Source organism: Chenopodium album, chromosome 16 (genome assembly GCF_948465745.1).
Source record: "Chenopodium album chromosome 16, dcCheAlbu1.1, whole genome shotgun sequence".
In the NCBI taxonomy this organism is placed as follows: Eukaryota; Viridiplantae; Streptophyta; class Magnoliopsida; order Caryophyllales; family Amaranthaceae; genus Chenopodium; species Chenopodium album.
The window spans coordinates 16,717,362-16,789,450 of NC_137849.1; the positions used below are offsets into that span (position 1 = coordinate 16,717,362).

Genomic DNA, 72,089 nt, shown 5'->3' on the forward strand with positions numbered 1-72,089 from the left:
GGATGCTCTAGAAAGGAAGTTTGATAGACTTCTTGAGGTCTTGGAGAATAGAAGAAGTCCTAGAAGGAGGAGGAGCCCTAGTGAAGAAGATGACTCTCACTCTCCTCACCGGAGAAGGGAACACCGCCAACGACACTATGAGGACAACCGTGACCGAGACATCAAGTTGGAATTTCCAGACTTTGAAGGTAATCTTGATCCCAATGAATTTCTTGATTGGGTTAGAAGTATGGAGAATGTGTTTGAATATAAGGGTTATAATGATGAAAAACGTTTCAAATTGGCCATCCTTAAACTCAAAAAACATGCTTCTTTGTGGTATGAGAACTTTAAGAATCATAGGAAGAAAGATGGAAAATCAAAAATCACTTCTTGGGAGAAATTGAAGAAACATATGAACAAGGTTTTTGTGCCTAGAGATTATTTGCAAGATGCTTATCTTAAATTGAACTCTCTTAAGCAAGGAACTATGTCGGTAGAGAAGTATACTAGGGAGTTTGAAAAACTTTCTATCATGAGTGGAGTTGAGGAAGCACCGAAGCATAAGATTGCTAGGTATATTGGTGGTCTTGAAAGAAAGCTTGGGCAAAAGGTTGATGTGCATGCCCATGGAAGTTTTGATCAAGTGGTGCAAGTGGCTTTGAAGTTTGAGAAGTATGACAAGGTGAGTAGTGCTAGTGGGTATCCTAAGCCTACCTTCAAGAATTCTTTTGCTCCAAAGGGTGAGACAAGCAAGCCCATTGTCAAGGATGACAAAGGCAAGGCTCCCATGCATTTTCCTAACAAAGATGATCACAACAAGATGGGAAATCGAAAGACTTGCTACAAGTGTAGAGGCTATGGACATTTTGCTAATGAGTGTCCAAATAGTAGAGCTATGATGATTCGTGAAATGGATGATGATGAGTACGAAGATGATAAGAGGGATTTTGGTGACCCTATATATGATGAGGAGGATGAAATTGTAGTTGACGCCGATGAGGGTCAAATCCTAGTAGTGAGGAGAGCACTTCACTCCATTTCCACCCCTTTAGCGGAAGAGCAAAGGGAAAACATCTTCCAAACTCGATGCACCATCAAGGATCGGGTTTGCAATCTTATCATCGATAGTGGCTCTTGCACTAATGTGGCTTCAACAACATTGGTGAGCAAGCTCAATCTTGAAACTACCGATCATCCTACTCCCTACAAGCTTCAATGGCTTAACAATCACAATGAGGTGAAGGTAACGAAACAAACTCTTCTTTCTTTCTCAATTGGCAAGTTATATAAGGATGAGGTGCTTTGTGATGTATTGCCTATGGATGCTTGTCATGTATTGCTTGGTAGACCTTGGCAATTTGATAGAGATGTGATGCATGATGGAAGAAAGAACACTTATTCATTCATGATGGATAAGAAAAAGATTGTACTCAACCCCTTGTCCCCCACCATCAAACACAAAGAACCCTTGGGTACGGGAAACACAATCAAAGAGAACCTTCTCATTGGGGAAAATGAGATGGGAAAGGAGATAAATCAAGGACACATTGTCTTTATTTGTCTTCTTAGGGAAACACAAGAGAGTGAGCGAGAGAACCCAATCCACCCCCTTGTCAAGGAAGTATTGGTTGAGTACCATGACGTTTTCCCCGATGATCTCCCACCCGGTTTGCCACCTATTAGGGGAATTGAACATCAAATAGATCTTATTCCCGGATCACAACTTCCTAATAGACCGGCTTATAGGTGTACCCCCGATGAAGCAAGAGAGCTTCAAAGACAAGTTGGTGAGTTGATTGAAAGAGGATTTGTAAGGGAATCCCTTAGCCCTTGTTCGGTTCCGGCTCTTTTGGTTCCGAAAAAGGATGGTACATGGAGGATGTGTGTGGATAGTAGGGCCATCAATAACATCACCATCAAGTATCGCTTCCCTATTCCCCGACTTGATGATATGCTTGATGAGTTACATGCTTCCAAGGTGTTTTCGAAGATTGACTTGAGGATGGGGTACCATCAAATTCGTATGCGTGAAGGAGATGAGTGGAAGACCGCTTTCAATACAAAGAAAGGCTTGTATGAGTGGCTAGTTATGCCATTTGGGCTCTCTAATGCTCCTAGCACTTTCATGAGGCTCATGAATGAGGTACTTCGCCCTTTTATTGGTAAATTTGTTGTTGTTTATTTTGATGACATACTTGTTTATAGCAAATGTGAACTTGATCATGTTAAACATTTGAGGCAAGTATTTGAAACATTGAGAAATAGGCGGCTTTTTTCCAAGTTGGAAAAATGTACTTTTATGGTGGATAGTATTGTTTTTCTTGGTTATGTGATTTCAAATGTAGGGATTTCAATGGACCCTAGTAAAGTGGAGGCCATTCAATCTTGGCCTACTCCTACTACTCTCACTCAAGTTAGGAGTTTCCATGGTCTAGCTTCCTTCTATCGAAGGTTTGTGAAGAATTTTAGCACTATTTTGGCCCCGGTGACCGAATGCATGAAGAAGGGTACTTTTGAGTGGACACCATCGGCTCAAAGGGCTTTTGAGACCCTCAAGAAGAAGTTGTGTGAGGCTCCAATCTTAGCTCTTCCGAATTTTGATCAACCCTTTGAAGTTGAATGTGATGCTAGTGGGGTTGGAGTTGGAGCGGTTCTTGTGCAAGGAGGGAGGCCGGTTGCCTATTTTAGTGAGAAGCTTGGTGGAGCAAGAATGAGATATAGTACCTATGACAAGGAGTTCTATGCTATTGTGAGGGCTCTTGATCATTGGTCACATTACTTGAGGCCTAGACCATTTGTACTACACCCTTGGGATGATCTTAGCATGGATTTTGTGGTTGCTCTCCCTCGCACTCAAAGGCAAAATGATTCCATGTTTGTTGTGGTTGATCGTTTTATCAAGATAGCTCACTTCATTTCTTGCCATAAGACCGATGACGCTTCTCATGTGGCTACCTTGTTCTTTAGAGAAGTGGTGAAGCTTCATGGCATTCCAAAAAGTATTGTGTCGGACCGTGATCCTAAGTTCTTGAGCTACTTTTGGAAGACTTTGTGGAAGTTAGTGGGAACCAAGCTCTTGTTTAGTACCTCTAGTCACCCTCAAACCGATGGCCAAACCGAGGTGACTAATCGTACCATGTCCACCGTTCTCCGAGCTATCATTAGCAAACACATGAAAGATTGGGATCTTAAGCTACCTCAAGTTGAATTTTCTTACAACCGCTCTCATTGCATAGCTACCGGGAAAACACCATTTGAAGTAGTGTATGGTTTTAATCCCCGCCTACCACTTGACTTGTTGCCAAGTATCCCTCAAGAGGAGTTGAGCTTTGAGGCAAAAGATAGAGTTGAAACGATGAAAAGGCTTCATGAAGATGTCAAGAAGAGAATTGAGAAGGCAAATGAGAGTTACAAGGCAAGGGCAAACAAATTCAAAAAGCCAAGGGAATTCAATGTAGGTGATCTTGTGTGGCTCCATCTTCGGAAGGAAAGATTCCCGGCTAAGAGAAAGAACAAGCTCATGCCAAGATCCGAAGGCCCCTTTGAAGTTGTGGAAAGAGTTGGACCTAATGCTTATAAGCTCAAACTACCGGGAGACTTTGGTGTTCATGCTACCTTTAATGTTAGTGATCTTGCTCCTTTTTCTCTTTGAAGATGATATTGGTGATGATGATCCGGAATTGAGGGCAATTCCTTTTGAAGAGGAGGGGTTTGACGCGGGTGCATGGAACTTAGTGGAAGAAGTGGAAGACATGCCACGTGTCATGACACGAAGTAGGGCCAAGCTCCTTGGAGGTCACCTTTCGGGGCTAACCATCATCACACTTGAAGACAAGAAGCTTATCAATATATGATGCAACTACTTCATTCAGCCATATCTCCTTCGTTACAAGGAATTTTTAGGTGATTCAAGTTGGAGGTGAAAGTAGAGTTCAAGAGCTTTCCAACGACTGGTCACATGCCAAATTTGAGCGAGAAACAAAGAAGTTATGAACGTTTGAAGTTGAGCTGTCCAGGAGCAGGGGAAGTTCGGCCGAACCTACACTGTGGTTCGCCCTAACCTTCCAGGCAGTTTCAGAGCTTATTTTTTCATCTTTGCAGGAGTGGCCGAACTCCAAAAGTTCGACCGAACCTACCCACAAGTTCGACCGAACTTACCCAAAGTTCGGCCGAACCTTTTCCCGTTTTTCTGTCAGTTTGTGCGAACTATTTAAGTTGTTTTGAGACGTTTTTGCATATTAAGTTTTGTTGAACTTTGTAATCAAGAGACTTTCTCTCTCTACCATAATCTTTGTGATTATCTTGCTTTCTTTGTGATTGCATCTCTTGTAATCTTTGTGGTTACACCTTAATCTTAGCTTTACTTGGTGTTGGCTTTGATTAAAACCCCTATTTCATCTATCTTTGTGAATTTGAGATAGGTTATCTTGGTTTGTTGGTTTGAACTTGTTGTTACTTGATTTCTCCTCCCTTTTACTTGTCTTTCCTTGGTTATTTCATATCAAAAGGGAAGTCGTCCTTTGGACTTGCCTTATTCAGATCTCGATAGTCGACACACATTCTTACCCTTCCATCCTTTTTTGAAACTGGAACCACATTTGCGACCCATTCGAGGTATTTGGGCACCCTGATAAAACCTGCAGTTATCTGTTTTTGTACTTCTTCTTTAATTTTAAGAGCTACGTCGGGTTTCATTCGACATAACTTTTGTTTTACAGGTTTCATTCCTGGAATTAATGGTATTGTGTGTTAAGCTATTTCTCTATTTATTCTTGGCATATCTTCATATGACCAAGCGAAAACATCGATAAACTCTTTTAGTAGATTAATTAAATTGGTTCTTTCATCTTTACTAAGTGTTAGTCCGATTTTAACTTCTCTTTTAATGGTTGGATCTTTTGAGATATCAACAGTTTCAGTATCTTCAATTACCGATATTCTATTTTCAAGTGTTTCCATTGCTTTAATTATTTCTTTGTCATTTTCATTGTTAGTTAAGCAATGCTCGTCATCTTGGGTTAAAGAGTGACACGAGGAGTAAGCAAATGAAGACATATTATTAAACTCAGAAACCATTACATCAAATAAAGACATGTCTGATGGGACTTGACTCCCGACTATTCTAGGAGAGGGTGCTAAAACAGAAGAATTGGGGAAAGGTGCTATAGCTAGAGACTAAGAAGACTCAATAGGGGAAGACTCTAACTCGGATTCTGACTCAAACGATTCTTCGAACATTGGTCCTTGTCTTGTTGTTATGGAGATCTTTCTTCCACTTGGAGTAGTCACCTTCACGGTCTTTCGCCATCCTTAAACTAGCCCTTCTGCTGGAGTGATAAGCTTAGCAGGATCAAAGTTATCACTTTGTAGTACCGTTTAAATGAGCAAGGAATTATCTTCAATGTACGTTGGCTCGTTCTTCTCGTGCCCGAAGAGAAATCCCATAACATTAAAGTCAAAGCATGGAGGTGCTTTCTCCTTATGGATAGGAGTTGGGATGTCATCCAGAAAGTTGCAATCCAAAAAGATTTCGAACCCAGGTTGTCTTATCCCATTCTTGACAAAGGGTTCAGGAAATTCATAGTATGGATAATCCTCTCCTTCTCTCATGAATTATCCATTTGGGGTGAGAGGATAATGATCCATTGAGATTGCTTTCTTTTGGGTATGAGCGCTCCTACGTGCATTTGCTTTTTCCCGGGCTCGCTTAAGGTCTTCTAGAGTCGGTTCAAAACCAAGTCCAAAAGTGTCCAATTTAGGGAGGCTAGGTAGTCCCATTTGCTTCGCTATCTCTTTCTTCTTTTCAAGAGTCATTCTAGGAAATTGTCCTTGTTTTCTGAGGATATCATTTACTGTCATATTGGACTGGAGGTCATAGTGAAGAGGGGTCCTTTCATCTTCCTCGATTAAGGAGACCTCTTCGTTAAAGCTCCACAAATCTTTGTCATCTTCATCATGCTCCTCAATTATGATTGGATTCTCGATGGCTTTGATTCTCATTGGTGAATCATCGATCGTAATAGGGATTCCTCCAAATATAGCCTTCACTTGTTGATGAAGGGATGAAGGGACGGCCTTTAGGTCATGAAGCCAAGGGCGTCCCAATAATAAGTTGAAAGATGCTTTAATGTCTACCACTTGAAAAGTAGTTGCATGTTCTATGACTCCTGCCGTTACATTCATGGTGATGGTTCCAAGAGCTTGGCAGCGAGTGTTGTCATAGGCTCTTATTCCCTGTGTAGATAGAGATAAGTCTTCATCCCTTATTCCCAACATTCTCGCAGTTCGGAGTGGACATACATTAATTGCTGATCCATTATCTACAAGAGTCATTGGGACATTAATTCTCTTACAGATTACTGTGAGATTTAAGGCTTTGTTGTGTTTGTCACCCTCTGGAGGTAGATCCTTGTCAGAAAAGGTGAACAAATTGATGGGACTAGGAAGATCACTCGTGAGAAAGTTAGCCAACCCCTTAGGAGTGGTTTCGGAATCTATTCCTATTTTATTTAAAGCATTCATCACTGCCATCCTATGTTGATGGGATGTGGCTAAAAGTTTCCATACATTCATCTTGACCTTAGTCTTCTTCAGTTGCTTGACAACATCGTTGTCTTCTATGATGGGTATGGGAACTTGCTGAATAGTAAGAATAGGTTGTTGTGGGGTAATGGGAGGTTGTATTCTCCCAAATCTTGTGAGAACGTCTATGGGTGAATCTTCTTCATCCCAAATATCCTCCACTTATTGTGGAGAGTGGGGTTTCCTCCATATCCTTGAGATAGATGTCTTCATCATCACTGTCCCAAACTCCATTGATGGTAGCGTCTTTCTCTTGAGGAATTTGGACTAACTTTTTATTATCAATCAGTTTTTGAATTAAATCTTTGAATTGAAAACAATGTTGTATAGTGTGTCCTCCTGATTGATGATATCGACAGTAGAATCTGTCTGTTCTCTTTAGTGATTCAAATGGTCTCGGTTCGAGAGGATTGATCTGGCCACTCTCGGAGAGCATTTTGAACATATTTGCATATGTGGTCCCAATTGGAGTGTAGGACTTATTGCTCCTTTTGGGTGTTTCGACTACTTGGAGAGAAAATGGCTTCCTCTTAGTAGTCTTTATAGGTGATACCTCTTTATTGACATGTTTACTTTGTTCTAACTTTGTGCGTTCAAGAACTTTTCTACACATGCCTATTGTTTTCCCCATTGTTTATATGAGAAGTAAAACGTCTTCTTTAGTGGTCGGTTGTTGAATTGGGGCCCAATCACTCATGGCATCGAAACAGATTTCCTCTTCTTCTTCAAGGGCATGAGTTTCTTTGACTGGTTTGATTAAAGATGATGGGTCCACACAATTTTCCTCATCAGAAATAGCCAAGGAGTCAGAAAGTGATGCACTGTTAATACTTGGCTTCTTGCTTACATGAGGCACTAGGAGTTTATTTCTATCAATCAAGTCTTGGATAGCTTCCTTTAGCTTCCAGCAATTCTCAGTAAGATGGCCCCTACCTTGATGGTATATTCAGTGTGCATTGGGATTCCAATTAGCCGTTCTCCTTTCGACTGGTGGGTCCCCAAATGGTCCAATAGGAGTTATAAGACATTTTGCATGAAGACGGTCAAATGCGGTGTCATAACTCATACCATAGGAGTAAAGTTTCTCCTAAATGGTTTCTTTTGTCCTTGATTGTTCATGGTGAGGACTTCATTCAGATTAAAGGTGCTAACATTATTTGAGTGGGTGGTTTTGGAAGAAGAAGGATTGTCGTTCTTCTTTCCAGCCACTGTTGGAGTTAGTATTAGCAGCTTTTTGCTTTGCAAGGTCATCTTCAATATTAATTCCAATGTCATAAACGCCCTTGAAAGTATTCAAGTTGCTTTGGTACTTAAGATGTTTGGAATACTATTACTGGAGATTCTTTATGAATAATCTCACAGACTCTTTTTCGGTAGGCACCTCAATCATCCTAGCAGAGGTTTCCTTCCACTAATTAAAGAAGGAAGTAAAACCTTCATTCTCTTTTTGCTTAAGTATCTCAAGTTCCCTACGATCAATTTCAAATTGAATATTACATTTATATCTATCAATAAAAGTGTTTACAATAGCATCCCAAGTAGAGGTTTTCTCTTTCTCAAGGGAAAAGAACCATTGTTGACAAACGGTTTCAAGAGATAGAGAAAACAATGAATGAAAGACTTTCCTATCAATCCCCTCTATATTCATTATGGTTTCTAAAGCCCTTAGGTGGAAATAAGGATTGTTTGTTTCCTTGAACCTAGGGATGTCGTTGGCATTGAACTTCTGCGGAAGAAGCTCCTTGTCCACTGGAACCCCTTGTGAGCTAATGCCCTAGAATCTATAGTCATTGGAGAGTTTGCCCAAGCTTTCTTGCATGAGCTCCATTTGTTGTTGCTTCACAGGGTCATTGATTTGAAGAGCCATGGTCTTTATCAATTCAGTTAAGTTGGCCACGTCCTTCCTAAGTTCGTTAACTTCTTCTTGAGACGCCATTATCTTCTTAGCTTTTCTTTTCCGACTAACTGGTTTGTCAAAAAGTAGTATTTGAACAAAGGTGTTGTCCTTGATTAATCACCCTTCCTTTCTTGACCAAGCACTGTAAATTAAACCATTTATTTGTTTTAATGACTTGACTCGAATTGACTTTGACTTTATTGGTTTTATTTTTAAAAAGCAAAAAAAAAAGACAAAAATAAGTTGTATATTTTGGGAGTCAAGTAAGGGTTCAAACAAGTATGGTTTAATTGGAGGATTAATATTCGACTTACCCCCCCTAAAGAAAATGACGGAAAACACGCGCCTACAAGATTCTCTAGACATGGTTAAGGTGTGACATATATATTATGTGTGCTTTAATAGTGAGTGTGAGTGACATGCTTTGACTCTTGTATGAGACCATGGGACTATGTGCCTAGACTTAAATAAAAAACATGACTGTTGTCATTAATAAACTGATTAAACCGATTAAGCAAACTGATTAATTAGACTCGTCGTCAGAACTTGAGCAGAAACACGGACTGTTGCCGGAGCAACAGGACTATCGCCACACGCTAAGGACTGGCGCTAATCACTAGCGCGTGGCGCTACAGTCCAAACCTCTGCGCCATTGCTGGAACATTGGTCTGGGACTGTTTCTAGTATTTTTACTCTAAAGGGACAAGCCTAAAGTCGTACTAAGTCAAGTTTGATCAATTTATTTAGACTTTAATCATTTATTAATTAATTAATTAGTTAATTTAGCAAAGTCCTTTAGTCATTAATTAGTTCATTTAAACTCATTCACAAGTCAAACAAACGGTTAGTGGAAACACATATAGATTATACACAAGTAAATAATGCACAAATAGTCAAATAGTCACAATATGATGCAATGAGTTTGCAACCTAACCATGGTTTTAGTTCTCTAAAGTTCAGGATATGGGTTAGTCAAAGAGGGTCCATGGTTATGAGTCCGGATAAACCGTGCAAAAGCCTTACCTTTGGAAGGGTTGGCGCGAGTGGATGGGACCCCGCGAGTTAAACTCGCTTCCACGTTTTGGTGAATTCAACAAACTTGGATGTACCCTTCGTTGCCAGGAGCGTTCGATTGGGTAGATGGAGCGTGAATCCCCAGAGGGTTATGGCCATATGTAGAACACATGGGTTTTAGAAAAAAGGGAAAAACTCAATCAGGAAGTAAAACCGAGCAAATAGTACTAGAAACTAATCGAAACAAGAAGGTAGATTTCTGGCTCGGTATTGGAAGAATTCAGCGCCAGAAGATAGCATCTGTCGCCAGACGAGAAGTACTGTCGCCAGGCGACAGAGCCATCGCTCGGCGATGACGCTGTTTTCTCAACGCTAATTCCTACATGCCTCGGCAGCTTTCTGTTCTTGAATTTTCCAGTTTTTTCATAGCATTATTTCTATTTTAGTTGTGAAAGATATTTCCCTAATTTCCTACGTGTAAAAATCCTATGTTTTTGACACATTTTGGATGGTCGTTCAATTGCGGACCTTTTTATGCATATGTCACAATGTTAATCAAAATTACGCACATGAAATACTTAGAAATTTTCGAGTCTCATCTACTCATTCTAAATCATTGCAAAAATAAATTTTAGGAATTAAAAAAAGAAATCCTCCCCAGTGGAGTCGCCAAAAAACTTAGGGAATATTTCAAGCATCCCACACTTGAGCCCCACTGTGATTATACACTTAAGCATGGTGGCGTCCAAAGGGAAGGAAGCTAGAGCAAAAGAGTCGCCAACAAGTTTTAGGAACTTGTAAACCGTCCACAGGGTGAAGGTTACACCCCTTCACGATCCATGAGATCGCTAACTCCATAGGTCTGGAACCATGACTTGATATTCGGGGATGAAGGTACAAACCCAACCTAAAAGATATTGAACCTACCCTAAATAGGCCTCTACTTTATTCTTCTCGTATTCATGTGCACTTTCTGACTAACATACAATCAATAGATTAACCCTAAACCTGTTTAATCATGTTGGTTGAATATTAATGCACAAACAAAACTATTATTGGCGATCACTTGAATTATAATCATATTAACCTAAACAAGATTATTAATTATCTTATTAAGCGTGATTACAAGTACAAATTCCCTTTAATCCTGCAAGAGAGGGCGTGATCAAGCAATAACAATAATATATATCAAGCAACATAACAACAATCATCATCATCATAATATTCTCAATCTCATCAAAGCATGATAATATTGTTAGCAAGATCTTAGGCATGATACTAACAAGATTAATAAAAAACCCTAGCATGTCACTAAACATTAAAGATCAAAGCTTTAACCCTAACATGATATTAAGAAAGAATTGGAAGCATCATATAAACATACATGATATTAGAAATCTTAGTTATTACCCTAAACATGATACTAGAAATCATAAAGACATCCTAACATGATACTAGGAATCAAAACAATCTGTTGAACTTACTGATTTTGATGATGACACAACCTCACTTGCTTACAGACTAATAAGTGCTTGATTGTTTAAGTGTGTGATCAGTTGCAAAGACCGGGAGAACTAAGTGTCTTGTGAAGATACCATGAAGAACAAGAAAGCCAGAAGCAAAGCTATCCAAAAAGAAGAGTTCCTTTGGAAGAACTGGTGCTTCAGAAATGAAGACTTGAGAAGAGAAGGTTCCCCTCAAGGAACAAAAGCTTCAGAGCAGAAGCTTCACCAGAGAAGAGAAGTCCCCCTTGAGGAACAGAAGCCTCGGATCAGTAGAAGCTTCATCAGAGAACATAAAGACTAAATATATTTTTATATTTTAGGATTTATGTAAGTATAAGGATAGAATTATACTCGAAAATTGCTGTGTGGAATTGGTCTAAATAGTGCTAGCATGTTTTTAGGAAAACAGTTTTCAACGTTTATCTTTTCTAACAAAAAGGATTTTATTTTATTCTGATTTTCAAAAATATCTTTTTAACAAATAAAATATGTTTCTATGTTTTTTAAAACTTGCGGCCTACTCCCCATGATCTTCATGTCATGGCCAAGCACATTGAGGAGTTTATGATTCCTTGTATTTAGGAACATGATCTTCTTAGTGGGTTGGAGTAGTGGCGTAATGGGATTGATGCACAAAGAAAGCTTTTCAAAGCGGTTATTGCTTTATAAATAGTTTTCGATCTAAGTTGGAAAAACCACCCTTGCTCAAACAAAGTTTTCAGCTTTTGCTTTCTTTATTCGAGTTAAGAGTCCAATTCCACATTAGTGAAATAGAGTATTCTCATGTTCTTATACTAGAGTTAATCTTTTCGAGTTATATTTGGGGGAATGGGTTAGTTTGAGTGAACTTCTGTTTTGTGAGAAAGAGAAGAGAGAAAGAGAAGAGAAAGAGAAGTGAGAAAAAGAAGAGAAAGAGAAGAGAGATAGAGAAGAGAAAGAGAAGAGAAGAGTAACAAGTTGGGTGACTTGTTCGTTAGGGTTTCAAGTTCGTTGAGGAACTTGAAGCTAGAGTCTTTAGTTTGTAATAGGACCATTTTCCCTATTCTAGTGAAGATTCTTTTCCTAAAATCCCAAGTGGTCGTGGTTTTTCTCCTTGTTAGGGCCAAGGAGTTTTCCACATAAAAAACTCTTGCACATTTATTTCCTTTAGCTTATCTTTCTGTTCCTCTAGCTTACTTAGTTTAAATTCCGCAAAAAGTTTGACTATTCGGTCATACTACAATCCAACCCCCCCTTCTTGTAGTATTCATTGAAACAACACAATCAAAGCATGCTTTCTATATCAAAAGAATAACAATTAAATTACTTACTTGAATGCCTTGCATCTCTTTCTGATAACAAAATACACGCATTAGTAACTTCAAGGAAAATACCAAATAAACAATTAAATTAAATAATTGAAATAGAGATTTGGGACCAAACCCTCAGAAATATTAACCTTTCACGTCTAGGGCGAAGGCAACTTCGAACTTGGCTAGGTGTATCTAGAACTAATGTATGTGGAATATTGTGAGAGGGAAGGTTTAGAAAAAGAGAGAGAGAAAGCTTCTAGCTTTAGAGAGAGATTGATGATTGTAAATGATTGTTGATGATGGAAAACGGGGAGATACGACCCCTATTTATAAGAAAAATAGTCCGGAAACAAATCAAGTTCTATTCGGAATAAAACTGGCATCTGTCGCCAAGCGACAGACATCAGCGCCAGGCGATAGGATTAGCGCTAGGCGATAGATGTTATCGCCAGGCGACAGACTCTGTCGTTTGGCGCTAATTAAAAGATAAAACGCGCTTTGTACGGAATCCTTTTCTTAATATGATTAAGCAGCAAATTCCGTGTTTATCAAATTAAAATCAGGTTTATCATAAAACACTTATTTTATTCTAAATAAAACTATTTAAAATATAATTATCAACCCTAATCTCATTAGAATTTAAAAGAACCTTCTAAATATTCTAGAAGATTAAAATCAATCCTAACAACTTTAGGAATAATAATTAATATGCCCTCCTCTAAATCATTGGGCCACATATAAAATTCATTTCGAGCCAAATTTAATTTAATCCATAACTTCCTCATTATTCATCGGAATTGGGCTTATAATATATCGTTGGAAAGCTCTTTTTAAGGCCAATCCAAATACACTATTATTGGACCCTCATCATGGACCAAACTAAATTGGACTGGCTATTTTCATAAATAGAGTATAAGAAAAGAAATGTTTTTAAAAAAAAACAGAAAGAGAGATATTTTAATAAAAACAACCACATCACTAGACTTTTCACACTTTCACCTCGTTCGATAATCAAATGACGTGAAAGATATTCATCACTGGGTTTGGTTTTGGGGAGACACATTTGGGTGTCTACAGGATGAAAGGTTGACTACGTTAGAATATGGTTGTATATTTTTCTTTTGAAACCATAATATGGTTGTAAATTAAACGGTAGGGATGATTATATAGTTAGAAGTATAAAGGATTAAATTAAAATAAGGGCAAAATTGAAATATAAGCTTTTAAAAAATATTACCTTATTCTCCATTGAGGTAAAATTGTCCCTTCATTTAGTAGCCCCAAAATAACCGCCGGTGAATTTACCACGCTACACTTCTGCTTGAATATAGAGCACAGCAACGTGCTGGGTTGAGCCAAGCTCATCATTTTTTTTATTTTTTAACGGTAAAGAGAAGGACGATGAGTGAACCTCAACCCTCACATTTTTTTTTAGTCCGGTATTTGCGCGGTTGAGTTTTCACCCATCCTAGAGTGTATTGTGTATATAACAGTAGACCTAGCAAATGGGTCATTCAGGTCGGGTCTAGGTCGGGTCACTTTCGAATTAGGTCATTTCAGGTCAGCTAACATTTGGGTCGGGTTGATTCGGGTTTTGGGTCAACTTCGGGTCAGAAATCGGGTCCAGTTCGGGTCGGGTATGTTCGGGTCGGGTCAATTTTGGGTCAAGTATGTTCGGGTCATATTCAGGTCAGGTCAAAATCTTGTCGGGTCATGTTCGGGTTGTTTCATTTGTGACTCAAGCTCAAATCAATAATTTTATACGCAGTATATATTTTGTTATTGTTATAACAAACATTACCAATTCAGTTTATGAGCTTATCTACGATTAAAGATGAACAATTTGAGTTATTTTTGGTACAAGACATTTTAAGTTCAATTATAAAGTAATTTTAGTTCAGGACATTTCCGGTATCGGGTTTGTTCGGGCCAATTTCGGGTATCGGGTCTCTTCGGGTCAATTTCGGATCGGGTCAGTTTGGGTGTCGGGTCAACTACATTTTCGGGTTGGGTATGGGTCGGGTTAATTTCGGATTTCAGGTTATTTTCGGGTCAATATTTTTGGGTCAATTTCGGGTCGTGAGACGGGTCTTTCGGATCGGATTATCGGGTTTGGGTCAGGATTGCCAGGTCTATATAGCAGTAGGCCAATAGCCACCTAAATTCCAATTTCCAATTCTAATTTCAATTTGAGTAGTGAGTCCTTGAAAATCAAGCATTCAACAATGGCGAATCAACTCTACGGCCACCAAAAACAATCCTCCAGCATCTACAATTCCTCTTCAAGATCCGCCATTGATGCATACCATCCAGAACAACAACAACAACCATCTTCCCTTCGAACCTCTTCTCGCTACCTCTTCGACCCTCACTCTCTCTCCTCTGACCCTCCTTCCTCTTTCTATCGAACTACTCCTTCCGATTCTCATCCTCTTCGCTACTCCTCCTCTGACCGCCACTCTCTCTCCTCCATTGAGAACCTTGGACTCACCTCTGCTGCTTCCAGAATGTACGTTCCTACTGCTACTTCCACCTCTTTGTGGCCTTCTTTCGACGCTTCTTCTACTCTCAGTAAGCGCCCTTCTGAAGGTTAGCAATCATATCTTCTTTAGATCTTGTCTTCAATTTTGAGCATTGTTTAGGGCTTTGAAGTTGTACCACATTCAATGGCAATGACAACTGCAATTACAATTGCGGAAATTGAACTTCGACAATAATTAGCTTTGAAATTTACTTGTATTAATGTTTTTGTGTTTGTGAAACTATTGCTTAGGTTGAAAACTTGAAATGATGAATGCCCTTTTTTGAATACCTTGCTAATTCGTCGTAATTTTAGTCTTGAAGTAGCTGGAAGTAGCTGGAATGCCCCTTTTTTAATGTGTATGTGTATATGTAATTACTGGATTGATGTTGAACATTTTATATATGCAGTAATTCATAGGTTTGTCAATCTTATTGCTTATTGGAGCTTTGATGGTGATTTAACTATGTTGAGAACGGTGTTGGGTAGAAGGTTAGTTCGGGTTTTCGCTGCTTTTATCTCTTTGGTACAATTGGTATAATGTATTTATTAGTAAATGGTTCACTTTTGTTAGCCCCCGTCTCAAGTTACTTGCTCCAGCTGACTTTACACAGTCTCCTAAATACATTGACCATGAATTATTTTGTTGATGTAACATTATAAAGTAAAAATTGTCATAATTTGAAAATAAATGCTGAAATAACTTAGATCATATGGAGTCAGTAATTTAGTATGGACATTCTCTTTGGGAGTTGTGTTTTTCTTGCTGGTTAGTGTGGTCACTAGTTCTTTCTATGAACCTTTTAGGTGTGGAATGATATGTTATTTAAAGGATTGCAGTTTCTTTTTTGTGATTGCTAAGTGTGTACAATGACTACAATCATTCTCTACTTAAATATAGGTTCGTCAAGGTTTCCCTTCATCCAGCTTGGGAAGATTTACTTTATATGTTTGAAATCTGAACATTAATGCTAAGATTTGAACCATATTTCAAGTGGAAAAAGACAAAAATGGTTGCCTGATCCCTAAATCAAATGGACCCAAAACCAAGTTCTGTAACAAACTGATTAAACAAGTAATCGCTTAGAATGTTTGTTGTAAAAGAATAAGAATGGGCGTCTTATTTCCCGTAAACAAATATCAATCCCGACGTGGAGTGTAACAGCAATAATGAGGTTTATGTAGCTATCTAACAAATGATGATAGCAACTACTTAAGAAAATAGACCGTGTCTTATTCCTACTTCCTGTAAGAAGTCTAAGAACAAAAGCAATTTATGCTAAGTTGGTATTTTACATCCGTGGTTTTCTTGTGGTGTTATAAAACCTTCCATCTATGAGTTATATATGGGCCTGTAATAGATTGGATGAGTGGAAAGTTGCTGTCTCCTCTTTGGCTCACATCAGATTTATGGCTGAATAACTCCAGGTGTTAGGTTATGTTAAATGGGCTAAGGTACCTATTCATTATACAGGTACGCACTTTGGTCAAAACCCAATGTGAAGAATGCTGCAACAATGTCTATTTTGGGGGATAACTACATGAAATGGTAATTTAATTGTATAGTTAGAATTGGAGAACAAAATTTGCTATGAAAAATTATAAAAAGAGGATTGAGCCATGGCTATGTTTCTGCCAATTGTCATTTTCTCTATGTAACATTCATAGATGGTTATATTCAAGGTGAGATATTGCAATGTTTGTTGCTTGCAGGTAATATTGTGTTTTTAGACTTCTAGGCTTAGTGATAAATTAGAGAGATGGGGGTATACGTTAGAATCTTGAGGCTTTATACTTATTTAATGTGAAACTAATTACATGGAGTGCCAATTTAATGTCTAGAGAGAGTCAAATGAAGATGTATATAGTGCAATTGTAAGGAATTCCCATCTCTATAAGTACTTGATTCGGTTCTACACAAGAATAGAGATATTTACCAATATATCAATCACGATAAGTGTGGGTTGCTCAAATCAAGAGTTGCAAGTGGAATATGGTGTGACCGTAGCTCAGCTTTATGATTGTAGGAAAAATCTTTTGGATGACTATTTGTCTAGCATGGGACCATGGGTTGAATGTTGAGTGAAGCACATACATATGTCAGAGATGGATGTATGGGATAGAAATCTTAATGTAGATATTCAGTGTAAGGTTTACGATGTGGATAGGTGGATTAAGTATGAAAGCACTTATGGAATTCATAGAAGTGAATGGAAGAAGATGATCTTTGTCGGCAACCACCAGAGATAGAATCTTTGGTAGATGTGTTAGCAGATCTCACGCTGAAGATGCTTGAAGGGATTTAAAGGAGGGGAAAAAGGGGCTAAATGATCTTAATGTTGAAGATGTTTGGTGGGAATTAATGAAAATGCAGATATTGTCTCCCTGTTGTATCATTGCTCGATTAAATATGGTATAACCTGATGACATTGGTGAACCAGGTGCTTATTCCATGTCATTGTAGGTGTTGTGTTGTATTGCCACAAAAATGGCAGAAAGTTTGATGTGGGTGTGACATTGCTTATAAGTTGTTCCTCAAGCTATTATTTGGCAGATTGACTATGTATTAATGCTTCTCTTAGATATGAGTTGGGAAGAAATCTAAAAATTACTTAGTGAGTTTGCAAAAGTTTCTAGGCTTATGGCGGATGGTGTTTAGGTCCTCTGTTACATGGAATCGGCATTTCCCCCCTCCATATCTGTGTCGACACGACACGACCCTGCACGGGTATGAAATCAGGGTCGGAACCGACTATTTACACTCGGACACGGCATTGAAGAAAAAAGAGAGAATTAAGTTCAAAGCTTTGCAACTTTCAATGGCTTCTTCCTGACATTTCTAAATTTTTCTCTCTTTTTTTTCATGTGCATCTGATAAAAGTATCTTAGTTTTTTCTCTCTCCCCTCTCTTGTTCACATAGCCACCCGTAAGTCACTATAAAAGATTTTTATTTTTATTTTTTTATTTATGCTAGTGGTGGCTAGGTTTTTGATTCATTATGTGAGTGGGCTTAAACCTAGTCAACAACTTTGGTCCTCTATTACTCCATTTTATTTTGTTAACTCAGATTAAATGATAATTATTAGTTTATTACTATTATTTTTTAACGAAGTATCTAAAAAATTTTAATTTTATATTTTATATATCTCGTACTCGTACTCGTAACTGTGTTCGAAATCCGGACAGAGTTCCCGTGTCTTATTTATAGAAAATGCCTTATCGGACACTCGGATCCGTATCCATACCCGACTGTCCTAAACGAGTCCATGTAACATAGGTTAGGTCTTTAAACTGTAATGCTAAAATATATTTGTTTTGATGGGAGGTGTGACATGAAAACAAAGATAATCTTTAATGAAGTTGGTTTAATACTTTTGCAAATGGTAATGTCACATGTTTGAGTTATTGTAAATTTGTCCAATGATGAATGTTTTAGCTTGATCTTGCAGCCTTTCAATTGAATTGTTTTTTTTATTTATTTATTTTTTAACTATCTTGAGCTGTCTCTTAAGATTGCATCTGGAGTTTCTTGTTATGTTATCTGTTGATGTCCCTTACAATATGCAGTGCTACAGATGAAAGTGTGTTGAAAATTCTCAAAGGATGATTTCCACCTTAGATTAGAGCTTTTGCAGATAATTTCTAGCTAGAGTTAGAGCTTTTTATGGTTAAATTTCTCCCCACTTAGCTACAATAAGGGTTGTAAGGACTACTGTAAGGAATAATCCTTTATGATATAGATTATGTTTCACAAGGAGATCATTAAAAACCACTCTTTTTACATTCATTTTGTCATCTTTGTGTAAGACACAAAGGCATGTTCGATTTATCTCAAACCTATACTTCGTAATTTGCGAGTTGTAGGTTGGAGGAAATACATCTCATTCATTTGGATATAATTGAATAGCAGGATTTTAAAAATCATTCTACCCTTATGATTTATAGTTTGAATTTTGAAATGGTGCCAAACTAGGTTTTCTATGGTAGTTGCACTAAACGTCTTTCATGGGGTCTCTTGGATTATAGAGATGCTGAATGTCTATTGGGTGGTGTCAATGGTTATTCTATTTGTTAGGATTCTGGTCCTTTGGCATGTATATTGGTTCCTTGCCATTTCTTTATATTCCCTTTGTCCTCAAATTATTGTCCTCTTAGCATTGGACATGCATATTAAGATGGATGGTTCCACATTGCGTGAGGTATAAAGGAAGAGAGTGAGATAGTGTTGGGGCCCTTATCATGGGTTGCATGAATTAAGTGAGATGGATCTTCCATTTAAGGTAAGATGCTAAATGTTTGAAGACCAAACAAAATTCTATGTAGGACAATTATTAGAGAATAGGAGTATATAATATAATAATAAATAAAATATTCTTACTCTGACATAGCGGACAATCTCTCTTTCTCCATCTGTCCTATATTATGTAACATATGCCTTTTTCTTGTATATATTTAAACTTTTCTTATAATACAATTCTATCTTTTTTTTCTATCTAATTAGTTCTTACTTTAAAGCTATTTGAAGTTATATAGTAACACACATATTTGTGGTTTTCTTGTTTATACTCATATTATCTACTAAAGCTCTCTACGATCATCCTGTTCTGGGTGCCCATATGATTGGGCACAATGAGGCTTGGTTTGCTTCTGATTCTTTGGCCAAGTGCCCTAGATTGGAGAGTGCAAGCAATTTACCAATTTATCCACAAAGACCTGGAGAAAAGGACTGCTCGCACTATATGCTTACTAGAATCTGTAAGTTTGGAGATAATTGCAAGTTTGATCACCCTATCTGGGTTCCTGCAGGTGGAATTCCTGATTGGAAAGAGGTGAATCTTTGATACTTATCAAGTATATTATTTCTACTGTTTATTATAATTTAATACGCTTATTATATTTATATTTATATAATATGTATTAGCATTGTATTATCAGCCTGGCTAAATAATTTTACAAAATAAAATAAGAGGGTGGTAACTTTATGCTTATTATTCAGAACTTTTCAACTATAATTTGTGTAGCAATCTCCTTTTCTCCCAACATTTAGAATTGTGTCTGCCAGTCAAAGACTGGATACGTTACATTCTGTTTGCTAAATTATATATTTTGTAACTATAACACAGTCCTAAATTATATTGTGTCAGCTTATCCCTCTCGATTCAAGCTGTGCTTAGCTGGTTGCAAAATGTTACTTTTGTTACCCAACACTATTTTGGAGCATTGATAAAAATTCAGAGTTCTAGCAATATGATTTTCTCTTACATTTCACAATTATTCCTCCTTTCATTCTCTAAACTACGAGTATCAATTAGTGGAGGGGCATATTTAAGAACACTATTACTTTCTTTCCTTGAAAAATTGAAATACAACTATCAATTGGGTACTCTAATAGAAAACAAAGGAAATATTATTTTTTTAAAAAGAAAAAGCATATGAAAAAGCTATATGCAAACCTATTTGTGATGCTATAATTTCGAATTATATCATAATAGTTGCTAATCCATTTTTCTCCGTAAAACCTTTTGTCTGACTAGGTGGGAAATTCTTATGTTGCTTAATCTAGAAGTTTTGAGTTGGAGGGCATGAATTCCTACAGAAAATTTGTCAAGAATAAGCCAATCCAATCTTTGCGTGATTAGCTCAAAATAAGTCAGGTTTTTAATTAATTCAAAATAAGTCAAGTTTTTAATTAACTCAAATTAAGTAAACTTTTAAAGGGTATTTTCTTTCAATAGGTCCAATGACTTACAACCTACTAAACAAGTCAATTTTTTTTATCAATTTTTAAATTTTTTTTTTATTAAAAGTTAATTATAATTAAATTAAACAAGCAAATTTAAAAAAATCTTCAAAAAAAAAAAAAAAAAAAAAATCCCAGTCACTCCCTTTCCCCACCGGTCATCACTGCCACCTCCTCTCTGGCGGCGTGGTGACCCAACCCTCATCCATTTCCCCCACCCATGACACCCCCTTCCCGGCCCCTTTCTCGCTTCCCGCACCCTCACACCACCCCCTCCCCCGAAAATCAAACCCTTACACCAACCTAGTTTATCTCGTGAGGAAGGTTCTTGATAGGCAAGTCGGATTCTTGGGAAACTTCAAAAAAATAACTTCATTCCCGTAATTTGTGCAGCGAATTTCCGGCGAACTAGAGCGAAAGAGAAAGAAGTAGGGGTGAGCAAAAATTATGGGTACCCGATTCCGAAATCGGAACTGGTTGAGACCCGGCGACCCGAACTGGTTCAACTGCGTCCGGTTCCGGTTCCGGTTCCAAAAACAAGGACCCGGTTGCAACCAATTCCAATTCCAATTCCAAGTCCTAAGTTTTTGGACCCGGTACCCGGTGGTACCTGGTTAACTAGTTCTACGTCAGTATTTTTAGACCATGAGAGTTAATTGGAGCTTGCAACCCATGTTTTTTATTAAGCCAAATAATCCAATAATATACTGTTTTCTTACCCATATATGTAATGAACCCTATCTACCAAACCCTAAAAGTTAAACAATCTTTACCGCCGTCATACCTCACATTCACTCTCTTCCTCACACGTACTCTTCCATTCTTGCTCTTTCATCTCCTAGCTAGTCTCATTATAATTCTTTTTTTTCCCCTCTCTTTTCAATTATCTCTACAAATGTAACTAAATTAGTAAATGGTTACAATTAGATGAAAGCAAATGTATACAAAATAACTCTGCTTCTAAGTTATTACTTTGATTTTTTTTTTTTGTTTTATATATCAATAAATCCACTATTATTAATGATTAACTAATTTTTGAGGTTGATTTTAAGAGAGATGATTATATGAGATTTGATTTCGAAGTCAGAGATTATTTTTTGGTTGAAGCCATAGCGTCGTGATCCAATTAGATGATGATAAGCCGGGTACCCGGTTTTGGAACTGTTCCGGGACCAGTTCCGAGTTTATTAGACCTGGAATACCGGGTCCAAAATTTTTGACCCGACACTATAACCGCGTCCGGTTCCAATTCCCTTCAACTTGACTGCCAGTCCTGCTCACCCCTAGAAAGAGGGAAGAGGGTTGGGTGTCAAGTTGGAGATTTGGGGAAGCGAGTAAGGGGAAAGGGAGGGTTTGGATGTTGTGGATCGGAGAAAAGGAGGGGAGTGGGGTCTCTGGCGCCGAGGAAACGGGTGGTCGCCGCCGGAGGACATTTGGCAAGGGAGCAGCTGGGGAGGGGTGCTGGCATGCTGGCAGTGGATATGTACTTAGGAAGTGTCGGGACTTTTTTAACAATTTATTTATTTATTTATTTTTTTTTATATGATATAATTGTTAATTGATTTGTTTAAAAAAAAAATTAATTACTCAAAAATAAATCCTAATTAATTTTTTTTTTTTTTTTGTAAAAAAGGACCAACCACATAATGACATGTGGCATAATTTACCGAAATAACCGGTGACCCCAAAATTAAGTAGGTCATGAATCATTTTAAGAAGATACTATGTAAAGGTCGATTTATTTTCAGTTAATCAAAAGGTTTACTTATTTTGAGCTAACTAGATAAAGGTTGGCTTATTTTTGACAAATTTTCCAATTCCTACCAAGCTTTGTTTCTATGCTTAGGTTGCTGGGTCACATGGCATGTACCTATCGGTTTTGCTTCCTATCTTACCTTTATGTATCTAATTGCTTTGAAGATGGAGTTTTAACCTCACACTGCTGATGCAATGACAATGCTATCCATTTACAATGAGGAAAAAAAATAAAATGTATTTGACACTGTCTAATATGTTTGACAAAATCCTTGCTCTCTCCCTCACACACACACACACACACACACACACACACACATATGCACACATTTTACCACAGTTACATCTTAATATGCCTATTTCTTCAAGTTATTAGTGCACCTAAACAGGGTGCATCACACTGCTTCAGAGGTTGCCATCTTATTTGGAGGGGGTGGGGGGAGGGACCGAGGGACTAAGGGTTATGCATTGTTAGGCAGTTTAGGGTTTCTAAGTTTCTGGACAGCATGACCTCTTTGTTTGTATTTGTTTGCTGCATATGATTGGTTTTCTAATGTGCATCATGGCATATGCAAATTTAAGTACTATAACAATGAATATATCTTGAAATCATGATTAGAATACAGACAACATGGATACATTGGGTTGAGTTTTCAAGTCATTGCTGTATTAGATGATAACATCATAGATATTGCTATACATTACTGTTGCAGATTTTCGGTGAAATGATGCAATCATATTCTGATTATCTCGTGGCACCAGAGAACCACTGTAATAAAAAAGAGGAGGTGGGATTATGGCCTTCATTAATGATAGTACAAGTAGTATTGGCTTTTCAGTATGATGGTGCAATCAGCCTATCAGCTTCTGATTCAAGGATGGACATGACTAAAAATGCGATAAATATAAAGGATGGACATGACTAAAAATGCGATAAATATAAAAATGCGATGAATATAAAGGGGAGGTGGGCTTATGACCTTCACTAATATTTATGTAGGTTAGCTATTTTGGGATAGTTGAAGTATGATCAGAGAAGACATCATGATGATTTTGAGGATGAGGTCTAAAAGGATTATTTAGTACCTTTGTGGTTGATTGTTGTCAAAGTTATACAAAGGGGGTCATTTGATAACTCCATGCGTCACCTTCATTGAGCAATCTTTATAATATGTCGTAGGTTACTATGCAATGATAAGTTAAGCACGCTTAGGGTTTTGGCTCCTACACATATTTAGGTTACACATTGTGTTTCAACATCGAGAATTTTGCTCATTGTTCATTTGAGAATATAGTTGTGTGACACATATGACAAATATGAACCTTAAAAGTCGTTTTGAGGTATCGGTGGAAGTCCTTCTTTTGGACCGCACCCATTATGTTGGCAAAAAATTCTGTAGTTCTTGAGTTTAGACTCTCCACACTCTGCACTTGTGTTTTTGCTTCATGTTCCCCTAGGTTGCAGCTGTTTCCTGTTGAGTGTTTTACTTGTTCGATATGCTCCACTATTATTGTTCAGAAGAGCTTAACCTATGGTTTTATTTTCTGAAAAAAATGTCTTGCTAATTCCAATTGATTGGGAGCGCATCAATGATCTATGCACATCTAGATCTCCGAAAATGTTTTTGTTGTTTTTTCTAAGCTACATTTAGTATGAAATTATCTTTAAATACACCGAGTATCATATCACTAGTCCCATTTCTAACATGAAGTATTTTTCTTAGAAAACATCTGTAAATGGCAGTTTGAAACTTTGAACCTTTGACAGTAAACCTAACTGTCAATTAATTCCTGCCCGTCTATTTTTTTTTCTTTTTTTTTTAATCGCTAAAATCTATTTCTTCATTATGGGTGCTCTTGGTTAAGTGCCGGTTGTATGTGCGAGGGAGGGAGGGAGGGGGAGAATCTAATGTGACATGCACAATCTTCTTTCTTACCTATTCTTGACCCTTACTTTTTGAATTCCTGATTTATAAACAAAATATTTTCTTAGTATGAAATTTGGGTGATTGGATTCTGACATTCAACTTTTGTGATCTATGTCAATTGCTTGATGCAGCCTGCCTCAGTTCCTTCTTCTGATTCCCTTCCTGAAAGACCTGGAGAACCAGACTGTCCGGTATGTATAATTGTATATTTTCTCTTTAAAATGCCTTTGTGAGTTAATTTATGTGCTTCCTTACTCTTGCTTTATTTTCAGTACTTCCTAAAGACTCAAAAATGCAAGTTTGGTCAGATGTGCAAATTTAATCATCCGAAGGATAAACTGGTAGGAGAATAGGCTTACATTGTTTAATTTTGTCAGACTATTACTGTTGGTGACTAATAGTTAGATTTTTTTTCCCCCAGGATTCATCTAGCTGTAAAACCGATGATCCAGATTTACCTGATAGACCATCTGAGCCTGTTTGTTCGGTGTGTTGCTCAACCATTTTCTGGCCATGACTCTCTTCTAGTTTTGGTCTCTTTTATTCTCAATTTTTTATATCTTCTACATAATATGGTGATTTTACATATGTGCTTATGTGAACAGTTCTACATGAAAACGGGAAAATGTAAATTTGGTACATCGTGCAAATTTCATCATCCTAAAAATATTAAAGTCCCATCAGATAAACAAGAAGCTGGTGATGGAGTGCAGACTCATTCAATTGATCAGCATGGTAGTGATGGTACTGCTGGTGATGGAAATATAATCAAACCCACCTCAAATGCTGCATTATCATATAACTCGAAAGGACTGCCCATGCGTCCGGTTAGTCAAAAATGAAAAACTTTGATCTCATTTAAAGATTAGACTATTTATATGTTCATTTGTTTACATTCCAGAAGTATGTTATTAGTCTATTCTTACCATCTGCCTCTAATCAAATTGGGGTTGTAGAGATAAAACAACTTTAGTCCCTTATTGTATTTGGAGAAAGAGTTTTTAATCGTCCATAAACAAAAATTATTTGTCTGCACTTCTGTAGTTCCATGCACAAATTCTTATGTTAACTATCTGAATAACCTTTTGATTTAGCTGGAATAATTCATTCAGTTTATTTATTATTAAACCAAAGTTCAGAGCCCTCCTGAGTAACAATAAGCTGACTAGTCTTTGTCAATAAATGCTATATTATGGGGTATATGAATTTAGTTATAATTGTAGAACACCTACATGCTGTTAAATTCAACAAGTATTCTCATTTTCTTCATGAGCTGGATCAGGAATTACATGAAGTGATTGTTAGGGGACGAGTGATTTATCAGTAGTTCATGTATGTCCCATATTTTCTTCCTAAAAAAAATTGAAAGATAGAAATTCTATACTTGGCTTTGTGCCTGTTGACAATGTAATTGGCCCTAGTCTTCTCATAATATTTTAGTCAGAACTGATGCTTTATAGCCTACTTGTGACAGGATGAAGTTGATTGCCCATTCTACATGAAAACTGGCAGGTGAACATGACTGTGCTGATCTAGGTCCTTTGGCTTCAAAGTTTTGGTTATATTACTTACTATATATTTCTAATCTCTCTCAGCTGTAAATATGGGATCACTTGCCGATACAATCATCCTGATAGGAATGGTAATAGTTGTGTTTGCTTTTCTTTTTTCTTTAATTTCATCTATGCTTGAAGATTACACAGCAAATGCTTAATATTGTGGAATTGCTTCACAGAATTGTTATCTCCCTACTCAGTTATCAATCCCACTGCTGCAATGGTAGGCCATACAGTTTGTCCTTCATTAGCAAACTTTAATGTGGCGCTTGTCAATCCAGCTGCCTCCATTTTCCAAAGTCTTCAACCTCGGCTGGCTCAAACAATGGTAATTTCATTGTGCTTCTTGCAACATAATCTCTGTTGCATATTGAACAAGCATGATCTTACAACATTGCATGCTTTTCATCAGTATATGTTTGCCCTGTGCTACTATACCTGTCTACTTATTTGCTTCCATTCCACAGCGCACTCGTTAGCGATTTTTTAAATCTTTCATCCTCCCTCTACTTCAGGTGCACCATCTTATGTGGGGAAAAGATAGGGCTTAAAGTCAAAATTTACGATCTGAACCTTTTATTATTGCGTATTACAAGTGTTAGGCAAAATATGTGTCATTAGATCGGGGTAATATTGTCTATTTTACTAACCTAGAGAATTCTAACATCTTATTACCTGCCTCTCCCCCTCTCCCCAAGGTAAAAAATTGCTAGAGATTAGTTCAGAAAAACAGAGTAATTCAAGCAGAGCAAGAGAAAATTAGCCTAACCAAAGATAGATTGTATTGCAAGTCAGAGTAACCACAATACAACTCCTTTCTTTCGAGAGGAAAGGACGCTCTCCAAGGAATATTTTCCACAATAATTTTCTAGATGATTTTCCCCATTACAATTCCCTCCTTTAATACCCAAAACTAACTACCAGCTGTGATAACAAACTCAGCACACACAACAAGGACTAACAAACTTATTTCCTAGATTACCAAATTACCCCTCCCTGTAACTTACTTCCAGCTCACTGTCCGACTCCTATTTCCATATCTGCCTTCTGTTTGGGCCTTCTCCGAGCATATGTGAAATGCACTACTGGCCTGGGCTGATCTCTTACAATACCTCCCACTCAAAAAAGCACCTTGTCCTCAAGGTGGAAGTGAGGAAACCGAGCTGCAATCTCATCATAGTTCTCCCAAGTGGCTTCAAAATCCTGTAGCCATGTCCATTTTATCAAAACCTCAGTGGCTGCCTGTGAATTTCGCACACCAAGGACTGACTCCGGCTCCACCTCCATGACCAGGTGAGCTGTGGCAGTTGGGTAGGCAATTGCCCTGGCCCCACAACTTTTTTCAACTGAGAAATGTGGAAGACAGGATGTATTTTAGCGGGGGGGGGGGGGGGGGGGGGGGAGCTGCAGCTTATAAGCCACCTTCCCAACACGTTCTAGGACAGGGTAAGGTCCATAGAAACGAGGTGACAGCTTCTCAGAATGCCTCTTAGCAACAGATTGTTGTCTATATTGCTGCAACTTGAGATAGACCAAATCCCCAACTTCAAAGAACCCGTCCCTGCGAGACGTATTCTCATATTGCTGCATATAGACCTTGGCCTGCACCAAGTTGTATTTTAAATCATCCTAGATAGCATCCCGTTCTTGCAACTGACCTTCCAAGGAAGAGAGAGCGGTGTTCCCCGGGGAGAACCTGACCAAGTGGGGTGGGTCCCTGCCATGGAGAGCTTTAAAAGGTGTGCAATGAGTGGCGGTATGGAAGGCTGTGTTGTACGAATACTCTGCCAATGCAACCAGTTTGCCCAACTAGAAGGCTTTCCATTCACAAAACAGCGCAAGTATGATTCCACTCCCTTGTTTACCATCTCGATCTATCCGTTTGAGGGTGGTATGCCGTGCTTCGCTGAAGTTAAGTACCCTGTATTCTTTCAGAAAATGCTAAGAAAGACTTTGTTCCAATCTGACACAATTGAGGAAGGTACACCATGTAGCCTCACCACTTCCTTCACGTGCCGTAGAAGAATGAAATGACCATACTTAGTCAACCTATCCATGACTACAAGTATGGTGTCCCATCCAAGTGACTTAGGAAGACCTTCCACAAAATCCATGTAGATGTCTTCCCAAACTCTTTCGGGAATAGGAAGGGGCTGGAGGAACCCTAGAGGAGACAAGGTTGACGCCTTTGAACATATTTCGTCACGTCCTTGCGCATGCCTTGCAGTACCACTCACTTGCAAGCCTCTGCTATGTTTTGGAGTCCCCCGCATGGCCCCCAACAGGAGAGTCATGGTATAACTTTATTGTGAGGTCGCCTTGCTTGGTGATGACCACCCTATCTTTATACTTCAGCACCCCATTGTCAAGTGTGAACCCCCAGATTGCAACTGAGAAATGAGCTTCTGAATGGTGGTGTCCTTTTGTATAAAAGAGAGTATGAATTTCTATTGAACTCCGCAAGAAGTGACCAGAGTAGCACACTCAATTGCTGTCCCATATTAGTAGGGCCAGGTTTGTAGTGTATGTCAAATGTATACCCCAATAGCTTGCTTACCCATTTTTGGTATGTCTGACCCACTTCCTTCTGCTCTAAGAGGTATTTGAGGCTGCATTGATCAGTCCTTACAATGAACTGTCTACCTAGCGGGTAGTGCCTCCATTTCTCAATGGCGAAGACAATAGCCATAAGTTCTTTCTCATATATTGGCTTAGACCGAGCTCTCAAGCCTAAGACCTTGCTAAAATACACCACTGGGTGGTTCTCTTGCAGTAGGTTAGCCCCTAAACCACCCCGAAGCATCGGTTTCCACCATAAAAGGTAGTGTGAAGTCGGGAGTTGCCAAGATTGGTGCCTGAACCATGGCTGCCTTGAGTGCTTCAAACGCAGAAATAGCCTCATCATACCACCCGAAACAATCTTTGTGCAACTGAGAGTCAAGGGTTGAGCAACCATAGCATAACCTTGAATAAATTTACGGTAGTAGCTTGTGCTCGTAGCTCTTTGATGGTGGTCGGCACGGGCCACTCCACCATAGCCTGCACCTTCGAAGCATCAACTTCAACACCCGCTTTTGAGATGACATGCCCCAAATAAGCCACCCTTGACTTGCCCACCTCACTTTTTAAAATTGGCATAAAGTTAGATGAGCTACCAGTGTTTCCAGCACTTGTTTGAGATGGCCTTGGTGAGACTTTCACAACGACTGTACACCAAAATGTTGTCAAAGAAAACCAATACGAACTTGCGCAAGAAGGGCTGGAAAACTTCATTCATTAATGACTGAAAAGTTGCAGGAGCATTCGTGAGGCCGTAGGGCATTACTAAGAACTCGTAATGCACCTCGTGGGTGCGGAAAGCTGTCTTATGCACGTGCTCAGCTTGTACCCTGATTTGATGGTACCCAGATTTTAAATCCAATTTTGTAAAAATTGTAGACCCACATAATTCATCCAACAACTCATCAATCATAGGTATAGTCTTTATTTAATGCCCTATAATCTACACAAAAAACGCCAACTACCATCTTTCTTTTTAACTAGTAGAACAAGACTAGAATAGGCACTAGTAGAGGATTGTATGATACCTGCCCGCAACATATCAGTTACCAGCTTCTCGATCTCATCTTTCTTGAAACTTCTGAATTAAGGCCTGAAATGCTTTAGGAACTTCCTGTTTTTCCTCCACCACCCTCTTCTCTGATTGAATTCAAGTTAGAATCCTTGGCCTTCTTTCTGTAATGACTTAAACATGGCCTTCAGTGAGATGCCAGTTGAAACTTTCTGCCCAAATGAGGATCGCCCTTTAGAGTCACCGATTCTCCTCCGACCTGAAACTTGAAGGTCTGGGTTTTCCAATTGGAAGTGGTCGTGCCTAATTTCTCAAGCCAATGTATTCCCAAAATCAAGTCAGAATTTCCAAGTGGAAGAACCAAGAAATCCTAGACTATGGTAACTCCCTGAACATCTAGCACGACTCCTCTACAAACGCCACTTACTTGCACCGCCTCCCCTGCAATGTTACGCCAAAGCTCATCGCCTCTGTCACTAGAATTTGGAGTTGTTGTGCGGCTATGGTTGAAAAGAAATTGTGCGTTGCACCAGGATCAATCATAATTACCATGTCCTTGCCCTCGATGGAACCTAGCAATCTCATTGCCTTAGGACTAGTCAAACCCACAACAGAACTTAGGAAAACATCGGGTGTAGGCTCAGGGGTGATTGCAGGTGGTGTTGGTGGTTCGAGGAGGGTTTCGACCGCCGACAACTCACCGGAACTATCCCACTCCTCCTCGTCATCCACCATCAGAAGGATGCTCAACCCTCTAGGCAGCGGTGTTCGAGGTTCCACTTTTCGTCACATCGGAAACAAAGGCCTTGTTCCCGTTTTTGCTAAAGCTCTTTCTCCGATAACCGCCTTATTTCGCTGGTGGATTTGTGGTTGAAGGGGGTGGTGCGATTTGAGTAGGGATGGTTGGTGCTGGTGTGGTGGGTTGGTTTTGTGTTTGGGGTCGTAAGGGTCTGAGGTGTGGAATGTGGGTGAGGTCGCAGGTTTGGAGATGGGATTCGCCAACTAGGTAAGCTTCCAACGGGTTTGGGCCGTGGGCTAAGCCTCAACTTCTCCTCGACCCGCATTGCCAACTCCATGGCCCAATCCAGAGTAACCGGGTCCAGAATATGAACCTCGACCCGGATTTCTTCTTTTAGCCCCTTAATAAACTGGCCTTTCTCGATTTCCTCGGGAACACCTTCAATTGGAGCTAAGAGCTCGATGAATCAGCGTTGATACTTTGCCACCGACCCAGTCTGTGGCTAAGCCACTGCTCATGCAAAGTGCTCGTCGCGGTGGTCCTAAAACGGCGAAGGAGGTTCTTCATTGCTTCCCAAGCCTGCAACCTGTGCTCCCATTAATACCATAACAGAGCATCACCTCAAGTGCCACCACCGCCGCCTCGAGCTTGTCCTCATCAGTAAGCCGATAAAAGTGGAAAAAACGCTCAACCTGGAGGATCCGCCTATCAAGGTTGGTTCCATCGAAGAGCGGCAAGTCAAGCTTGCGAAGCTTCCAATTCGACTAACCACCTTGAAATCCACCATCACCGTAATCCAATTGGGGTTACGAGGCGAACGGATTATCCCACTGAGGTTGTGGTCTGTTCACCAGAGAAGAGGGAAGTTCAGAACGGAGCTTCTCCTGACAAGCAGCGATTTGGGGTTTTAAAGTCGGTCTTGAACGCTGCCATTGCCGTGTTGATCTCCTGAGCCAGCAAATCCGGCGAGAGCAACGCGTGACGGCAGTCCGGCGATCTCCTGCTCCAGCAAATCCAGACGCTGACCTTCAGGCGGGCCATCTTCTGTCTCACGTCACTGCTCTGATATCAATTTGCTAGAGATTAGTTCCAAAAAACAGAGTAATTCAAGCAGAGCAATAGAAAATTAGCCAAACCAAAGATAGATTGTATTGCAAGTCAGAGTAACCACAATAAAACTCCCTTCTTTCGAGAGGAAAGGATGCTCTCCGAGGAATATTTTTTACAATAATTTTCTAGATTTCCCCCATTACAATTCTCTCCTTAAATACCCAAAACTAACTACCAGCTGTGATAACAAACTCAGCACACAAAACAAGGACTAACAAACTTATTTCCTAGATTACCAAATTACCCCTCCCTGTAACTAACTTCCAGCTCACTGTCCAGCTCCTATTTCCATATCTGCCTTCTGTTTGGGCCTTCTCCGAGCATGTGTGAAATGCACTACTGGTGGGCTGATCTCTTGCATAAATTCTAGGGAATAGAGGCCAAATGATCCCATGCCCTTCCCCACTATCTAATCTAATTTCCACCAAAAAAAAAAAAAAAAAAAAAAAAAAAAAAAAAAAAAAAAAATTGGTTTATAAAGACTTGGTATTAATAATCCCATTCCCGACCCATAATCTGTAATAGACTACTACTAATTCAACAATAATGCAAACCGAAATTACTAAGGAAGCTCGAATGTTTGATTGAGTGATTAAGGCCCCGTTCTTTAGAGCTGCTCTGCTCTGCTTTGCTCTGCTTTGCTCTGCTGAAATCTGCTCTGCTTTGCTCTGCTCTGCTGAAATCTGCTCTGCTCTGCTTCAATTTGCTCTGCTCTGCTCTGCCCTGCTCTGCTTAAAATTAATACTTAATATTGAATTATTATAATAAAAATGTATATTTAATAATAATAATAATAATAATAAATAATTAATACTTAATGATAATAATAATTAATATTTAATAATAATAATAAATAAATAATATTTAATAATAATAATAAATATTTAATAATAATAATATATAATTAATATTTAATAATAATAATATATAAATAATATTTAATAATAATAATATATAATTAATATTTAATAATAATAATATACAAATAATATTTAATAGTAATAATAAATATTTAATAATAATAATATATAATTAATATTTAATAATAATAATAATATATAATTAATATTTAATAATAATAATATATAATATTTAATAATAATAATAATAATTAATATTAAATAATAATAATATTAATAATAATATAATTAATATTTAATAATAATAATATTAATAATAACATAATTAATATTTGATAATAATAATATTAATAATAATAATATAATTAATATTTAATAATATAAATATTATTAATTATAATTAATATTTAATAATAAAATTTAATGATTATAGTAGTAGTAGTAGTAGTAGTAGTAGCAGCAGCAGTAGTAATAATAATAATTGTAGTAATAATAATAATAATAATAATAATAATAATAATAATAATAATAGTAATAGTAATAATAATAATAATAGTAAAAATAATAATAATAATAATAATAATAATAGTAATAATAATAATAATAATAATAATAATAATAATAATAATAGTAATAATAATATTAGTAATTATAATAATATTAGTAATAATAATAATATTAATATTAATGAAATCTGCTCTGCTCGGCTCTGCTTTGCTCTGCTGTGCTCTGCTTCAATCTGCTGTGCTCTGCTGAAATCTGCTCTGCTCTGCTCTGCTCTGCCCAGAAGCTCAAAAGAACAGGGCCTAAGAGGACAATGATAACAATTGCTTTAGGCTATTAATCTCACCAAGCAGCTTGAGGCTACTACTCTCCATACAAGTCACTCAATTTCTGGATACCTTCTACTAAGTTTACTAACATACTTATAGAATTAGTCTTAGGTTGGTACATGTGAATATTAACTAAAATGGCAAAACCATATTAGACATAATAGGAGCTTGGCTGCTTGATTTCCTTAGTTGCTTCTTAATGGGTTTTGTCCTCTTGTTCTTTGTTGTTGCTGCTGATTTCTTGGCCCTTGTTGTTGACCTCTTGACCATGGACTCTTGCCTTGCCACCCTTGGACCTCCGGGTATACACTTGTATGGGTCGGGTCATTGGGTGATCCATCACGTTACCCCACATACCAAATGCCCCGTAAGGGGATTCTAAGATATATACCTAGGTTCAGGGCATAGCGAGGTGCCATTTGAGATGCTAAGGAACCCAGGTTGCAGACCTGACCTTGGGGTACAGAGGCATACAACTTAAGTCAATATTTAACGCTTCTTGGACCAGGCTTATTGACTAAAACAAAAGCAGCAAAAATTTAGGAAACATACAGAAAGAAAAGGGTTCATGGCTCTTAAAACTGAAATTCACTGTTTTGTTGGCTGTTTTTTTAAGAATGGCAGCAGTAGTATAATTTCCTATTTATAACTACCAATGGCTTAGTAAAGCTCAGAGCAACTCTTTAATACATATACATCACTTTCTTCAACCCCACCCCACCCCGCCACAACACACACACACTGCAAAAAGATAAATAAATTATATCTTCACAATTTGATATGTAGTGGTAGAATGTGTTTTGATTAAAGAATATAGTCCCTAAATTATATCTAAGCAAAACTTGGGTCCTCTTTCAATTAACCACTCAACCTGGAATTCATTAGAATTTATCATCGTGTAACTGTTACACTCTCCATCCTCAAAATAAAACTGTTGTTCCATTTTATTTTAGCTATAAAAAGCTTGGCCAGTATATCATGGCTTTATACATTGGAAGTCTATGATGTAATGATTGCTTTGAAGGCTATGTGAGTATATATGGAAGCAAGGATGAGAATTGAAAAGGAATGCAAGTGCTTGGTATTTCTGTTGACAGATCAACTTTAGACAGCCATATCTGCATTCAAGGCTTGAAGATGAAATTTGGGCCCAAGAGCTTTCCGTCATTAACTCATAAGCCCATATCCAACTTTACGAGTGAGATATAACTATTTGAAGTTAATTGTTGAAATTGTTAATCAACTGTGAAAAGTTCAACTTTGCAAAATTTCAACTCCTGAGTGCAAAAATGTGGATGCTCATGCAGATGGTAGAAGAACCTGAAAATCTACATCTCTTATGTTTTGAATTAAAAGGTGATAGCCATTATTTTGTAATCTAAAAGCCCATATTAGACATTTCTTAAATTAATCTACACTCTAGAGTAGAAGTAGTTGCCTTATAAATGGGAAAGAATCAACTTGTGATGATTGTTTCGTGAATGCAATATTTTAATGTTGCTAAAATGCATCTTTCCTGCTCAAAGTTATGCATATATTTATGCCATGTGATGTGTGCAGTTTATATTGTGATAATGGTAACCTATTTCAGTTTCTTTTCTTGTGGTGTTTCATTCCATTATTCAGTTGCCAATGTGTCATATCCTGTCTTATTATTTTATTTTCTTATAATTCAGTATGGACAGGTTCCAATGATGTACCCTCAGCGGCCTGGCCAGATTGAATGTGATGTAAGTATTAAACAAACTCATATATTTCTTGTTACTTTTGCCTTTTGACCTATCTGTGAGGAGTGATAAAATCTATCTCAAGAGCCTTCATAACTTGCTTTTTTCTTCTACCCTAGGGTTGTCAATTTGCTAAAATTATTTCTTAAATCTGTTATTCCTGATGCTATCTGTTATTTTGGTGTACAATATTCTGTTTGGGCCTATTTTGGGGTTGTTTCTGTTTCTTTTCAAGGACTACTATATATAAGCTCCCTAGGTTTTAACCGAGCCTATTATGTAATTTGATTTCTTCCTCGAGATCAATAAACATCCTCTCGCTTGTACATGAACGTTGTAGCTAGCTCATTATTAGTGAACCTTTTATATCCATATGTTCTTATATGTTCTTCGTTAATCTTTCTTGCACCTGCTACAACACAATCAATAGAAGATCCTTTACATCGATTTTGTTTAGACTGTGCATTGAAACTTGTTAAATTCCTTTTGAGGTCATCACTAGAGCTTTCTTCTTTTTGCTGATGGCGGTGCTCATCTTCCCTCCACCCCTTTCATCTTACTATACGGACTATGTTTAATGTAAATTTCCACTTTGGTTACAATAATTTCACTTTGGTGCCCTATGGATAAATAATTCCACTTTGGTGCCCAAGCTTGTAAACGATGTTTCACTATGGTTTTTGGTTTGATAAATCTAAATTTCTAATTTGATGCCTTGGGGTTTATTTTTTTATTCACTTTGATACCCTGAAATATTCATTAATGCTCACTTTAGTAACCAAAAAATTTCTTTAGTCTTATTTAATTACAAAGGAAAAAATATTAATCAAATTAAGAAAAACATTAAAAAAAACATTAAAAAAAAAAAAAAAAAAAAAAAAAACTTTTATTATTTTTTTTTTTAAATTTTTATTTTTTTGGTTCTTTTTCAACTCTGGTGCCTTATAACTTGTATTATTGTTGAAGTTTTAACATATGAATAACCCCGTTAGTTATATTCTATAGAAAAGGGGGCTACCTCTTGTAGCCTATCAATGAAGATAAATTTCTCAAAAAATGTACTTTATTTCTTTTATTAAACCATTTGGATTTTCAAACTGTTCACACTAAATTGTTTGACCATATTTTGTGATTTATTCGTAAAGAAAAAACAGTCATGTAAGATATCAACTTTTTATATATTTTTTTATTATTAAAGTGTAATCAAAGATATTAATCGTCAAAGCAATAACAATATATTGGCAAGCGTGAAATCACAAATGGTGTAGTAAAAAAAAATAAAAAACGAAGTTTTTATTTTTTATTTTTTATTTTTTATTTTCTTAACCAAGAATTATTCTCTATTTAAAAAACTTCACATGCTTTTAATTCTTTTTTAAGTAAATAAAATTATGTTTTGTTCATATTATTATTTTACTCAAATTTTAATAGAGAATTAATATTACTAGTTCCTTACAACAAAAACTCTCTTTCCCTTGACTATTACATAAGTGGATGTAATACTAAAACAAAAAAAAAAAAAAAAAACAAATAATTTAACTTTTAAAAAGGATGAACTAGTTATATAATTGGAAAAAAATAAATAATCCCACCTTTCACTGTTCCAAAACAGTCCCACCTATTGATTTTTCAAAAAAATCCCACCTTTTCCAATCTTCATTTAACAATCCATTACCTGTTCGTGACCAATTTTCTTAGGTTTTTTCCACGTGTTAGCTTTTAATAGGTCTATTATTTTTTTTAATAATTAAAAAGCAAAAATAATTAAAAGAAAAAAAATAAAGCCCCTAGCCCCGCCCGTTTATGGCCTAAACAACCACCCTTGCTCCGCCGGCCCGATCTAAACAGCCCACCACCTTCCCCTCCCCATCCCCAACCCAACCCCCAAAACCCTAGCAGCCACACCAAAACCCCATAGCACCCCCCCCCCCCCCCGGCGAAATCACCACAAACCACTCCAAAAACACCCAACCATAGTTTCCGAGGTGGCTAGGGTAATTTTTGAGGGTGGTTGTTGGGATATTAAGGGTGGGTGGGATTTTCAGCTTGCTTGAACTAATTTTTGGGATGGCTAGGAGATTATCGGGGGTGTTTGTTGTGTTTTCGAGGGTGGATGATTGGACTTCTGGGTGGGTGGGGTTTTCGGTTTGCTTGAACCGTCATTCAGGGTGGCTAGGGGATTTTCGGGGGTGTTTGTGGTGTTTTGGGGGTGGCTAGTGGGGTTTCTGGGATGGGGTGGGGCTGTGGGTTGTTAGGGTGTTCAAGGGTAGCATCTCCGGGGGTGTGGTGGCAGTTCAGGTGCAAGGGGTTTTGGGGTTGCACCGTGGCAGCAAGGTGAGAGGAGAGTGATATATAGAAAAAAAAAATGGTAACCAATCAAATGGATCGTTAGAAGAAGATTGAGGGCAAAGGTAAGGATTGTTTTGGGAAAATCAATAGGTGGGATTGGTTTAGGAAGACCAGTGAAAGTTGAGATTATTTATTTCCATTTTTCCTATAAAATTTCCCCTATTTAAAACCAAGTAACATTATAATATCTAGAAACTTTTATTGTAATGAAAATCAAACTACTTTTAATTTTATCTATCATGTTTCTTTGGTAATTTTTACTGAAGGTTTATATTTGGTTTGGTTTACGGTCTAATGATTTGTGGTTTGCAGCAGCTTCTGATTATGGTCCCTATTTTTTTTTTTCCCTCTTCTATGCAGTTCTATATGAAAACTGGAGAATGTAAATTTGGAGAAAAGTGCAGGTTCCATCATCCTATAGACAGATCTGCACCCATAAGAAACCAGAGCCTGGAACAAAATGTTAAATTTACCCTCGCGGGTCTTCCGAGGAGAGAGGTATGCCTATTTATCTAATTATTGTTGAAAGGGAAACATCTTCACTGTGCCATGTTCTAGGGTTAAATTGTTGGTGTATGATATGTTGCCATGTTTCTGTTTTGCACATTTTTATTTTGAGAGGCATTGAATATAATAACTTATCAATTTCTTTTGTTGTTTTGGCTTCTGGCATCAAATATTTTGTTGGATTGAAGTATTATTTGAAACGATTTCTGGACTCTTTACGTCTTTAGTCTTTGAATCCAATCTCCTTCATTCTCTTATTGGCCTTACAGCGGGCCAAAGAGTCAAGGTTTGGAACCCCAATCCCCCCCTTTGAAGGGAGAGGGGTGAACCTTCTGTCTGATTCAATCTCATCTATTGCTGCTTTTGAACCTTCATTTTTAGAAATTCCTGAAAGAGAAAGCGGTATGTATGGTTGGCGTATGCCTGGAAAGTAGTCCTGAATGATATCATCAACTGCACCTAGTTATGTTTTCATTTGTGCTCCATATGCAGATTTAAAGCTTCTTTTAAAAAAACAAAAAAGAAACAAATCTCTCTTTCGGAAAATGTGTGTTGATTATCTTCCGAACTGAATTATTGGTTCAAATGTTTGCTAGCTGCTAAAGTATGTTGTAGTTTCCTTTGGCTGTCTTCATTTCTGTAGAGCTTGTTCATAACATAATTAAATAAGTTGGTAATGAACTCATATGAACAAGTGTACCTCATTTGTGTTCATTAAAGGAGCTTCAAACTTGTTCAAGCTTGGCAATACTCCCTTAGTCCCCTAGATAGTAATCTTAAGAATTTTATTTGACTAGAGTGTATCTATGCTAATGCATGAAATATACATAATTTTATGTATGTTAAAAACAAATAGTAGAAGTGGAAAATATAAAAAAGTTTTTATTCTTATCACTATCATTACTACTACTACTACTAAATTATTTTATTTTTTTATTTTTTTATTTTTTTGTAGATTGAGTCTCTAGAGACTTTTTGAATGTAATGGTTGAGCACTTTAGGGGGAAAACTAGCTTACAATCATTATGTCTATACTGCACTATCTTTAGTAGCAAAATTGACACTGAGAAAAAATATCGCCTAATGTACAGAAGCTAGACATGGACATATAAAGACTGCTTGTGGTCGAATGTTGATTAATCTTGCCATCTTCTTGTAGTATGACTTGATATAAACACTTTGTATCTGCTTTCGTTGCTAAGTCCACAAATTTGGATCCATTGTTTACAGGGTGTTGAACATTGCCCCTTTTATATGAAAACTGGCACATGTAGCTATGGGGCTAATTGCAAGTTTGACCACCCGCCTCCAGGAGAGGTCATGGCCGTGGCAGGACAGGAAACTTCCAAAAAAGCTGAAGAGGAAGAAACCAAGGATGGAGAGAATGTCACAACAGCTGAATAATAGCGGCAGACTGTTAAGATTGTTGTATAAGTTCAGAGAAGCTGTTTATGATTCCTGTTGATTTGTAGTTGTGTGATTATGTTTTCTTCATGTTAATTGTCTAATCTATGCATCCTTTTTACTGTTTGACAGCCATCAAATTTTAATCATTTAGGTGTTCAGTACTTAAGTGGTTATATAATCGCTTGATACTGGTGAAATCTTATTCCCAAATTGCGCTTATTATTTCTTTTGCTTGCGCATGTGTATTGTTAATAGGCCTGATTATTGGGCAAGTCGGGGCTGGTTGGTGTGGAACATGAGTTGTTAGCGGGCCAGTGGAAATATTATGCAGGTCAGGGTTGGGTACAAAGTAAAGCGGGTCATCAACAGGCCTTTTCTATTTCACTTCAAAATCATAATAAAGTAAAGCAGGTCATTAACAGGCCAACCTTTAGTAATAACAATAGTAGGGGTATCCATTCGGTTTTCGGATTGGATTTAGGCCAAATTCAATCCGATCCGAATTATAATTCGGTTTTCAATTTTGCAATCCGATCCGATCCGAATTATTCTTTTAATTCAATCCGAATTAAAATTCGATTATTTGGATTTGAACCGAAAATCCGAATTAAAATAAATTAGTTTAGTGTCTAATAAAAATAAAAATGCTATTAAAAAATAACATTTGTTCAAATCTTAATATTAGTACAAGTCATGTACATAGTCATGATTGAATTAAATTTAATTAATACTAAGATAATACAACTACAAGATACACCATTACACCAATCCATGCATCAAATAGCATTAGCAAACTACAAGGAAGAACCATGCAGAACCAAATATCAGCATTCATCAGCAACTTTCAACAGGCAGTAGCTTAATTTAATTAAGATAGCATGGCAGCATATTCATATATGCTTAATTTTACAATTCGGTTTTTGGTTTATTTTGGATCCAATTAGGGTCAATCCAATCCGAAAATCCGAATTTTCAAATAATCTCAATCCGATCTGATCCGATTTAAAGTTTGGATCCGAGTCAAATTGATAATTCGGTTTGGATTGGATTGGATTGGATTTCGGTTTTAATCCGAATTATGGACAACCCTAAACAATAGTACACTGACAATTTCTATATTTTGGTCTACTTTTGTAATCTTTTGAGAAAAAAAATATACAACACAATAGATACACTAATAATCTTTTGAAATCATGGAAGCTAATACAATAGTAATACACCAACAGGAAGTAGCTCCCTTCTCTGCCCCTCTGTCTTCTACAGCCGTATTCACTCTCTTATATATGGCTTAAGCAAATATCAAAACTGACAGGCAGTTCGGCTGATCTTACAAGGGTCCGATTGCTCAAAGAAGAAGTCTCAACCTTTGATAAGAAGTCTCAAAGAAGAAGTCTCAATCTGGATTAGCCCAAAGGGAGAACCGGCCTGGTAGAACACCAAAAAAAACATATATAAAAATTAGATGTGATCAAGTCTAATTATGGGTTATATGATAAGGTAAGGTGAAGAGAACACACCCACAATAATATATTTTATTTGATGGAGAAATTCAATCATTTTTTTTTTCTGAAGAGTAGAAATTCAATCATTTGATAGATGAGAAAGTTGTGTTTACGTAGAGTTTGTAGGTGATATTATTAATTTTATAAAGTGTAATAGTTTTGTGCCCCGTGTAATGCTCGGGTTGTTTATTGAATTTTAAGATAAATTTTTAATTTTTATATCAAATTTTAAAATATATCATTGATACAAAATTAGTTAAGAATTGATGTGCTTTTGTGACGATTTGTTAGATTATGAAGTATATTATTTTAACCGATTAGTATATATTATAAATGTATGTTTTACATTTTGAACTACTTACTTCGCTCCAAAAAATATTATGATATAAAAAATAAATATATGTGATAATTTTTGAGAATTATAATCTAATAATCTAATAATTTTTTTTAATAAAATTATAATTAAATTTGTACATTTAAAATATTGGTATTTTATTGAAAATAAAACTAATTATATTCTACTTTGTGGAATGCCCAAAAATTTGTGAAGTAGTCATTTAGTTCGTTTCATTAGCAATGATGATTGAGCGAGTGAAAAAACTTTAGTTTTATTTTGTTCATGTTGTATGTAACTATCACCTACAAAAGTAACCAATAAGTAGAAGTTCAAGAACTATTTGATATGATGTTGGATAACATTTATCTCAATTATTTTTCACAGGAATAAAATTTTGTGCTACTATCTTTTGCTATTTAATGAATAATACTATATTTTATTGGCTTTCATGATAGTGATAAATTTCAGTAAAAATAAGAAACTATTTTACAAAGTAGTTAATATAGGAGATAAATGTAAATAAACCAGCAATTTCTATTGTATAACCATTGTGGCATTGCTCCATGCGTACAATGTGACAATTTATTCCCCCTGTGTTTTTCATAATGAGCATAAAATAAATGAAATAACATCACGTATGTAATTTGATCAGTTTCATAGTTGGCATTATTCAATTCTCATACATATTAGATTTCCAAGTAGAAATATTATAGGTTTATAATTTTCGCTTAGGAGATGTTAGGATGCTTTTCAATATGGATTAATGGTTGGAGCTGGTTATGTCACTCCTACGGCTAATCTTTAGGTTATTTTCGTACTTGTTTTATCTTATCTTTCCTTTTATTCTCTTATTTTCTCTTTAATAAAGTTTCTAGTTTATTTTGTCATTTTTGGTGTGTGTTAGGCCCCATTCTCTTCACCTTATTTTTGCTGAACTGAAATTATTTTTACTGAACCAAAATTATATTTGCTGAACTTAAATTATTTTTACTGAACTTAAATTAATTTTACTGAACTGAAATTATTTTTGCTATTATTTTTTTACTGATTTTCTATTATAATTCTTCTTTAAGAAAACTGAATTTTACTGAACTGAACTTATTTTTACTGAACTGAAATTATTTTTACTGAACTGAAATTAATTTTACTGAACTGAACTTATTTTTATTGAACTGAAATTATTTTTACTTAATATTATTTTTTTAAGATGAAGAGAACAGGGCCTTAGTTTATTTCGTATTTTTTAATTTTAGTTTATTTTCGTATTTTTCTTGCTTTCATAGTTTTATTTATTTTTTGGTTAGTGTTTTGTTTCTCTTTATTTCATTTTATTTTATATTATATTTTGTCCCTTTTCTCCCCTCGGGTTTGAAACTTTTGTTTGGTGTTTGTACTTTGTAGGTGTGGTTCGGGTCATGCGATTTAATTTGACATAACATTTGGAGCTTTGGGTCCGAATCAAGTAAACAAATCAGCCCGTGAATTCACATCACCAGCCACCAATCACAGACCACCTTCACCCTTGTTCTTCCTTTTCTCTAGCTGCACCTACCATCCCAAAAACAACCACCTGCCACCGCACAGCAACCCTTTGAGCAACCCACAACTTCACCATCAGCCACGGTTTACTGCTCCTCTGCTCCTCCATTTCAGCCGCCACACAACTCTCAACTCCAGCCACCGGCCATCTCACACATCTCACACCACCTGCCGCAACTCACCAACGAACAGCAACATCACAGCCGCAACTATTGCTTCCCTGTCCCACCACTCTACCTTAAAAATCGACCACCGCAACACCTGACTCAATTCCCCTGCCCCTCTCCGCGCAACCACAAATACCACCAACTGCAAGCAGCCCAGCATCAATTACAACAGCTACCACACATATTCCGGCCACCAAAGCAACCATAATTGTTGCAAAATCAAAGCAAATATTGAATTGACATGGTTCGGGCAAACTATTGAGAACTTCGGTCGAAGTTCCAAAAAGTGCCAAAAGAGTAAGAAACATTCAAAGTTTTCTAATTTGAAGAGGTGTGGTCGAACACACCCATGGTTCGACCGAACCAACCCATAGTCCGACCGAACCTACCCTCAGTTTGACCAAACCATTACACGAGCTTCTCACGTGGTTGTTTAGATGATTGAACGGCCATGATCGAAGATGAAAGATGATGCTTGATGATTACCGTTGATGATTTTTTTTTTTTTTTTTTATGGTTGATGAATGGTGGTGATGAAACAAGCAGCCAAGAATCGAAGAAGAAGAAATGGGGGGCTGACTATTTATTTTCATTTCTTATTTCTTTCTTTTATTTCATTTTCTTTCTTTATTTTCCCTTTTTACTTATTTCCTTCTTTAAAAATTATTTTTCTTATTTTTATTAGCTTTGCATAAATACCCATTTTTGGATAATTGGAACCATCAACTATTTTTTTACCTCTTAATTAGTTATAGAAGAGCTTCTCTCTCGAGGTTTAGCTTAGGACTAGAGTAGTTTAGAGAAAGAAAGTGAGAATTTCACCATTGTTGAGCTTTGGATCTTGAAGAGGAAGATTGATCATCTTACTTGTAGACATTCACCATCATTCAATGAGAATTTCTTATTGTCTCTCCTTTATTTTTATTGCTTTCTTTTGATTATTGCTTTAGTTGTTAGTATTGCTTATTAATCATGTTGATGCTTGTTAATTTGTTGATTAATCTTGTTATTAGTAGGGGGTGAAACAAACTCGATTTAAAACCGAACCGAACCGAATAACAAATATGGTTTGAAATTTAGACCCAAACCCAAAAAATACCCTAGCCCAAAACAATTTTACCTTAAATATGTAAGGAAAAAAAGACCCTAATTCTCATATTTCACCTTTCTTTTCCTCTTCTCTCTTCTCCATGGCTCCACCCTATCTCTCCTCTTCTTAGTATTCTCACTCTCTCTCTTTTCCTCTTCTCATTTCTCACTTCTCCCTCTTCACTCTCTCTCCTTTTCTCTTCTCAGTTCTCACTTCTCCACCTTCACTCGCATCACCATCGACGAACTTTTGAGGTTTTTCGAACTCTATCAAGGGCATCAACTAAAGGGTTTTCATGTCAAACTCGACCATGAAAACACTAGATCTAGAGTTTTCATGTTTGAATTTGACTTTTGAAACCCGAATTCGAGGTTTTTTGGTGGAATGTGAGGTATGTCCTCTTTTTCTTTCTTTTAATTTGGTTGGAGTTTTTTTTTTTTTTTTTTTTTTTTTTTTTTTTTTTTGTACTTTGTTTTTATGGTGCTGTGTGATTGAATTGCGGTGGTGGTAGACTGGTAGGTTGTTTTGACCCTTTTGGGTCGATCTAGGGTTATGGTTTGGGTGGAAGGGATGAAGGGTGGTGAAATAAGGTGGGTTGTGGGTCATTATGGGTGCGGATCTTGGTTAGGGGTGGTGAAATAAGGTTAAAACTTGTTTAATTATGTTTGTATGGATTTGTTTGGTTTGGTTTTGTTTGGTTCGGTTTTGATTGTTGTGGTTTGGTTCGGTTTTTTTGCAAAATTTGATATTTATGATGCTTGATATGAAAATTCGGTGCGGTTTGGTTTTTTTTTTTTTAAGAAAATCGAAATTTAGGTGGTTTGGTTTGGTTTGGTTCAGTTTCAAAACTAAAGTGGTGCGGTGTGGTTTGCAAAATCAAGAAACCGAAATATGGTGGTTCGATTTCGGTTTGGGAAAAAAATCAAAACGAAAACCGAACTTTCACCCCTAGTTATTAGCATGATTAGTGAGTAGTTCCCCCATTAAGGGAATGGTTGTGGTGTAGTTGGATCTTGAGCATGTTTTAGGGTTTTGAGTTGATTTGTTTGTGATCAAAGCCTTTATATGCTTGATGTTCTTTGATCTTCTTGCAAAGTGCACTATGTTAGTTGATTGAGGGTCAATTTATGCTAGGTGATGCGATATTTGAACTAGCTATATTCATTTGTATCGATTGTTATTTGATTGCACCTCCTAGTATATGGTTCTAATGTGACAACATAGAGGCTATGTTAGGAGAAGCTAATTGACCCCAATAGATGGCAAGATTGGACCTTAAATCGATATTCAAGCATGTTTAGTTCATGATTAATTTGTTTCCATGTCCATGTGTGTTCAAGTGAAGCCTAAATCTACCCATTTCCCTTAGTGTTTTCATTGCATTGTTTCTAGTTCATTTCACTCTTAGTTTTAATATCTTAGATATTTTCTTTCCCCTATCCCGGACTACCTTAGTTGTTGATAGCATTTGGTAGTGCTTAACTGTTCCTAGTGATTCGACCCCTATGTTTACCTTATACTCTTATTAGGTTTGTTTAGGTTTTATAAATTGTATTTGATCTAGGTTGTTTATTGTGGTGTAAAGGAGGTTGAGGTTGATTCCCTTGGAGTTTTTGAGCGTGAGGGAGGTGTAGATTGTCAGAGTTATTCATTTGAGGAATCTATGATTGATTTCCGTGCCCTCATTGGTGATGTGAGACCTTGTGGTGAGGGAGTAGCTACCGCTTTTCCCGTTTCTCATACCCCTTTTTCTCAAAGGTTTGACCACATCCCTCCTTACCCTATTTCTTTCCCTTCATATCTTAAAGACCCTATTGGGGAGCCGCCTTCTATGGATGATTTTCATATCCCTCATTCCATCATTGTTGAGGACAAGAGGAAATATGCCAACCAAAATTTTTGTGATGAGGATTTGCCTTATTCCTTTTTGTCCCCTTCTTATTTTCCCTCTCCTTCTTCTTCTTATTTTCTTGAATTTCCTTTTGATCCCTCTTCTTCTTTCTTTTAGCATTTCCCTCCTCACTTGCGTGCAATGATCTTATTGCACGTTCTTATTCCGCCATTTGCTTACCTACACCCCCATGAAATGTGTAGTAGTGCATTTGACAAGCTCTTGCGTGCGTTGAATTATTATTTCCTAAAGCGGTCTCGCTTGGACATTAAACAAGCCTTTCGCGAGTAACCCGTGCTTTATTGCTTTCATTTTCTTTTCCTTTTAGAATAGATTTTCTCTCATAGACGTGTTTGTGTTCCTTGCTAGCTACACACTTCGATATACTCTTGAGCATTGGTGTGGATAAGGAATCAAGAAAAATCTACCTCAACTCTCCTACTATATGGATTCCAAGACATATTTGAAGAGATTATGGCTCCTATGAGTTTTTTTCCGGTTTTTGTGTGATTTGGCATTTATCCCATATCCGGTAATATCCTTCTTTTTCCCTCTCTCTTCTTATTGTGACTTGAAGATCATGTGTTGGTAATGTTGGATTGATTTCTTCTTTTTCCCCCCCATGGATTCTATGGTATACGTTTGGGCATGTTGTCTCATTTAAGCTTAGGGGAGGGGATTCTATCATGTTTGGTGATTCACATATTCCATGACCATGAGTATATGCATTTCCATGTTTTTCTTGCTTTTGGAAAACCCAAAAAGATTTTTGTTTACTTCAAGGCAAGTTTAGCAAAAGTGTGTATTGTTTTGTTCTTATTTTGGTCATTTCTTGTTTGGACTTGTATTCTTTTATATGTACCTTCCTAAGAGGTATATGTTTGCACAGTTTGAGAATGTCATTGGTTGATTCTAGGATACCATATGCTAAGGTAGCCGAGTTTAAGAATTTTAGGGTCCATAAAGCCTTAGTTCATTGAATATGGTAAGATGGTGTTACGTTCCATAGTGGATTTGATGTCCTTGAGTTGGTATTTATTATACACATCCCGTGTGAGGTACTTTTATTCAAGCCTTCATCATTTTTGTTGAGTGGCACCTTTGGATCCTTAGGTATGCATGTCTTGATCTTTGGTTTGACTTCTAGCTTCCCAAGACCGTGACAGAGCCACTTTAGGGGAGGAAATCGGCACCTTTTCATTTTCTTTGATGTTCCTTTTATTTTGTTACTTTCTTATTTTCATTTGCAATCACCCTCTTGCTACCCCTTGAGCTTATTTCCTTTCTTGGTTACTAGCCTCATTACAAGCCTTACGACCTTAACCCTTAGTTTTGTGAAGCAAATTTTAGTTGGATGTTTGTTTTGATGATCTAGTGAATACATATTGGTTTAAGTTTAAAAGTCTATGGCAAGATTGAGACTTGTGTATTGAATTGTTTAGCAAATGCTACAAGAAAAGGAAGAAAAAAAGAGGAGCACGAAAAAGGAAAGATGAGAAAAGTGCATTCCAAAAAAAAAAGAAAAATAGAAGAAAAAAAGAAAAAAATAGAAGAAAAAGTTTGGAAAAAAATAGAGCAATAAAACATTTTTAGTTATGATCGTTTCTCCTTAGCTTGAGCATTGAGGACAATGCTCCGTTCAAGCTTAGGGGAGTGGTTCTTAGTTTTGTGTTTGGAGTATTTATTAAATAATCTTGGGGGAGTGGATATTTTGATATTTTTGTTTGATGTTTGGTGACTTATTAAGTTTGTTTTTGAGAGGAGGCCACTCTTTTGCTTCACTTTGGAAACACCACCAAATTTTTAAATTTTTTCCCCACCTTTACCCTAAACCATGACGTTACAACCAATAAAAGACTTTTAGACTCTAGAGAGGTTGAGTCAAAACCGGTGGAGGGAGAGAGATTTCAAGCCTATGGAGAAAGTGTGCATAGCTAAGACGTCGGGATAACCTTCTCATGCTTTTCATTTCTGTATCTTTTTTCTGGTTCCTTTGAGGAATCACGAGAAGCTAGCTTGGGGGTTGATTTAAAACTAGTGGAGAGAACGCGGAAGTATGGTTGGAATGAGGGTGGATTGAGTCTCCTAGAGTTCTCTATGCTTAGCATATTTTATGTTTTAATCAACCATTGACATCTTGGAATGTGCATACATTTGTCTATTTAGAAAGTTTCACATTCATTGGTGCTTGTTCCTATCTCTTTGTCCATCTAAGTTCGTTTGCTTTCTTTTCTTTTTCTTTGTTTTATTTTCCTTGCCTTGCTTTGGTTGCTAGAGTTATGGGTCAAACTCTTAGGAAACCCTTACGAGACTTTACTCGTCCTCATAGGCGACTTTGGGGTTTTAAGGGCTTGTTGCAGCTAAAAACAACCATGATTCATACGACAATAAGGTAGTGTACATTCTTTATCTCTTTGTTTTCTTTACTTGAATAAGTGTGTCATATTCCCTTATGTTTGGTTCTTGTTTTGCTCGAGGACGAGCAAAAAGCTTACCTTTTTTTTTTTTTATTTATTTATTTTTTTTTACGGGGAGCAAAAGCTTAGCTTGGGGGAATTTGATAAGTGACATTTATGTCACTCATAGGGGTAGTGTTTAGGTTATTTTCGTGCTTGTTTTCTCTTATCTTTCCTTTTATTCTCTTATTTCTCTTTAATGAGTGACATTTATCTCACACCACTTGCCGCAACTCACCAACGAACAACAACATCACAGCCGCAACTATTGCTGCCCTGTCCCACCACTCTACCTTAACACTCGACCATCGCAACACCTGACTCAATTCCCCTGCACCTCTCCACGCAACCAATACACCACAAACCGTAAGCAGCCGAGCATCAGTTACAACAGAAACCACACATATTCTGGCCACTAAAGAAGCCATAATTGTTGCAAAATCAGAGCAAATATTGAATTGACATGGTCCGGGCAAACTGTTGAGAAATTCGGTGTAGGTACCAAAAAGTGCCAAAAGAGTCAGAAACATTCGAAGTTTTCTGATTTTAAGAGGTGTGGTCGAACACACCCATGGTTCGTCCGAACCAACCCATAGTCCAACCGAACCTACCCTCGGTTTGACCAAACCATTTCACGAGCTTCTCACGTGGTTGTTTAGAAGATTGAATGGCCACGATCGATAATGAAAGATGATGCTTGATGATTACTATAGGGAATATTTCAAGCATCTACTTTGAGCCCCACTGTGACCATGCATTTAAACATAGTGGCGTCCAAAGGGAAGGAAGCTAGAGCAAAAGAGTCGCTCACAAGTTTTAGGAACTTGTAAACCGTGCACGAGGTGAAGGTTACACCCCATCCTCAATCATAGAGATCGCTAACTCCACAATGGTCCTGAACCATGATTGGATATTCGAGGATGATGGTAGGAATTCAACCTAAAAGAGATTGAACCTGCCCTAAATAGGCCTTTACTTTGTTCTTCTCATATTCATGTGCGCTTTCCAATCAACATACAATCATTATATTAATCCTAAACCTATTTAATCTAAGTTGGTTGATTAATAATGCACAAATAAATCTATCATTGGCGATCACTTGAATTAAAATCATATTAGCCTAAATAAAATTATTAACTATCTTGTTAAGCGTGATTTCAAGTACAAATTCCCTTTAAACCTGCAAGAGATGGCGTAATCAAGTACTAACAATAATACATCAAGCAACATAATATTGATACCACAAATCATCATCATCATAACAATAATCTCATCAAAGCATAACATTATTAGCAAGATCTTAGGCATGATACTTACAAGATTTGTAATCCTAGCATGTCATTAAACAACAAAAATCAAAGCTTTATCCCTAACATGATACTAGGAATAAAAAAAAATCATCCCAACATGATACTAGGAATTAATAAAATAATCTAAGCATGATTCCTAAAGAAATAGAGAAATTGGATTACTCACTTTGAAGCCTCTTACCTCTTTCTATTAAAAGAATACACACGTTAGTCACTTCAATAAAAATATTAAATCAAACATTTAAAATAATATTAATTGAAATATAGATTTGGGACCAAACCCTCAGAACTATCAACCTTTCACATCGAGGTCTAAGGCAACTTCGATCTTGGCTAGTTGTATTGGTGTCTTGTGAAGGACGTATGGTGTGTGTTTATGAAAAAGGTTTGGAAAAGGTTTAGAAAATCGAGAGAGAGAGAGAGAGAAAGAGAGAGAGAGAGAGAAACAATAAGCTTTAGCTTAGAGAGAAGATAGAGAATATTGATGATGATTGTGGATGGCTTGAAAACGGGGAAAATCGCCCTTATTTATAGAGAAAACGACCGAAAAGATCAGAAAACGATATAGAATCCGTCTCGGAGTAAAAGGTTCTATCGCGGCACGACAGACTCCATACGATAAGATTTCATACGAAATCCGACTTCCACTTAAATTGGGTTAGACGGAGTTTGTACTTATCTTTATTAAATCAGATTTAAATCCTTTAAAAGTACTTGTTTTTTCCGATGTAGAATTCTTGATCATTATCTTTACAAAATAAATATTAATAATTAATCCTAACGCCTTTAGAACTTAAAATAACCCTCTAGATAATTCTAGAAAACTAAGATAAATCCTAATGACTTTAGAAATATAATTAAAATTAATGGACCCTCCACATGATCATTGGGTCCGCATATAAAGCTCGATATATGCCCAGTTTAGTATTTTGGCTATAACTTCTTCGTTATAACTCGGAAATGGGCTTATAATACGTCGTTGGAAAGCTCTTTTCGAGACCCATCCAACTACTCAATTATTGGACCCATATTATGAACCATGCTTAACTGGATTGGACGTTTTTGATAAATATGATACGAAATGAATGGTTTAAAACATTTCAAAAAAAGGGAATTGAAGTTCACGAGACTCTTCAACATTTCACCTTACTCAATAATCAATGATGTGAAAAGTACTCATCACTGGGTTTGGTTTTTAGGGAGACACAATCAGGTGTCTACAGAAGCCCCCACTTTGACTGAGTTTGGAAAAACATAAGTTTTCGAAAACAAAAGTTAAAGTAGTCGATAGCAACGCTGATACCTGCAAACTAGCGTTAGTTATACAAATAAAGGAGTTAGAAACGTGTATCTTGCATCATCGAGTACATGCTTTTAGGTAACCTTTGTTGCTGTATTCGTTTGACAACCTCCACACTACTTCGTGAACGCCATCTGAAGGTAACAGTACCTCGTTATCTTCATTTGTTGTGGCAATCTTCCACACCCTAGGGAACATCGTCGAAGGTGACCGTACTTTGCCATCTCCAATTTTTGTGGCAGTACCTCGCCACGATAGTGCCTCGCTGCTGTATAAAATCTCCTTTGTACTTCAGGACATTGTCGAAGACCGCTGTATGTCGCCATCTCCAAAATCTTGTCTTTACCTTGACTCGACCAATTGATGTTGACAACGTTCACATCCTAGTGAAAGCCGTCGAAGACCTCAGTACCTTGTGATTCTCAGTTTTTCTGATGCTTCATAATGTTGAATATGTGCTGTTCCAATACTTCGGGGACTTAACCAATATTTTGGTGCAATTTACTTTGCCAATACCTCGGCGCGTTTCTAGATGTAACGATCCGATACTTTGTCGCCTGTGCTTTTCTTGTGAACCAATACTTAGGTGCTTGTACTTTGTAATGAGCTGATATTTAGGCGCTTTAGTCAATGAGAAAATTGTTGTCATGCTGATCACCAATCGAGATTGTAATTAAGCCGACTGCTAATCATGTCAATTGCTTTAGGGGCTACATGGCGCACCAAGGAGCCTAATAGGTTGAAGAGAGTCCACATAGTTTGTCTATGGGGCCCACAAAGTCCAACGTTGGAGGAAGAATAGTCAATGCGCGCTGCCACGTGTTATTGCGACGTGTCAAGCGTATCACGTCGCGATAACCTTATCCCGGACTTTTCGGATTTAACCTTTCTTCTTCCTCATTTTCACTGTTACTCGCATTTTTGCTCGATTTCGCTCGAAACTTCAAATCGCTCATTCTCCTTCGTTTCTCAACCAAATTTGCTCAAATTTGTTGCAAATCGAAGCTCTTCTAGTCTAGTTTGCCAATTTATGTAAGTTTTGCTCCAACTCTTCTTATTTTGGAAGAATTTCGTGCGTTTTTGTTTGCGGTTTTTCGGAAAATTCGAGAAGTAACTTGCTTAATTTGCGTTGTTTATCGAATTTCTTACCATGAAATTCCTTGTATATGTTTGTATATTGCTTTGTGAGCATTTTTAGTCCTGTATGGCTTGATTTGGTGAATAAACAAGTGATTTGCCATTGTTGAACACTCCATGTTCGTGAGTACAATGTGGCTTGTTCTTCATGGTTTTCCTTGCTATTTTTGCTTAATTTGTTGCAATATTTATCATAGAATTACTAGAAATTGTTTTGTTGCTAAAAAATCTGGTTGTTGTGCGAATCAAAACCATGCTCTATTTTTTGTACTACGCACTCTATTTTTGATGAACATAGTATCATGCGGTTAGGTGATGTGGGGAAAAGTAGGTCGTTATCTAATCCTTCCTAAGCCAAACAAAATTTATAATCACTTAACAAACCTAAATAAAAGTATAGAGGATAGTCAAGGGTTAAACCCAAAGGAACGATTATGTTCAAGTGCTTTCAATTAAACGCCTAAGCTAGGTCAAAGTCGAAGGTGAAAAGGTAAACCTAACAACTATCAAAACAAAGAACCAAACAAAACAAACACTAGGGAATGGGGATAAACAAGTAATCATGACAATTGCAATAACTTGGGAAGAACATGTCAATCAATGGTTGTGAAGACTAATGATAAGAGCTATCAATCGGAATCAAAGAGCTAACTCATAATCATTAAGCTAGTGGTCTCTACGAAAAACAAATTAGGAGAATCACAATCCAAACCAATCGATAATTGGAATTCCTAAATCAATGGGTTGTATCAATAGAAATCACAATGCAATCTAGCATAATTCTCAAGGCCTAATCAAATCACACACATGCAAACTTACATTAATCACTTTAATCTCAATAATCAATCAACATAATTCCCAAATTAATCACAATCAATCAATCATATAAGTTTCACCCAATTCCTAGACAAACAACTACTCATGGATCATCATCTAATTAATAAGCAACTAAAGAAATCAAGAATCAACAAAATATTCAAGAACAACTACACTAATCTAGAATCAATCATCAAACCAAACCAAACAAATATGAAATCAAACAAAGCAATAAAGAGGAGAGAGAGTGAGAAATGCTCATTGATTGATAATGGAGATCTTCAATACAATTGTCACCTTGAATCTTTAATCTCTCAAATAACCATTGAAATCCCTCACTTTCTCTCTCTAAAATTACTCCTAAACTAACCCTAATCCTAATTAGAAGAGAGAGAAAAATGTGAAAATCTGAATTAATTGGATGAATAAAGTCTAAAGAAAGTCGTTCAAAATATATATCTCTCGAAAAACGGAAGAAAAACTAACTTAATACGCGAGAGGAACCTAGAAGCCCGCGCCCGCGGTGGCTGAAGAGCCTCGTTCGCGGTGCTGGAGCACAAGGGAGACGCGCCCGCGGTGGCTGGGCCGCGCCCGCGACTGTGTGTTGCTGCGGTGCGCTGCTCTTGCTGCTCGGGGCTACTGCGGTGCGTTGCTCGGGCCGAACTTGCTTATTTGCTTTCTTGGTTTCCCGAACTTGGCTCCGTTGATTTCCTTGGTCGTGCTTGATCACGGGTGAAGTAGGTCGTTGGTCTACAACCTTAATAAAATTAGAAATTTATAATACCTAAACTCATACCAAACTAGTTAGTGACAAGTATAGGGTCGAACCACAAAGACTAAGTGCATCAATTTATGCTAATTAGACTAGTAGGATGGTCGAGATATAGAGAGAGGTACAACTAAAACACTACTTAAAGCAAACAATGAAAACTAGGGAAAGTGGAATCCAATTACATCAATGCATTCAACAACGTTGCAATTAGATGAAAATGACCTCAATTAGGAACAATCAACACACTCAACTCACTCTCGTGCAATTAAGCATGCTAATTATCCTACTAAACAAATTCACTCTCGTGCAACTAGCCTAGCATAGGTATGGAAGAATTTTGACTCTCAAACAATTCACTTTCGCACAATTGATTGAAAGCACAATTAAGAACATAGAATCAGTTAGCTAGAAAGATTCGAATCCATATAATCATCATCGACACACAATAATCAATAACCAATTGCACACTAATCACAATCAATTATTCAATTCATCAACATAACCTTCATCCATTTTCCTAGAATAAAATCTAATCTAACATGATGAACAAAAGCATAGAAAACAAGGTAAAATAAGAAATAAAGCAAGAATCAAACAACTAATCTAATTAACTACTCAAATCAACCAGCAAATAAAAAAAAACAAGAATTAAAGGAAAGCAATAAAGATGAGAGAAAGTTAGAAAGACTCATTGAATATATGAGAAGAAAATCCACAAAATTGCTTCTTCAACCTCTCAAAACTCCATGAAAAATCCAACCTTTCTCTCTCTAAAACTACTCCTAAGCTAGAGAGAGAGAGAATCCTAATCTAACCCTAAGAGAGAGAAAATAAAAGAGGCTAAACTAATCTAATCTAGGGTGTATAATTGTTAAGAGAGTATTAAGCCCCAAAGGGTATTTATATTACAAGCTAATAAATAAAGAAAATTAAAGAAAATAAATAAATAAAATAAAATAACAAATAAAAAAAATAAAAAGAGAATAAAAACAAAATAAAATAAAAAGAAATAAACCCCCACCCCAATAATATCACCGTCGATTGCAATCATCAGCGTTATCATCATCAAGCATCAATAAATCATGGCCATTAGATTAGTGCAACAAGATTATTGCACGCAAGTGAGGAGGGAAATTCCAAAAGAAAGAAGAAAAATCAAAAGAAAAATTAAGAAAATAAGAAGAAGAAGAAGAAGAAGAAGAAGAAGAAGAAGAAGAAGAAGAAGAAGAAGAAGAAAAAGGCAAAACCTCCTCTAAATCTTTTTGGGTGGCACAATCACCCATTTTAGAGAATGAGAAGAAAGAGTCTCATCAAAGAAGATAGGGTCCTCAATAGGCTTTACAACAAAAGAAGGTAGGAACATAGGATAGTAGGGGATATGGTCAAATTTCCTTGAAAAAGGGACATGAGGAAAGGGAGGAGAAACAATGGTCTCACAAAGCCTCACATCACCAATGAGGGCATGAAAATCAATCATAGAATCCTCAAAAGAACACTCACGACTCACATCTCCCTCAAACAAAAAATCTCCAAGAGAAACAACCTCATCATCCTCTCTATCACAACGATGCACAACAACTCGCTCAACATCCTCAAAGCCTAGAGTCTCTAAACCACGAATGAAAGGATAAAGGTTTCTCTCAAACTCATCCCTTTCCCATGAAGCCTTGCCAATGAACTCTCTCAAAAGGCTATAATGTTTTGTTACACCTTCAATGAACATACTAGTCATAACCTCAAATGAGTCCAAAGACTCATGGATAGAAGGATCACAAACATGCAAGGTAGACTCATCAAGATGGGGAAGGGGGTTGGAATCCTCAAAATTGACATTCTTTTCATTCTCGACTCCTCCACCATCACTCAATGGACTCTCAATCTCTCTTGATTGCTCAAATTCATCATCATCATCCTCATGAAATCCCTCATCCAAAATTGAAGATGGCTCACTCACATCCTCACCAACGGTAGCTCTCAAAGGGGGTGAATAAGGGGAAGGATGGCACTCAAGCTCAAAAGGGGAGGATCAAAATCCTTAAAAATCCTCTCATCACGAAAAAATCTTCCTTCACCTTTACACCCTTGGCCCATATCATCCTCTAAAACACTCTCACACTCCAAATGAAGTGCCTCACATCCATTTACATCAACCCTATCACTCATCACTTGGGCAAGTCTCACTTCTCTCAATTTTTGTTCCTCTTGAAGCTCTTGGACTTGTTGGGTGAGATATTGTATTTGAGAAAGAATTTGGGCATCAATGTTATTGGGTTGAGGTTCATGATCAAAATCAAATAGCATATCATCAAAATTAACACAAACCTCATCCCAATGAGCATAAGAGGGAAAGGGGTCAACATGCATATTTGGATCATCACAAGGCATATTAGAAGCATCAAAGAATTCATGCAAAAATTAAAAGACTCTTGACATTGAGAATCAAAATAAGAAACATGACATTCTCTATCATAAGAATCTCTAGCAAGCCAAGTGAAGAAATTCCAAGCATCATGCATAGACAAAAGATGGAATCTACCATTATACATATTCTCAACCATACCCCTAGTATACTCATTCATTCCCCAATAAGCTATACTACAAGCATCACTAAGAGAACACCCATGGAAACTAAGGAAACCATCTAATCTATCAAAGTAAGCATAGAAGGGTTCATCATCAAATTGAGGAAAAGATAAGCATGCCATTTTTTTTAACATAAAGAACAAAGAAAAGCAAACAAAAATCAAAGCTATACACAAAAACCTAGCAAATCCAATCAACACAAATTAAAGAACGCCTTAGTCCCCGGCAACGGCGTCAAAATTTGATCGCGAGTGAAGTAGGTCGTTGGTCTACAACCCTAATCAAATTAGAAATTTATTGTATTACCCCGTATTTTGATACGTACTTTTCTAATTAATTAATTAATTATTATTTCCTAAAAAGGGTATTTTAGTAATTTATTTTACTATTTGAATTTTGGAGCCAAAATGATATTTGAATTTTGGCGCCAAAAGTATATTAAAACTCAATTATTATTTTGGATTTTGGATAAGATTTATTATCCATTTATTTTATTTAAAAATCAGATTATTAATATATATATTTCGGATATTTTAATTAAACAAAATTATATTTTATTATTTAATTAAAAGAGCCGAATTTCCTAAATAATTAACAAGGAATTTTTGGATTTTCTTAGTGAAATTAAATAGTGAATAATTGGTATTTTCCTAATTAATTATTTTATACAAAATATATTATTTACGCAATCATTTTTCATCCTTAAAATCTAGCAAATATTTCCCTAAAATTATAAGTGGAGTTCCGAAAATATGAGCATAGATATGCTCAATATTTTCGGCCACCATATGCTAATTTTGGGTTAATTATTTTGTTAGTTTTGTATTTTAATTATCTTCCTCAAATTCTTTATTTCCTTAATTCCTATTTTCCATCTCACAAAAATTTGATCACCTTATTTTCCTACCTTATATCTTGATTATTCTCAAGTAATCTCTTTTGACATATTATATTGCATGACAACACACCTTCCTTAAATTAATTATTCTTAGTCACCTTAATATTAAACTTTCCTTAATTTTCTTAACTCTTTTCTCCAAGTAATTTCCTTATTTTTTTTTACCATAATTCTTTCTACATTCTCCTACTATAATTCTTTCATTCATGAGCCTATAAATACCCCCTCATATTCTTCACACTAAAACCCAATTCTCTTCTTTTCTCTTCTTCTTCTTTTCCCTAAACCTTTTCATACTTTTCTTCTCCTCTTTTTACACAAATCAGCCCGTATACCTTTGAATCCACTTTTCGGGCACTTCTGGTTAGTTTTTGGGGTATTGATGTTTCACGGAAGATTGTTCCTCTTGAAAAATCCTTGAGGTTAGGCTAATGAATCATCCAATTCAAAGTTATATTGAAGGAGTTATGACCTCTGCAAGTTTTGCCTATTTCTTTCCAACGAAAATTCAATTCTCTTTAATCCTATTATTTTATCTTTTTCATGGTTAGTTTTCTAAAATACTCGTTTTCTGCCGTTTCCTAGAGCCAAACAAAATTTATAAACACTCTACCAACCTAATACTAGTATATGGTAAGTCACGGGTCAAACACAAAGGAATGAGAAGGTGCAAGCTATAGCCTAGGTCAAGCTACTTCGAAAATTGTAAAAAGATATGGTTGGTAACTAAGGTATCGAGAAAGCTAGATAAATCGAGAAATTTAATATACTAAACACTAGGGATATAGGTTCCACATGCAAGCTCAATGATTATGCTAATTGATGGATCACTCAATCAATTCAAACATTACAAAGGACAAACAATAGTTGCAACCAAAGGAATCCAAAAGCTATCTCCTATAAGCCAAGCTAGGGTACGGTTCACTAAGAATGGCTAACTAGGAAAATCACAATCAAATTCAATCAATTAAAGCAATTCTCAAATCAAGGGTTCATGTCATAGAAATTTGCAATGCAATCTAGATTAATCTTATAGGTTGATCACTCCAAGTCTAATTAATCACATGCACAACTATGTCAACCAATTTAATTGCAATAATTCAATCAATCAAGGATCATCAACTAGAAAAAATCATCAATCAAGCATGCTTCCTCTTCTCCCTATCAACTAATCTACTCACTAATCATGGTGAAATTGAGAAACAAAACAAATTCAATCACAATCATATTCATTTCAAGTTTAATCAAGAAGAAATTCAATCACTCAACAAATTCTAAAGCAAAGAATTGAATTCAAATCAAACATTCAAGACTTAAAGGAAATTGCAATAAAAGTAAACTCAAAGGAAAGAAATCTCACAAACTTTCATTGATTTGAAGAAGAAATCCAAGATCAAGTTGAGATCAAACATCAAATTCAAGTACAATCAAGTAATCTTAAGCTTCTCTCTCTACTTTCTCTCTCTTCTATTCTTGAAAATAAGTGTCAAGTACAAAATAAGTCGTCCCCCCCCCCCTAGAAAAAGGAAAATTCTTAAGGGTATAAATAGAAAATCGAGCGAAGGGGAACGGGGCGCCTAGTGCGTGCGGACCACCAGGCCCCGCGCGCGCACAGGTGGGTCTGCACGCACGCACCCCCTATGCTGCGCGCGCGCACCCCTGCTTGGTGCTCGTGGCCCTGCCTCGTTCGCTTGCTCGATCGATCCTCGCGCTCCCGAGCATCCCTATCTTTGGTGCACTTGAGGCGATGCTCGTGAGAAGGGCAGCTCCTTTATCTTCCAAGCATTTGAACACTTCGAGCCAAAGCATTACTTCCAAGGTTCTCGTGCTTGCGGAGCTAGCTTGAATTGCATGTTTGGATTCCCAAACTTAGCTCCATCAACTTCCTTGAATGCGCTCGAGCTTCCTTCTTGATAATTAAACCTTGGGAAACTCAACACACCTACAAAACAAGTCAAAGAAACGAAGAAGCGAGAAAAGATAACCGAGAAATGAATAAAATAGAAAGAAAACCATCAAAAGCACACATTTCTCTAAACTTACGCACAAACATGCAAAACAAGCATTATTATGCAAAACCACGACATAAAAGACTAAAAATGAGCATAAAATTACAAAGAAAACGTAGCCTAAGAGTGCCATAAATGACACTCATCACACACTCTCTCTCTATCTCTCTCTCTCTCTCTCCCTCTCTCTCTATTTCTCTTCTTTCCTTCCTCCCTTATCCCTTTCTTCTCCTAGCATGCTCTCTTCTCTCTTAGATTGCCTTCTCTATCTCTCTATCTCTTCCAGCCGTTCTCTCCACTCCTAGCAAGGTCTCTCCTCTCCTAGGATGCTCTCTCCTGTCTTAGCACTTATTTGCACTTATTGAGTTACCATCGCTCTCTCTCTCTCTCTCTCTTTTCCTTCCTTCCTTCCCTATCCCTTTCCTCTCTTAGCATGCTTTCTTCTTTCTTAGCCTTCCTCTCTCTCTCTCTCTCTCTCTCTCTCTCTCTCTCTCTCTCTCTCTCTCAACTCCTAGCAATGTCTCTCCTCTCTTAGCACAAATTTGCACTTATTGAGTGACCATCTCTCTCTCTGTCTCTTTCTCTCTATCTCTTCCTTCCTTCCTTCCCTATCTTATGATTTTGCAATATTTATATAGTTAATCTTTTTTTTTTTCATTCAGCCCCCACATTCTCATTCGTTCTCCTTTACATTTCTCTAGAGAATATGCATACTAAATAGAAGAAAATTGTTACTAATATGAGCTATGATTCGAATTCTCTTTAGGTTAAACTTTATTTGGGTTTTTAATTTGAAATAGTAAGTTAGTAACATTTATTAGAATGTATACAAATTCTTATGTGGCTGGTCACACCATTATAGGGGTTACTTCGTTCACAAATTCTTATATGTGGCTAGCCACACGGAGTGGCCAGGCATCATAAGGGTGACTTCGTTAGTTTAATAAGGGTTACTTCGTCAGTGTTAGAGGGGTTACTTAGTTAATATTATAGGGATTACTTGGTCAATGTTATAGGGGTTACTTTGTTTTTATAAATGGCCACAATATGGCCAATCACATACAAAACAAGCTATAAAATGTAATAAATAATAAAATACTTGTTATAAATCTAAAATATATTAGCCTTATTTCGATGACACCTATTATGTATTAAAAAACAATTTTAGTATGCATTATGTAGGGCCTGTTCACTTGAACTTAATTTTAGTTCAGTTCAGTTCAGCTCCAATTAGTTCAGTTCAGTTCAGTTCATTTCAGCTCCTAATTTCCTTCTCTCATAAAATATTCATTTCAGCTCAATTTAGTTCAGTTCAGTTCAGTTCAGTTTAGCTCTAATCTGTTCAGTTCAGTTTAGTTCAGCTTCAATCAGTTCAGTTCAGTTCAGTTTAGCTCAGCTCAGCTCAGTTCAGCAAATGTGAACAGACCCGTAGTTTATGTACTCAATGGCCCCCCAATTTGGCCAAGTTAATTTCATTATATAGTTTATATACTCAATGGCCCCCAATTTGGCCAAATTAATTTCGAGAAATGTTAACCGCAGTGGCCTTTCGTAATCGCTATATGAAATAACAACATTGCATTCCTTGAGTAAGTAATTGAAATCGTCATTCTAATTGAGGTTGGTTGTAAAAAAGGATTGATTTAGTTTACAGCATTCAAAACATTGGTGTAAAATCGCAACTTAGAGAACTAATTGAAGAGAAAAAATAACAAAATAAAAGCCGGAGAATAATTGCCGGTAACTTGCAAAAAGCGGTAAATGGAGAACATCATTAATAAGATTTACTCCATAACTGATAAGAGGGAACATAATAAGTAGGACAAGAACAAAATAACAGTAAAGTTAACATGTTTTCAAGGCTAGCGTCTCAAATTTTTTATTTGCTATATACATTACATTGGCGTTTTTCCAATAAAATTTATCAATATATCTTCAATATTTTTCCCACTTTGATGTCAACATGAATCCATTGGAGAAATTCCTCTACTCCCTTTGTTGATGTATTAAGGGCCTTTGTTGCTGTTGTGAATTGTGATACAATCGACCCATCTTGAGTACCACCATATCTAGTCGTTGCCATTGCATTTTGAGCCTTTAATCGATATATCTTTGATATAATTTTATATCCTAACAACCAAAAAAAAAAAATCATCAAAATTAATTACTTTATTATCATAATTACTAATAATAATTATATTATTGAAGACTTCTAATTCATTTTTACAAAAAAATAATATTTTTATTTTATAAAAAATAGTACATGCGTTTTCCTTTTCAACTTTACTTCTCCATCAGCTACAATACCATCCTATTTCATCATTTAAGACATCAACAATTTAATCAAAGTCAATAATTCTTTTTCTCGGCAACTCTACTACCTTTACAAATTACTGATTCCTTTGTTGTTACCTACATAAAATTAATAGATGATTAAGCAAACAACATAAATAAATCACCACTAAAATATTTTTTTGTAAAAACATAAAAAATCATAGAAAAAAGGAGAAAATTTACTTGGTAATAAGTTGATCGACTTCAATGGCAACTTCTACTATAGATTTCATAGCCCTTTCCATATTCGAATTTCAACGCGATTTAAGAAACCTTTTCTCTTGGCTAATGATATGTTGTACATGAACAATCTTTGATCCATCTTTAACTCCTGAAACATCAAGGAATGATCTTAATTCTCTTTCCTTGTCTTTGAAAATTAGTTTCTGATCTTGTGGCTGTAATCCTGTTCCTTCAGCTAACATTTTCTTAAATTCTCCTGTAATCACAAATTTACAATCGTTACTATCATTTCATACTATAAAGGAAAGGGAGTGAAATCGGTTTCTTAAAGAAAATAAATGATACTTACCAAAATTAGCATGAAAATTAATGTGAATTTCATGGTAATAAGAACCATATTTCACTAAAACTTTGATTGTGGGAATTGGAATAGAATAATTTCTATTGGAATCCAAATTCCTTTTGAACTAACATCCCTCCTAGCCTCATTTCCCATTCTAAACCTCCCATTTTCCTAACATTATTGTGATTATTATTATTGTAATTATTGTTATTATTGTAGTTTGTTTTCTTCATCATATTGATAAATTAATAAATGTAAAGAAAAAACAGACATACTCTGTTTTAGTATAATGTTTGTTTTCCTTGGAAAAAATAAATAAATATTTCCCAAGAAATCAAATCTTTTATATAATTGTAGAGTTGTTTTAACAACTTTTAATGACAAGCCTCTAAACTCTTAATCCTTAAATCTTGTTAACTTCCAGATTGTAAATTTTCTTTCTTTCTTTTTCTTTTTCTTTTTTTTTTTTTTAACTCCAAATAACTACCACATCTTTAAATTAACAAATCAATAACTTTCTTTTTTAAAAAAAAGAAAAATTAACTTTCGCTTATACTATTTTTTCAATTTGCATACTTTAAAAGTTTTACAGGTATGTTCAAAGTACAGAAATATTTGGTAAGCTACATAAAATTGTGGATCCCTAGGATGATCAATATACAAATGTTGACAGACTTGACACAAATAAAAAGGGTAAAAGGGAACTTCAACAATATCAGTTCTTTATAAAACTCAGTACTAAGTTAGAAAACCCTCAAAAAGTACAGGAAGCAAGTCCATAAACCTCAAGCAAGAACAGGTAGTGCACCAACCAGCCCAACCAAACTCTCTCTCCTAATAATCAGCACCATGAAGTCTAGGTTACATTACCTCCATTGGTGATTAGCATCAATAATAAAACAATCTATTAGTTAGTCTACATTTTTCTTGCTTAAAATGACTTTTTCTATTGATTTCTAGCAATTTATAACTGAATGTCATACTTCTATGAAAATCAGTATTTCGAACATTATATACCTCAAAATTCAAACAAAGAAATAGTGCATAATAACAATAGTTTGTTGCAGAAAGATGGTTGTTAAATTGATCAGAAACCAGATATGCAAAATGTAAGGTAAAGTTCTTTTTCTCTTTTCTTAAAAAGAAAGGAAAATATATAGAAAAAAGACAGCGCTGAAAGCATTGTAGTGAGTGTACACTCCATTCTACCACATGAATCAATTTAGAAAAATAATCAGCTAGAGCAGCCCAACAACCATAAAAAAACTTACCTAAAGCAACCGAATCTGAGAAAACCTATCAAATCTGCAAAAACTTCCATCTTGCCGGATTTTCTAAAGTCTCCTAAGATGATATCTTCTCCTCTCAGCTTCTCTGACATAGAGAGCAAAAGCTCCTACACAAAAACAGAGGAAAGTTAATGTAGATATCTCAAATGTAACTACTATGACATCATAAGCAATCTGTTCAAAAAATACCTTGTCAGGGTTGCAGTTTTTTACGCTGAACTCCTTTTCCATCCAAGAAACCAAAGCTGATTGACAAGACTTCTTTACTGTAGATGAAAATAGACCCAGCCATTCCTTCTTTTCCATAGCCATTAATGTGTTTGGAATTTCATTAACCTATCCAGACTGGAGAAACTTGAGCAAGAAAGAAGAAACAAAATCAACATGGTTAAAGGTTGACTAAGGAGATTACCTAGGCATAATCAATTCACTATATGAAACAAGTTATCACATATCTTGGTAAATATCCACTACCACTCAATACCATCCTCTACAGTGGTAATCGACGGTTTTATAAAAAAAATACAGCGTAATGATATTCTTAGTTTTTAAATTTTTGTATTTGGTTGTCTTACTCCTTACCCCAAGATACCATATGACTAGACCTTAATTCACAGTGAAAAATTATGTTCTTGCCAATTAATTTCATAAATAAGCCAAGGTAAGATGCCCCTAGGAGCTAGAATCATAAGAGATTCTCATTATAAGAAAAATGATTTCTGGAGCAGGAAAAGTATAAAAGAGCTATAGAGGAGTTGTAAACTCACAGCAAAGGGAGAAAACTAGTTCGCTTGATTTTCCTTAATTTTTGGGAACTATTTTTTTCCCTTAATATACATAGGAAAAAAAAAGGAGCAGTTGGGCATTATAACAAACTAGATGAAGCCCGTGCGATGCACGAGTCGATCTATTTTTTTTAAAAATAATTTTCATATTTATGTGATTACATTTTTTATTTTATTAGTTGTATGTAATATATTATTTTAGGTGGCATAATCCTATTGTAGCGTTTTAAAATATTAATCCTATGTGGCGCTCTAATAATTTTTTTAAAATAAAAATCCAATGTGGCGCTCTAAAATCTCGGGAAAAAACTCCCCTTTACATATATACTTGAAGCCCGTGCGATGCACGATTTTTGATTTTTTATTTATTTTTTTTTTTTTTTGTATTTATGAGATAAAATTTGTTATATATTTAGATAAAATCCCTAATATTAAAAGATAATATTTAATTAATCTAACCTTAAAAATCTCATTCGCCAATTTTGCTTACGTGACATGTGAATTATTTAATTCTAAAATAAATTAATAATCTCTTATTTAATTGGCTAAAATTTGTTATATATGTAGATAAAATCCCTAATATTAAAAGATAATATTTAATTAATTTAATCTTAAAAATCTCATTCGCCAATTTTGCTTACGTGGCATGTGAATTATTTAATTCTAAAAGAAATTAATAATCTCTTATTTAATTGGCTACTACTAAGATTTATAATCCTACATGGCGCGCTAAGAAAATTAGATCCTACGTGGCTCTCTAAAAACTCGGGAAAAAACTCCCCTTTATATATATATATATTAGATATGTAGCAAATAACAATTAACAAGGGAAAGCTGAAAAAATCAATTGCTTGAATTAAAGTCGATTAAAAATAAGAATACATCTTGATTTGCTAAAAATTCCAAACAAAGCTAATAAATTAAAGAATTTGAGCAAAAACCCTAGGAAAAAAACCCTAATTTTCCGTAAATGAGCAATTTTTATATCTTTCTATTCAACCACGTCAAATTGAAGGAGAGAAAATACCTTACAAGTTTATGTCAGCTGTTGTAATCTGAATTCGTTAACTTCCACAGATATATACAAAGTAAAACATGGAAAGAAAATGCTTCAACCTTTAATAAATCTGATGGACGGAATCCCCCAATCCACAAGAAAAAACACTCAGTTGACGTTTTCCACATGCCAGACATGAGATAGAATACGTCAGCCTTTTTTACACCTGCCTTCAACTGAAAAAATCAAAATAGTGCTTCATGGCACTATCTACCAGAATCCAAAGTTCAACATCAGTTATATGGGTATTCATCGTATTTCTGAGTCCGCAAATCTGTTTATTCTGCTCTTCAACCTTACGTCCATACTCCACCTCAAATGCAACAATCCCTAAAAAGAAAATAACAATCATTAAAGAATGCATAAATCTCATGTTAAATCAAAGTAGGCTTAATAGATATGCACTAAAAACCAATATTAGTAAATCTTATCTGGATGATTGCATGCATGATTCTTATAATGGAGATAGGAAATTAGACCAAGAGGCACACTTTGGAGTACAATCATAAGTTCCCAATAGTCTTAATTTTACTTCAGTATAGTTTCATAGTCTATCTCTATATGAATTTACAATAAAAGGCCATATACTTAAGACTCTGGTTACAACTTTCGAATGACTTAAATTGATCTTGTTTGAAAATGGGCAGTTAATATATCATGTAGCTATGAAACAATACAAAATTAGAAGGCTCTTATTCAAAGTAGATATACAATCCTTATTTTTTACTAAATTGCATCGAAACCCGATGAGCGTCATTTATGGCGCTGAATAGAGTAGTTTTTAGTTCCTTTTTCTATATTTTCTTGCTTTATTTTCATATAATTTTTCTAGTTTTCTTTTATTTTCCGTCTTTATAACTCATTTTGGTTTTTCGTTTACTTTTATGAGTTTTTCATGATTTTTGTTTTTAATTTGTTAGTTTAGTTTAGTTTCATGTTTAAAAAGCATGGCGTTCATCAACATTTTGGTCTTCCCTACCATCCTCAAACTAGTGGACAAGTTGAGGTGTCCAATCGTCAAATAAAGTTGATCCTTGAAAAGACGGTTGCTAGGAATAGGAAAGATTGGGCGGACAAGCTTGATGATGCTTTATGGGCATATTAAACGACTTTTAAGACTCCCATAGGCACCACTCCATATCGTCTTGTCTATGAAAAATCATGTCATCTTCCGGTGGAGCTTGAGCACCGCGCTCTTTGGGCAATCAAGAAAATGAACTTCGATTTGGCGAGTGTAGGAGAGCAAAGGTGGTTGGATCTTCATGAATTAGAAGAACTTAGGCTTGATGCTTATGATTGTGCAAGTACCTACAAGGCTTGATCTAAGGATGCTCATGACAAACTTATTGAGAAAAAGGAGTTTTGTGTAGGTGACAAAGTTCTTCTTTATAATTCTAGGATAAAGTTGTTTCCCGGAAAGCTCATGTCAAGGTGGAGTGGTCCTTATTTGGTTCAAGGTGTCTTTCCAAATGGTGTTGTTGAAGTTTCTATGTTGGATTCATCATCTCCTTTCAAGGTCAATGGCCATCGACTCAAGAAGTACTTCGATGGTGCTTTCGTTGGCCTAGTTCATAAAATGATTCTTCGTCAACCACCGTGATAGGTGGGGAACGTCGAGGTATGACGTTAAACAAGCCCTTTCCGGGAGGCAACTCGGTACTCTAACCCTTTCTTTTAATTTTTCGTTCTTTTCATTTCTTTTATATTTTTGAGAAATATTCTTATTTTTCTTTGTTTTCTTGATTTTAGGTACCTTGGGATTAATTTGATTTAGATTTCCGACAATTTTGGTGTCAATTGAAGGTTTCAAGAGGTTGGAATTGAATTAAAAGTGAAGATGAGATTGATGTACAGGGGCGCTCTCATGGACTTTAATCATGAACAAGTGCTTTTTGATAAATTTTATGATTTTTGGTCTTTCCCTCTCGTGGGCATCATTCGAGCTTGACGCTCGAGAGCGTCGATGAGAGCACCGCACACACGTGCACCTAAGCCTTGCGCGCACCACCCCCCTTTCCCACAGCCGTACGCTCGCACGAGGGGATCTGCTTGTGCACACGGCTGTGGCAGCCTTGCCCCCCTTTTTTTGTTCGAATCATAGCAGCCCCCCCCCCCTCGTTTTGCTCTCTCTCTCCCCGACTTCACTCCCTTTCTCTTCTTTCATCTATTTTCACTTTAATTCTTGAAATTGCTTCTCTTTTACTCATTTTATTACTTCTTACAATAAATTACTACATCAAAAACAACAATTCATAGCCGAAATTTCAGATTTTCGACTCACAATTTTCGAATTTTTTGGTCTTAATTTTCGAAATTTTGGGACTTTAATTTTGGACTTGGATCATGCAATTGGGTGTTCTAATTGGTTTAATTCCTTCAATTATTCCATTTTCAAGTGTTTTAAAGAATCATTGAGGTATGATTTCTCATTTTCTTGTCATCTTCTTCCTCACTTTGAAGCTTGAAACCCTTGTTTGGGCTTTAATGGTAGAACTCCATTGTTAGTTCTTTTTGCTTGTATTTTGTGTTGTATGATGTTATTTGATGATACTTTGAAGCTTTTTCATGATGAAATTGTTTACCTCACTTGAATTATTAACATCACCATTGTTGGTCATCTTTCTCTCTCATGGGTTTGTTCATGGTAGCTTTGTTTCTTTGTTTATTCAATGTTTTGGATAATTTTGCCTATGATGATTCATGATTTTGTGCTTTCATAACAAACTTTTGCCTTTGAATTGATGATTAGTTGCTTCTTAATTCTCATTCAATATTTCTATGGTTGCTACTATATTCATGGCATTTGTTCTTTGTGACCAATCCTTGTATCATTCATTTTGGATTATCTTTGTGCTTGAAATTTCTTGAGCAATTCTCTATGATTATTTGGTGGTGATTTTATTTCTTATGCACTTGTGAGTTTGAGCCAATTTCTTGATGAACTGCTTATGCTTGGCCTTTCTTCTTGTAGATGGCTCCTATTTGTCGCAAGAAAAGGGCTAGAACAAGCACAACCAAATCCCGGCATGTTGTCCCCCCTCCTCCCGAGGTGATTGAAACATATGGCATTTAATTTTCAAAGGAACTCCATTGGGATAGATTCATTCGATTGACAAAGAGAAAGCTAAATTCCACCCGCTTTTATGATCAAGCAATTACGACATTGCAAGGGATTGATAAAGATGTTCGTTTACTTGCTAAGAATTTAGGCCTTTTGGAGTTTTTTTGATTTGAGTGCGCCCACTTATGCTCGGTTAACATTGAATTTCTTTCGTCCCTTGAAGTGATTCGAGAGAATAGTGGTGATTCTTCAAGGACATTGACTTTCCAATTATTCAATAATGATCATCGCATTTTGGAATCTCAACTCGATGCATACTTTCGATTTCCTACGGCTGTGGATGAAGATCACCTTGTATATCCGGCCAATGGAAAGATGAGTGATGATCATGAGTATGATGAGCTAAGATGGTGGCGGCGCATCTCTATTGAAGGAAAGTACGAGCCACAAACTTCAAAGGCCGCATCCATTATCCATCTGGCCATGCAATACTTCAGTCGTATTCTCACCTATGCTCTATGTTCTAAAGATTCCTTGGGTGCCATTTCTCGTGAGGAGTTGTGTTGGATTTGGATGGCCGACCATGAACAAGGATAGCTTGAGATAGTTGATTTTACTCAACACTTGATCAATCGATTTCTTGATATTAGAGACGGTGTTTCACTCTCGGGGAGCATTCAACTTGGGGGCATGGTCTTTATTCTCGCTCTTTGCATTGATGACTTCTACAAAGACTTGCTTTGTGAACTTCCGCCCATAGTTGATCCTCGAGAGAAGACTCCTTCCCACTACCTCAATATTTATGCTCTTGTCAATCAAAAGTTTCTTGAGCGTATTAAGAGACAAGATCTTTTCATTTGGAAAGTCTCTCGTGTTAAGGATTGGTTCTTGATTCCAAGCAAAGAGGCCACCGACCGTAAGATAGAAGAACACTCTTACTTGGAGACCCCCGGAGTGCAAGATTGATCCTTCTCTTCGGCGGAAGACAAATCATTCGAGAACCAATTCCGATGATGCACCTTTGGCGGATTTTCAAGCTTTGCCCCTGGTTGAGCGGGGAGGTACACCTATCCCTTCCTCTACTTCTTCTTCTTCACTTGAGTTGTCTACTTTGCATTCCAAGATTGATTATATTGCTAATGTTTTGTATTCTATGCCTTTGGGGCCTGATTTTGCTATTGGTTATGATTTTCATGCTCGTCAAGTGTATGATTTGCATGTTAGGAGGGGGGAGATCAAACCGTAGTTGAACTACCCGTTCCTCCCTGTCCAACAAGGACCTATCCTTCAATGGAGCCCTATGACCCCTCCCGTGGACCTTGTCTTTGTTACCCTTATTGGGAAGGTCCTAATGTCCCCCCTAGTGCTATTGTTGGCACCACCCCGGCCACTTACGATTATAAGCGGCCCGATGGGTGCGATTATACTTATGATCCTTCGAATCCTTTGCCTTTCCCCGACCCCGAGACATTTGGTAGGTGGGGCTTGTCAGGCGAGCCAATCTTGGATGATTGGTCACACTTTTTCAAGGTGGATCGAGCTAGGAGAGAGGGTAGGTTGAGGGGCAAGGCTCCCATGGAGGTGGGTGATTACGCTAGCTCTAGTCAAGTAGTTTTGGAGACCGGTGAGGGAAGTACTCATTCTACCCCTTACCATAGTGCCGAGCGATTCCATCTTCTCTACCCCCCTTAATTGTTTGCTTTCTATGATGTTATCTTTATGCCTGTATGCTATTAGGATTTGAGTTTGGGGGGTAGTTCATTTCAAGCTTGGGGGTGTTATATGTTGTTATTGATGTGCTTCACTTCTCCCCCTTAGCTTTTATGGTTCACTCTTGGTCTCTTTTGTTTGCTAGTGTTGATGATTGTTGTCTCATGCTTCTTTGTTGTTCTGTGTGGCTGATGATGGTTTCTTGTTGATGGATTATCTTCCTTGGTTCCTGATATTGTTGATTGTTCGCTTGATTATTGTATACTATGCTTTCTGCTTCCTGATGATTCTGCTACTATCCTCCTTTCCCGAATCCCTTGTGTCCAATTTCTTCACTATAGTTTAGATGTCTCCTTTTTATTTCTTTCTTTTCTTCTCTCATGAAGTTACTAACATTCTTTTGTGTAGATATTTCTCTTTCTTTTTCTTTATCTCTCACTTTTTAGGTCTTCGATGAGAGCATTCGACGCTTGGAATTTGGTAAGGAATTTCGTGTTATCGTAAATGTTCTTTCTTATCACGATCATTGGGTGAGACCTTTCTATTTTCCCTCTTTTACTTTCCCTTTTGTGTGCATAGTTTCGGTTTAGTTTAGGAGGAGTTGAATGGTTCGAGGTTGCTTACTTTTAACACCTTAGTGTATTTGGGGTCATTGGCACTGTGGCCGAATGACCATTTGTTTGTCGATTGGGATATTATGTGTTTGGCTTGCTTCCTTGTGTTTTTCTCTTCCTTCTTCATTTTCTTTCTGTTCTTTTTCTTTTCTTTTTCTTTTTCTTCTATTTTCTTTTTGTTTTGCTTATTCTTTTTGTTATCTCCTTCTCTTTTCTTTATATTTCTTTTTGCATTTTGCTATTTTTGAAAAAAAAAAACAAAAAGACTTGGAAATCATGCATTTAAATATAATTAAAAAAAAAAATTCATTTTGAGGCAATGCTCTTATTTCTTCTTGTTTTTGCTTTTGCTTTGGACTTAGTAACATTTGGACTTGCATTTTTAGATATTATCCTTCCTAAAAGATAATGGTTCGCACGGTTTGAGTGTATCTTTAGTTGACTCTAGGATAGAGTATGCTAAGGTAGTCGTTTAGAACTTTTGGGACCTTGAAGCCGGATTCTATTTGTTTTTGAAAATTTGCAATTGCTCCCTTTTGGTGAATTTGAAACTAATAGTGAGTTTTTGCTACAACCATGTGAGGTTCCATTCTTTTCTAGCCTTCTCCATATTTTGCATGAACGGCACATGGATCCTTGACTATTGTATGCTTTATCTAGAATTTGACTTTCGTCTCCCGAGATCGCGACCGAGCCATTTAGGAAGGACAAAGGCATCTTTTCGAGGTGATAATTTTTACTTTTCTAGGATAGTTTTCTTATCTTTGGGTTTTTATTTGCCTACTTGCTAACCATTTGAGCCATAAACCTTCTTTTCAAGCCATATCTTCAGATTTTGAGCCTTTTGTTTCATTCTTGTTCCCATCATTGGTTTTTGTGAAGCAATTGGTCTCTATTGTTGATGTTTTGGTGTATGAGAATGATTGTTTGGTTCTTATAATGAAAGCAAGTTTGTGTTGTAAATATTTTGTGAATAAAAAGCAAATGCAAAGTTGAAAAAGCCGTCCATAGTAAAAAGAGGTGAGGACAATGAAATAATGTGGAAAAATGAAAAAATGAGAAAAAGCAAAGCAAGTTCAAATGCTTTGAAAAAAGTGATAAAAAGTGAAAAATGAAAAATTCAAAGAATTTTTGATGTAAGTGTCTTTCTCCCTATTTTAAGCATTGACGACAATGCTTTGTTCAAGCTTGGGGGGAAGCGTTCTTACGCTTTTTGTATATATGTTTGTGATTTTGGTTTTGAATAAGCTTGGGGGTGTTGGTGTTTTTGTTTGGTGATTACTTGGTTTTAGTGTTGAGATTTGGCCAATCTTTGCTTCACAATTTAGGTATACCACCAAATTTCAAATTTTAGCCTACCTTCACCCTTTTCGTCCATACATTACAACCCTATTCAAGAATTTTGACCTTTGTGGTTGAGTCACAAGTCGATGGAGGGATATGTAGGTCAAGCTTATAGAGCGGTATGCAATAGTCGAGATGTCGAGTAGCCTCAAATCTTTTTCTTTTTCCGATTCCTTCGAGGAACCATTGAGATGCTCACTAAAGGTAGATTTGAAGCTAATTGGGAGAATGTGTTAAAAATGTTTTGAGATGAAAGTGAATTGTGTCTTAATAGTTCTCTATGCTTAGCATATTCTATCTTTCAATCAACCTTAGATATCCCTGAACGTGCCTACCCTTGTTTGTTTAGAAAGCTTGGTATCTATTTATGTTTTGTCTACTTGCAAAGGTCCATTGTGAAATCATTTTTCTTCCTTTTGGTTTTAACTTTCTCTTTATTTTTTTTTTCTTTGTGCTTTGCCTCATTTTACTAGAGAGTTATGGGTTATTCTCTTAGGAAACCCTTACGAGAGCATTACTCGTCCTCTAGAGCGATCTAGGGGTTTAAATGGTTTGTCTTTGGTTTCTAAAATTGACCGTGATTCCTACGAAAGTGAGTTAGTTTATATTCTCATCTTCTTTAGTTTTCTTGTTTCTTTCTTTGCTTGAATAATGTCATCATCTTTCCTTGGGATTGATCTTGTTTT

At 36.5% G+C, this 72,089-nt stretch overlaps 1 protein-coding gene across 4 annotated transcripts; it reads left to right on the forward strand.

The window, feature by feature from the left end:
• The first annotated feature begins 14,460 nt into the window (after nt 1-14,460).
• On the forward strand, nt 14,461-39,085 carry LOC145586273 (zinc finger CCCH domain-containing protein 37-like). Of its 4 annotated transcripts, none has more exons than XM_081643056.1 (12): nt 14,461-14,861; nt 19,379-19,623; nt 24,349-24,408; nt 24,490-24,558; nt 24,639-24,704; nt 24,823-25,044; nt 25,692-25,729; nt 25,813-25,859; nt 25,953-26,101; nt 34,563-34,616; nt 37,323-37,460; nt 38,700-39,085. In XM_081643056.1, the coding sequence occupies exons 1-12, from the start codon at nt 14,498-14,500 to the stop codon at nt 38,871-38,873; spliced, it is 1,626 nt and encodes a 541-aa protein (XP_081499182.1). In that variant the 5' UTR covers nt 14,461-14,497; the 3' UTR covers nt 38,874-39,085. The 4 variants fall into 4 exon arrangements, with proteins under 4 accessions (XP_081499182.1, XP_081499183.1, XP_081499184.1 ...); XM_081643057.1 differs by having other exon boundaries at nt 34,572-34,616; XM_081643058.1 differs by having other exon boundaries at nt 25,974-26,101.
• Nucleotides 39,086-72,089: the final 33,004 nt, after the last annotated feature.

What these genes read in the sequence shown, in the direction of transcription:
- LOC145586273 (XM_081643056.1), top strand. Translation starts at nt 14,498, where the DNA reads ATGGCGAATCAACTCTACGGCCACCAAAAACAATCCTCCAGCATCTAC. An exon ending in GAATTCCTGATTGGAAAGAG is followed by an intron (nt 19,624 to 24,348) that starts GTGAATCTTTGA and finishes TGCTTGATGCAG; the next exon opens with CCTGCCTCAGTTCCTTCTTC. An exon ending in CAATCATCCTGATAGGAATG is followed by an intron (nt 25,860 to 25,952) that starts GTAATAGTTGTG and finishes ATTGCTTCACAG; the next exon opens with AATTGTTATCTCCCTACTCA.